Genomic DNA, 60,948 nt, shown 5'->3' with positions numbered 1-60,948 from the left:
ACTTTGGCACTAGGCTGACCTGGGCAGAACACATTGAGAGAGTGGCAGGTAAGTGTAAGAAGGTGCTAAATGTGATGCGCTGTCTGACGGGGAAGGAGTGTGGGGGGGGGGGGGGGACCATGTATGTTGCATCGATCCGATCCGTAATAGACTATGGTAGCATAGAGTATGGTTCGGCAGCCCGAACCTTATTGGAAAGGCTAGATGTCATTCAGGGGCAAGGACTCAGAATATGTAGTGGGGTGTTTCGGACCTCCCCAGTGGCTGCACTACAGGTGGAGATGGGAGATTTGCCATTGCAGATTATGAGACAGCAGCAGCAGCATTCTGCAAAAGGGATTTTACAGGCATGATGGAAAACATGAGCGAGCACAGAACACGAGCTTTGGGTGGGTAATACCCAGGCGAGGGAGGTGGGACTGTATGCAAGAGAGTTTAGTCCAACGGTACCTATTCCTGTAAATCCACCATGGCTACTCCCACCTTCAGTAGTTGATCTAGAAGTGTTGGAGAGACTACGGAAAGATAGGATGGGTGTTGATCCATCTTATTTGTTTAATAGATAGATGCATACTGTGTATCAGGATTTTATGGCCATTTACACAGATCTTTTAAAAGATCCAAGGACAGGACGTACTGGGTCAGCATTTGAAGTGCAGGAATGTGGGGTGACAGTCAGTAAATGTATTTCAGATCATCTGGTTGTATACATGGCAGAGCTGATGGCCATACTGTTGGCCTTGCAATGTGTGGAGTAAGTCAAGCCAGACAGAGTAGTTATTTGCTCTGATTCATGTGCAGTGTTGATGAGTCTGCAGTCCTTTAGCTCACGTAGCAGACAAGACCTGCTTTATGATGTACTACAAACCCATGGCAGGATTAAACAGATGGGTATACAGATAAGATTTACTTGGTTCCCAGTCAGTGGAGGCTGCTGAGGTGAAGACTGCTCATAATAATGGCTGGAACGGAGCAAATGGAGGATTTACCACGAGCCTGTCCTCCTCAATTAAGGTACCACCAACCTCCTGTGGTCCCAGCCCATGTGGGGGTGGAGGGGAACTTGGTAGTTGATGTACCCGCTAAACCAACACTTAGAAGTGGGGATGTTTTAGTTTCAATGAGCAAGGCAGAGGCAAAAGACCGATATGGACAGTGATGGTGCAGAGATGGCAGGAGCAGTGAAGTAGAGATACTAAGGGCAGGCAATTATGTAATATTTTTCTAAGAGCAACGGGGCGGGCAGGTAGGATTTACTTTCTCTTGGTCTCTGGCCCACACTCCAGTACAGTAGGTGGTGGTAAGACACAATAACATTGGATGCCAACCGCTGATAAACCCCACCGAAGAAGATCAGTTTGTCAGAAGTTACAACAACCACAAAGTCGCAATTGGCTATCACAAAACGTGTCTTAATTTAAGGTTAGGCATAATGTTAGCAGGGTGGTTAGGGTTCAAATACGATTTTTTTCAGATACATTTTTTAAATAGGCTGTGGTAACTAGTGAGGACCGAAAGATCGGGAAGAAAAATGGATTTCCGGAGTCTCTCCAACCAATAAGCGCATTCCACATGCGGACACCAAGCGCAGCATTCAGAGCATGCGAAAGGGTAGTGAACAAATGCGATTGGTGCTGATGGGGAAAGCAGTGAATCCGCGGCAGCACACAAGAACAAATAGACTGCGGACATCCACGAAGGCTGTACTTGTCAGACCTACCGCGTAACCACCTGCATTATCCAACTACAGAGACGCATTTTTTAGTTATTGCCCCTTCAAAAAATGAAATAGTTTTGATAGTGGTATGAATTATCCGTATTTCATGGTTGTCTGGAACATTGTAGCCAACCGGCGAATTTGACGGGGGAAGGCATCCGTCTCCTAACAAGTGTGAGGACTAACAGCCACCATTTTCATTGCACGTCAGGTTATTTAGTGTTTGGGAAATCAAATACATTTCAAGATATTCGTATGAGTTTTTGGCAGCGTGAGTTTGGGGAAGACACAAAATAAGTGAGTTATCAGTGGGGTTGTCGAGGTTTCAGCTAACGTTGGCGAGCTAGTGTGTGATCTCGCACAGATACTCACCATGGAGAACGCTCACACAAAGACGGTGGAGGAAGTTTACAGCCATTTCAACGTGAACGAAAGCACAGGTCTAGGTTTAGACCAGGTGAAGAGGCAGCGGGAAAAATGGGGACCTAACGGTGAGTAACATGTTGCTGAAATGTGATATCCCTTCCCTGGCCACACGGTGTACGGCCTGCTAAACTCGCTACGCCGCTGGCATTCTTCAGCAACCGGCTTGTTTGAACGAAATGCTGACGTCACGAACATGTACAGTCTCGTGTGTTGAAACAATTTCAGTGAACGAGCTAAAGCAAAATGCTGTACATTTAAAGTGGTCAGCCTGTTCTAAACGATGTTCAGTATGTCTTATGTTTGTCTTCCAGTCCACGTCAATTTAGATGTATTTTCCCCTTTGAAACTCTTATTCGTAATCGGATAATTTATTTTCGGTTGTAACCTTCCTCTCTCACTGTTGTCCTCTATTTCCGGTGTGGTATCCTTTGGATGAATCGCAGAATTGCCTGCTGAGGAGGGTAAGTAAATCGTTCTATTTTTTTTTGTTAATTTACTTTTTATAGGTATCCAATTATTTGGATGCAATCAAACCCTCTTCTTTTCTTAGGAAAGTCTTTATGGGAACTGGTAGCTGAACAGTTTGGAGATCTACTTGTGAGGATTCTTCTTCTTGCAGCCTGCATATCCTTTGTAAGTATATAATTACTTTATTGAAATGAGGATGATGGTATGCTTCATATGTCCAGAATAAGTGTATGAGCATAATTGTTGGGGAACACACAAATCCCCTCTAGGGCAGATGGCACTGAAGAGTGTTTTCTGTGTCTCCATTAGGCCTTGTACCCACAGCTCCAGCCTCATGTCGGTTTTGTATGGTATCTGACTGTTTATTCCAGTGAAAATGTGATGTTTAAACTGGCATTCGTCCAATAATTTAGGGATAATTGGTTGTTGCACCTACTTGTAATGTCATTACATCCTAGTCTGCTATGTTGAGAACATCATTGATGGAGATTGAGTTTCTAGTTGTTAGTGAGTCACTGGTCGTCAGCCATTTTCTTGCACCTGTTTGGAGCCTCCTTTTCCTGCTGTTGCCCAATTATGCCTAATTTACTCCTTTTAGGCCCCATCATATCCCTTCTATTGAAGTCCTTCAGGGGAAGCAGTTGATCTGGACATAAACAATGTTTGGGTTATGTCACAAGTGGCCTCACTAGTGGTGATCCTGGTGAGTGCCAAGTTCACCTCTCTGTGACCCCATTTCCCTTCCTGTTGGCTCGTATTCAACGCCACATCACTGTAGATATCACCAGCAGCGGGGACAGTCACACACAGTGATGTTCAGGAATCTGGCCTGTAAATCACATCCAGCAGTGGCCGGGTCTCTCTCTCTCTCACACACACACACGAGAGTCCTAAACGTGCTTGAGCTGTCAAGATGTTCACATTTTTCATTGGCATTTGTTGCGATAGGCTGTACCTCTAACTGGGTGAAGAGGAGAATCCTAGTATATGACATTTCTAGTTCTGGCCTAGATTCTGATTGAGGAGACAACTTACTTCTTAACCTGTTGTTCTGAAATAGTCTTTGAGCAACAATAGACTCATTCACTGGATAAGATTTGATGATATGGGACTGATGCTGTCATTACTCTAAACACATTTACCAATACATGGTAGTGAGAGGCTTTCAATCCTCTATTCATTGCGCAAATGAGTCATATTATTGACTGTTATGCCAGAGAGCTTGACAAGGATAATTAGGTGGGCTCTGAGTAGAGGTCGACCGATTATGATTTTTCAACGCTGATACCGATTATTGGAGGACCCAAAAAAAGCGGATACTGATTAATTGGCCTATTTATTTATTTGTAATAATGCCAATTACAGCAATACTGAATGAACACTTATTATAACTTAATACAAATCAATTTAGCCTCAAATAAATAATGAAACGTTCAATTTAGTTTAAATAATGCAGGAACAAAGTGTTGAAGAATGTAAAAGTGCAATATGTGCCATGTAAGAAAGTTTACGTTTAAGTTCCTTGCTCAGAACATGAGAACATATGAAAGCTGGTGGTTCCTTTTAACATGAGACTTCAATATTCCCAGGTAAGAAGTTTTAGGTTGTAGTTATTATAGGACTGTTTCTCGCTATACGATTTTGTAATTCATATACCTTTGACTATTGGATGTTCTTATAGGCACTTTACTATTGCCAGTGTAATAGTATAGCTTCCATCCCTCTCCTCGTCCCTACCTGGGCTCGAACCAGGAACACATCGATAACAGTCATCCTTGAAGCAGCGTTACCCATGCAGAGCAAGGGGAACAACCACTCCAAGCGAGTGAAGTTTGAAACGCCATTAGCGCGCACCCCGCTAACTAACTAGCCATTTCACATCGGTTACACAAGCCTCATCTCGGGAGTTGATAGGCTTGAAGTCATAAACAGCTGCTGGTAAACGCACGAAAGTGCCGTTTGAATGAATGCTTACGAACCTGCTGGTGCCTACCATCGCTCAGTCAGACTGCTCTATCAAATCATAGACTTAATTATAACATAATAACACACAAATACGAACTTTAGGTCATTAATATGGTAGAATCTGGAAACTATCATCTCGAAAACAAGACGTTTATTCTTTCAGTGAAATACGGAACCGTTCTGTATTTTATCTAACTGGTGGCATCCATAAGTTTAAATATTGCTGTTACATTGCACAACCTTCACTGTTATGTCATAATTACGTAAAATTCTGGCAAATTAGGCGGCCCAAACTGTTGCATATACACCGACTCTTCGTGCAATGAACGCAAGAGAAGTGACACAATTTCATCTGCTTAAATTGCCTGCTAACTTGGATTTATTTTTGCTAAATATGCAGTTTTAAAAATATATACTTCAATATATACTTCTGTGTATTGATTTTAAGAAAGGCATTGATGTTCATGGTTAGGTACACATTGGAGCAACGATACGCACCCCATCGATTATATGCAACGCAGGACACACTAGATAAACTAGTAATATCATCAACCATGTGTAGATAACTAGTGATTATGATTGATTGATTGTTTTTTATAAGATAAGTTTAAGGCTAGCTAGCAAATTACCTTGGCTTACTGCATTCGCTTAACAGGCAGGCTCCTCGTGGAGTGCAATGAGGCAGGTGGTTAGAGCGTTGGACTAGTTAACTGTAAGGTTGCAAGATTGAATCCCCCGAGCTGACAAGGTAAAATCTGTCGTTCTGCCCCTGAACAAGGCAGTTAAGTTAACTCACCGTTCCTAGGCCGTCATTGAAAATAAGAATGCGCTCTTAACTGACTTGCTTAGTTAAATAAAGGTGTATTTAAAAAAATAATCTGACAAATCTGTGTCCAAAAATACCCTAATTAATCGGCCATTCTGATTAATCGATCGACCTCTAGCTCTGAGTTAATGATGCTGAGGCCTCTAGTGTACTCTACTGCCAGAGCGCAGTGCCTATCTCCCTGTTCATGATTGACTGTCGGAGACATCAAAATAAAATAAGAGGATGTGTTTTTTTTACTTTTCTCTTCATTCAAAGAAGTGGTCATTCCATAGCATACAAGTTCAAGCTTGGCCTTTATGAGCACTGTTGTGTGGGAAGCTACCGCTCTAGCCCTAGTGTAGCCTAGTTTGAGATTTCTAGGGATTTCTAGAGATTTCTTTTTCTTTCTTTTCAGTAATTTCTACCGTTGTTCCCTCTATCTCCAAGTCATTTCTATGAGGTAAAGAGGTTGGGCCTCAGCAGATGAAATTGCTTATTTTCTGTTATGTAATGTGGTTATTCAAACCACTGGTTTAAACCCATGCATCCTATTTCAGTGGCTGAGAAGGACTTAATGGAAATGAACACCACTTTAAAGAGCAGTCACTCACTGTTGAGAGGACAAAATGCTTTGCTAGAGACTGGATGCCTGAACAGGGTAGAGTTGTGTGGTGCTTTGAAATGGCATGTTCATGATTAGATTTGATTGATGTAGCTGAAAGTCCTGCAGCTGACATAACAATTAGGTGTTTGATGGGCTTGTGCTGACAATCACACTTTCAGCCCTGACGGGCATTGTCACTCTCCAACTGCTACTTTTCACCCAAATTGAATTACTTACTGTTACCAAGTGATTGCAATAGTGCTCCAGGCTCTGTTATCTTGACCCTTGCCTCTGGCTCGCCTCGTCTCCGCCACACCCTAAAGCTGGTATAACTGAGACATTGATATCTGCAACTGCAGGGCATAAAATGAATGTATTTTTTTGTATTGCTGTCTGACTTGTCTGCCTGTTTCAGGTGCTGGCCTGGTTTGAGGAGGGAGAGGAGACCATCACAGCCTTCGTGGAGCCTTTTGTAATTTTGCTGATTCTAATAGCAAATGCCATTGTGGGTGTCTGGCAGGTAAGCAGATCTTTTTTTACAACCCTTTTCTTTTAATATGGTGAACTTGGTTATTTTTTGGTTTGATAGACTGTCCCACCCTAAGAGGAATATAATTAATAGTAGTAGGCCTAGCTTATGATAGGATCAGGCCATATCTACAGATAACCGATTGCCTCACTCACTATAAATTGAGGGAATTGATTGTGTGTATGTGGAAGAAGCTGAAATCTATGTACAAATTGTAGCAAAGCTGTTTTTCCTCTGGCTGGTTTAATGAGTTTCAAGGTCACTCCAGTTAGTAACAACCATTAGTTGCCTGTGATTGGTCACTGAGCTGGTTCCCCTGATGGCAGGGATTGGATCCCAGGAAGAGGGTTTGGAGGGATCCCTGTGGACATCCTCCTGCCAGTTAACCGCCTGCCTGCCCTTAACCAATCCGCCGAACCACAGGGAGAGAAAATGCCATGAATATAAAAACAGTTCAAAATAGAACCAAGCTTAGAGTGGCACCAGAGGCTATTCTTCTCAGTCCTTTATGGCACAGGAGAATGAACATATCCACTGGGTATATATCTAGGCCTACACAGTGCCTTCGGAAAGTATTCAGACCCCTTGACTTTTTCCAAATTTTGTTACATTACAGCCTTATTCAAAAATGTATTACATTTTTTTTTATCATCAATCTACACACTACCCCATAATGACAAGGCAATGTTTAAAAAAATAAATGTACATTTTACATAAGTAATCAGACCCTTTATTCAGTACTTTGTTGAAGCACTGTTGGCAGCGATTACAGCATCGAGTCTTCTTGGGTATGATGCTACAAGCTTGGCACATGTATTTGTGGAGTTTCTCCCCTTCCTCTCTGCAGATCCTCACTAGATCTGTCATGTTGGATGGGTAGAGTTGCTGCACAGCTATTTTCAGGTCTCCAGAGATGTTCGATCAAGTTAAAGTCCGGGCTCTGGCTGGGACACTCTAGGAATATTCAGAGACTTGTCCCGAAGCCACTAATGCGTTATCTTGGCTGTGTGCTTAGGGTTGTTGGAAGCTGAACCTTAACCCCAGTTTGAGGTCCTGAGCGCTCTGGAGCAGGTTTTAATCAATGATCTCTCTACTTTTCGTTCATCTTTCCCTTGATCCTGACTAGTCTCCCAGTCCTGCCAAATAGTTAAACCTGGGTTTCATTGGACCAGAGAATCTTGTTTCTCATGGTTTGAGAGTCCTTTAGGTGCCTTTTGGCAAACTACAAGCGGGCTGTGGTGGCTTCCATCTGGTTACTCTACCATAAAGGCCTGATTGGTGGAGTGCTACAGAGATGGTTGTCCTTCTGGAAGGTTCTCCCATCTCCACAGACAAATTCTGGAACTTTGTCAGAGTGACCATCGGGTTCTTGGTCACCTCCTTGACTAAGGCCCTTCTCCCCCAATTGCTCAGTTTGGCCGGGTGGCTAACTCTAGGAAGAGTCTTGGTTGATCCAAACTTCTTCCATTTAAGAATGATAGAGGCCACTGTGTTCTTGGGGACCTTCAATGCTGCAGACATTTGTTGATACCCTTCCCCAGATCTGTGCCTCGACACAATCCTGTCTCGGCACTCTAAGGACAATTCCTTCGACCTCATGGCATGGTTTTTGCCCTGACGTCAACTGTGTGCCTTTCAAATCATGTCCAATCAATTGAATTTACCACAGGTGGACTCCAATGAAGTTGTAGAAACATCTCAAGGAGGATCAATGGAAACAGGATGCACCTGTGCTCAATTTCTCATAGCGAAGGGTTTGAAAACTGTTTTGACTTTTAATACATTTGCAAAAATTCTAAACTGTTTTTACTCTGTCATAATGGGGTATTTTGTGTAGATTGCTGAGGATTTTTTTTAAGGCTAAGTATCAAAATGTGGGGAAGGGGTCTGAATCATTTCTGAATGCACTGTATGCATCTATCTACACACAATACCCTATGATGACAAAGCGAAAAATAGATTTAGACATTTTAGCAAATGTATTAAAAGAAAGACCCCTTATTTACATATGTATTCAGACCCGTTGTTACTGTATGAGACTAGAAATTGAGCTCAGGTGTATCCTGTTTCCATTGATCATCCTTGAGCTGTTTCTTCAACTTGATTGGAGTCTAATTCCATATTAAAGCCCATGATTTTTGAATGAGACGTTCGACAAGCAGGTGTCCACATACTTTTGGTCATGTAGTGTGTGTGTGTGTGAATACAGCACGTTACTTTGATCTGTGGTAAAAAATAAAAAAAATAAGATTATATATAATCAAACTCAGCAAAAAAAGAAACGTCCTCTCACTATCAACTGCGCTTATTTTCAGCAAACTTAACATGTGTGAATCTTGTTATGTTCATACAAATATTTAACAACTGAGACATAAACTGAACAATTCCACAGACATGTGACTAACAGAAATGGAGTAATGTGTCCCTGAACAAAGGGGGAGTCAAAATCAAAAGTAACAGTTAGTATCTGGTGTGGCCACCAGCTGCATTAAGCACTGCAGTGCATCTGAACTGCACCAGATTTGCCAGTTCCTGCTGTGAGATATTACCCCACTCTTCCATCAAGGCACTTGCAAGTTCAGGCATTTCTGGGGGATTGGCCCTAGCCCTCACCCTCCGATCAAACAGGTGCCAGACGTGCTCAATGGGATTGAGATCCGGGTTCTTCGCTGGCCATGGCAGAACACTGACATTCCTGTCTTGCAGGAAATCATGCACAAAACGACCAGTATGGCTGGTGGCATTGTCATGCTGGAGTGTCATGTCAGGATGAGCCTGCAGGTAGGGTACCACATGAGGGAGGAGGAGGTCTTCCCTGTAACGCACAGCGTTGCGATTGCCTGCAATGACAACAAGCTCAGTCCGATGATGCTGTGACCCAATGCCCCAGACACACCGCCCCTCCACCTCCAAATCGATCCTGCTTCAGAGTACATGCCTCGGTGTAACGCTCATTCCTTCGACGATAAACGCAAAACCCACCATCACCCCTGGTGAGAAAACCGCGACTCGTCAGTGAAGAGCACTTTTAGCCAGTCCTGTGTGGTCCAGCGACGTTGGGTTTGTGCCCATAGGAGATGTTGTTGTCGGTGATGTCTGGTGAGGACCTGCCTTACAACAGGCCTACAAGCCCCCAGTCCAGCCTCTCACAGCCTATTGCGGACAGTCTGAGCACTGATGGAGGGACTGTGCGTTCCTGGTGTAACTTGGGCAGTTGTTGTTGCCATCCTGTACCTATCCTGCAGGTGTGATCTTTGGATGTACCGATCCTGTGCAGGTGTTGATCCACGTTGTCTGCCACTGTGAGGATGATCAGCTGTCCGTCGGGTCTCCCTGTAGCGCCGTCTTAGTCGTCTCACAGTACGGACATTGCAATTTATTGCCCTGGCCATATCTGCAGTTCTCATGCCACCTTGCAGCATGCATAAGGCACGTTCAGGCAGGTGAGCAGGGACCCTGGGCATCTTTATTTTGGTGTTTTTCAGAGTCAGTAGAAAGGACTTTTTAAGTGTCCTAAGTTTTCATAACTTTGACCTTAATTGCCACCGTCTGTAAGCTGTTCGTGTCTTAACGTTCATCCCACAGGTGCATGTTCATAAATTGTTTATGGTTCATTGAACAAGCATGGGAAACAGTGTTTAAACCCTTTACAATGAAGATCTGTGAAGTTATTTGGATTTTTACTTTGAAAGACAGGGTCGTGAAAAAGGGATGTTTCTCTGACTTTGCTGATTAGTATATATTTCCTCAATAAAGAACTTACGACTGATGTGATTGTCCCACCTAGCTAGCTTAAGGTGAATGTTCTAGACCACACAGTTTAACTGAGAGGGACAGAATGTTGGAAAGCATTTCACGAGCCACACACTGTACTGAGCGGCAGAGGTGTGTTCAGTGGCAGTGTGAACTGTGCAGCCGATTGTTCTCAAATGAGAGCCGAGAAGGGGTGTGGGTGAATTACAATGAGTCTTTTTGAAGTGTGGGTAATCTCATTTACATCCTGCACATAAAGAAAAATACTTGGCTCTCAATTAGAGGTTTGTCCAAGCCACAGTATCCAGGGTGTATTCTGAATTCAATGACTCACCACAGGGTTCTATGGCTAGAGACAGATTTCATTCTCTTGGTTGAGGAATATAGTCCACAGTTTGGCAGGATGCAAAAGCCATATGGAAAGAAAAGACTTCTGTACTAAACTCGAGTAGTCAATGACACCACTGACCAAAAATATATAACTAGCTAAACAGACAGACTGTATGGACCTGCTTTAATGGGATTCCTTCCAGCTGTGGGTGGACATTTGCTCAACAGGACACTCTTTCTAGTTGTCTTATCACCTCTAAATCTTGTTGCCATGCGCACGGCGGGTGCTAGGAGTCCCTGTGCCCATCAAGCAGCGATCCGCTCTTGCCTCTGCTCCCACTCGGATTGAAAAAGAAAGCAGAAAGGTAATTAGGTTGTGTGCCTCCAAGCCTGCTCCTGCTTCCAAGGTGCACACAGCCAAATCAATAATCCATCCGGTCCATGACTGGCCACTTGACCGCCTTGGGCTTTGCCAGAAGTCTAGAGGAAACAACAAGCAGAGAGACATACCCGTACAACGATACAGGTAGTGTCAGTGAGACTTTTCTTTTACCCCTAAAAGGACCCAAGACTGAGGAGGGAAAACTTGGCATGTGGGTGGAAAAGGGGGGGCATGGTGTTTCAGGCCAGTCAGGGTAATGAATGGAGACTAAAATAAAACTGAGGAGAAAGTGGGACGAGGGTTTCTGCATTAGTGAGAAACGAAGGCAGGAAGGGAAAATAGGACCTCTTTTCTCTCTGCTCCTGACCTGGGGATTCCAGTGGGATGTTTGCGCTATCTTTAGCCTGAATGGGGAGTTATCTAGTTAGATCTGGCGTTTTACAATGACAACTCAATACAGGCTACTCCTTTCTCATAACCAAAGTTTTACTATCCAACTCCATTCCCCTCGGCATCTAGGGATTTCTTGACACCTGGGAGCTAAAGTAAAACTTCTCTTGCATCTCGACTAGAGTGACTGGAATCACACATCTTCCACAATTCTTGCAGTACCTTAAACATCTGGTTTCCAGTTTTTTTCTGGCTTGGGTTTTAAGTGACACAAGCATGTTTGAACAGCTGGGGCTAAAAAACCTTGGTTTGCGAGTTATAAAGCGTCAAAGCTCATGAGACCTGATACTCCAGCGTTGCACACATTGATGACGAATAGTCCTGCTAGAGTAAAGGAACTCATCTAAATGTCCCGTAGCAAAAAAAGGGATGAAATGACGAGGCTGAATTCATTGGGTTTATGTCTGACCTTTTCATGTGAGGATCCCACTGTACTACTGAGTAGTGTATGGGTTACTCGCCTTACTCTACCATTGTGATAGCCCCATGAGCAGTAGAGAGAATAACTAGAGTGAAGTCTAGCTTTCTTGACTCAATCTAGCAAAACCATGTTCTGTAGAACTGCACACACTGTGCTCCAGGGGAGGACTATGCAGTTAATTACTTTTCCACTTTATGCAGTGAGTAGGCAAGAAGAATGGCTATGTGGATCACTAATCTTTAATTAAGTTGATCAATCAAACTGTATAAGAGATGTATAGGCTAATCACATTGTGTTTTCCCTTGAGCAGTTAATCTACTTGAAAAGTTAATCTACTTTGCTGGCAACACCATTACACAGCCATGATTCAACCGACTGACTAACTTATAAACGTAATGACTAGGGCTTTAAATTAGGATTTGTGCTTTCAGGAAATATTCAGACCCCTTGGCTTTTTCCACATTTTTACATTACATTAAAATGCTGATTTAAAAAATAAATAGTTAAATTTAAATTTTTTAAATTTTTAATCCGATCTACACACAACCCCATAATGACCAAGTGACAACAGGTTTAGATTTTTTTGCACTTTTTTTTTAATAACTTTATTTACATAAGTATTCAGACCTTGTGCTAGGAGACTCAATTGAGTTCAGGTGTATTCTGTTTCCATTGATCATCCTTGATGTATCTAAAATTTGGAGTCCACTTGTGCTAAATTGGATATGATTTGGGAAGGCACATACCTGTCTATATAAGGTCTCACAGTTGACAGTAAATGTCAGAGCAAAGCCAAGCCATGAGGTCAAAGGAATTATCTGTAGTTCCAAGACAGGATTGTGTCGAGTTAGATTTGCAGAAGGCTACGAAAACATTTCTGCAGCACTGAAGGTCCCTAAAAACAGTGGCTTCCATCATTCTTAAATGGAAGAAGTTTGAAACCACCAAGCCAAACTGCGCAATCGGGGGAGAAGGGCCTTGGTCAGGGAGGTGGCCAAGAACCCGATAGTCACTCTGATAGAGCTTTAGAGTTCCTCTATGGAGATGGGAGAACCTTCCAGAAGGACAATCATCTCTGCAGCACTCCATCAATCAGGTCTTTATGGTAGGGCCAGGCGGAAGCCACTCCTCAGTAAAAGGCACTTGACAGCCCGCTTGGAGTTTGCCAAAAGGTATCTACAGGACTCTGACCGTGAGAAATAATATTCTCGTCTAATGAAACAAGACTAAACTCTTTGGCCTGAATCTCAAGTGTCACTTCTGGAGGAAACCTGGCACCATCCCTACGGTGAAGCATGGTGGTGGCAGCATCATACTGTGGAGATGTTTTTCAGAGGCAGGGACTGGGAGACTAGTCAGGGTTGGGGCAAAGATGAACAGAGCTAAGTACAGAGAGATTCTTGATGAAAACCTGCTCAGGACCTCAGACTGAGGGCAAAGGTTCACCTTCCAACAGGACAACAACCCTAAGCACACAGCCAAGAGAATGCAGGAGTGGCTTCGGGACAAGTCTCTGAATATTCCTTGAGTGACCCAGCCAGAGTCCGGACTTTAACTCGATCGAACATCTCTGGAGAGACCTGAAAATAGCTGTGACTTGTGAAAGGCTACCCAAAACGTTTGACCCAAGTTAAACAATTTAAAGGTGCTACCAACTACTAATTGAGTGTATGTAAACTTCTGACCCACTGGGAATGTGATGAAAGAAATAAAAGCTGAAATCATTTTCTCTATTTTTCCTGACATTTCACATTCTTGAAATAAAGTGGTGATCCTAACTGACCTAAAAATTGAATTTTTACTAGGATTTAATATTAGGAGTTGTGAAACTGAGTTTAAATGTATTTGGTTAAGGTGTATGTAAACTTCCGACTTCAACTGTAAATGTGATATATATATATTTTTTTAAATATACGTTTGCAAACATTTCTAAACCGGTTTTTGCTTTGTCATTATGGGGTTTTGTGTGTAGATTGATGGGTGGGGGAGGAAACAATTTAATACATTTTAGAATAAGGCTGTAACGTACCAATGTGAAATCAAGTTGTCTGAATTCTATCCGACTGCACTATACATGTTATATCACTACTGCTGTATCATCAAATTAATTATCTAAGTGAGTCTCCGAAATAAATGTAATGTTATCTGATGTTAACAGTTTATGGATTTCATGAACCTACTTTTATTCTTATGGGATATTTTCAGTACTTTCCTGGGTAACTTATCAGAGAGGGACATAATATTGAAACGAGCAAACAATGCAAGAGGGGAAAAAAATAAACATTCAGCAGTCCCTTAATCAGTTGGTGTGTGTGTTCTCCGATTATGACCAGACCCCCAAAAATTACCAGAACGATGGGTATGTTTATAGCCGCGGATATGCGCCCGTTCTTGGTGGTTGAGAATAGGGTGTTTCGGCACCTCGAAAGTGCCCGAGCAACATTACACGCAACATCACACGTGCCATTTTTAAAAATCTTTGTAAGAAATTGTAGCATAGGCCTATGCAATGTTTACATTGATTTACATTGATTGTTTTTGTGTTGCGTGAATCGTGTTTTAATTTTAGAGAAGACTAAGTGTGGTTCACTGTGGTTTACGTGTGTTTTACCTCTGCGGAATCCCCTGGGGTTGTTGTCTCTGGTCCCTAACTCCTCGATCATCTCTCGGGCCTTCTGCTGCACCTCACTGCTCCCAAAGACTTACACCTCACCTCGTAGTCCCCCTTGTTGATCTACAACACGCACACGGGGAGGTTACCTCTATGGGGGTGGTTTTGATTAGGTGTAGTATTGAAAATGCATAAAAAAATTAAAAATGCTAACATGCTACTGCTGCTACTAAGCAAATGTAATGTCTAACGTTAAGTTCATTTACTCTAGCATGCCATATTCAGTTAAATTAGGCTAGCGATGGCAGTTGTGGAGACCGGCACTTATGGTAGTTGGGACAAAAATGATATGCTCTGTTGAAGTTTGTAAGAGGAGCCGTTATCTGTCAGGTTGTTTGCCATTGTATAAGCAAACAAAGCTTGTCTGGGGACGTTGGAGGATATGGTGACGAACATGTTCAGAATACCTTTTGAATTCTTCTCAGTCTTTGACCAAACTACTTCAATACATGCGCCTTGGACCAATCAATGCCCACCGGTTATCACGGCAACTGTTAACTACCTACAACACTTTCCCTGCAGCCTGTATTTTTAATGGAGATGTTGTCCGTGTTCCCATCCAATGAGGCCAGCGGGTGTGCCCTGTCCAGAGAGCTGCCAGGCTTGCTGCTTGTGACGGTACCTCTGGGATTAATCCCACGGGGAGGGAAATGTCAGCAGATCGCTGGTAGTTGATTGGGGGTTGGCGAGACGGAGGGTTTAATTGTGGTACACTGTGCTCCAGTCCTCAGCTATATCTGATGGCATACTGACTGTGACGTTAAACATACAAGATGTTAAAAATATAAGTCCATTGAATTCCCAGGGTTGACTGAGCCAGGAATGTATTGTGTCCTTAAATCTGAAATTGAGCCCTTTTAAGTGTAATGGCCGTATTTTCATTTGATCCTATTGTTAGTTTTTTCTTTGGCGTGTGATGAGATCAACAGATCAGCGTTGTAAAAACGGTGCTATTTCTGGCTATTACAATGTCCAATGATTTGTTGTTGGATACACTTCTCGTTGGGTTTGCATCCTTTCCCAGCTTAAGGGTCACTGGTCAAGTGATCTTTCTCATTCTTTAACCATCTCTAAATGCTCTTTGTGTGGGATCTGGTTGTCAACCCACATGTGAAGCTTACATTTATCTCTGAAAAATATTGATTTAATCTGATTGCTTTTGTCTTACAGGAGCGAAATGCAGAGAATGCCATTGAAGCGCTCAAAGAGTACGAGCCGGAGATGGGAAAGGTGTACCGGCAGGACAGGAAGAGTGTGCAGAGGATCAAGTCCAAGGACCTTGTACCAGGGGACATCGTGGAGGTGGCCGGTAAGATGCTTAGAGCGTTGGGCCAGTAACTGGAAGGTTGCTGGTTTGAATCCCCGAGCTGACAAGATCAAATTCTGTCTTTCTGCCCCTGAGCAAGGCAGTTAACCCACTGTTCCCCGGGCGCCGAAGACGTGGATGTCGAATTATGGCAGCCTCCCGCACCTCTGATTCAGAGGGTTTGGGTTAAATCGAAGACACATTTCAGTTGAAGGCATTCCATTGTGCAACTGATTAGGTATCTCCCTTTCCAATACACTGAGCATCCGGCCCACCAGCTGATTTTAGGTGGGGTGGTGTTGTAGTATTTTTAGGTTTAAGTAAACACTCCAGGCCAGACTTAAACAACAACTCGAGCCTAAACGTTTGCCCACCCCTGCTCCGTCCCAGTGATGCATGTCTGCTTAGCTTTGATGACCCAGTGTTGTGTGATCACAGAATATTGTTTGAGTGCAGGTGTCAGTTTATTAGGGATGTGTATCTTTCCCTTTAAAGACGATTCAATACGTATTTAGATACAGGGATGATACGTTTTTAGTTTGGTTAGAGTATTAATTGATACGATTTGATGCAGTAACATTTGTTTTATAAACATTCATTTTCCATTCTAAATTCAGATCTACTGCTGTAAGCTCATGAACTGGGTGCCCTCTGAGCTGGGCGATATGGCCAAAATATTATATGGTATTTATAAAAAATAAGAGGGTATTTTTAGTTATTTAATATTTAAAATTCTACATTTGCTTTATGTGTAGTGAGTGATCCAAGGGTGATAACACATATATATACTAAGTGATTTCAATGAGTCTTTCTCCATTCTTGTTGTTTTATGCTGTTCAATTCAACTTCAACCAAAACAAATTTCAGCACTTTTATAATTTCTGCATTTCCTGCACTCAATTGCAGTGGTGGAAAAAGTACCCAACCGTCATACTTGAGTCAAGTAAAGATGACTCAAGTAAAAGTCACCAAGTAAAATACAAATGATGTAAAAGTCTAAAAGTATTTGGTTTTAAATATACTTAACTATCAAAAGTATAAATCATTTAAAATTCCTTTTTTATTAAGGAAAGGAACCAATTGGCACCATTTTATGTATTTTTTTATGTTCATTTACTGATAGCCAGGGGCATCTCCACCACTCAGACATAATTTACAAACAAAGCATTTGTGTTTGAGTCCTCCAGATCAGAGGCAGTAGATGACCAGGGATGTTCTCTTGATAAGTGCATGAATTGGACCATTTTCCTGTCCTGCGAATTAAAATGCCAGGCAGGAGTTATTGTGACAGGGTAGGAACTAAAGTGTTGATACGTGTTTCCTAGGGGACCCTATAAGCTTTGGCTACTTTGCATGTTTTCTCTTAGCTACTTCATGTAGCTAACATATTCTTGCTTTGCATATTCCTCTTTGATTTAGAAGATACTGTTGCACAAACAGGATGCTGATTTTAGGTCCACACCATCAGGCTGTATTAGCTAGCTACTTTTGCTCTTACTCAGTACATTTATTAGCTGGCTAGCTATTAGCATTAGCGGCTAACAATTAGTCTCAAGATTTATAGCAACTTTCTAAGAAAATAAACTAGATGTTTGCTGATGTAAGAAACACAAACTTATAGTGTCATTATAGAACGCTAGTGGATTTATATTAAGATGCAAAGTGAAAACAGCATTGTCATCAACATTGTTGCATGTGCTATATTGACCATGCAGACTGAAGTGTCTGAAGTGAAGTGCCTCCTGGTTGAGGGAACATCAAATGCGCTATTTGAGTGACATGGGGCGTGGCTAGGTCTGTGTGGAAAGTGGCTCGGAGAGAGATGACTCAAAGTAGCAAAGTAAACTATAAAGAATGACATTACACATGGCGTATCACATTTAACAAATCAAACATACAAATACCGGTATAGAAGGTAAAGTAAAAACCCAAACCGGTCCCTGCATCAATACTGGTATATCATAAAATACGGTATACCGCCCAGCCCTACTCTGAGACCTGTGTGTGTAAATTATGTATGTCTATGGTGTATGTACAGTAGTAGCCAAAAGTTTTGAGTCTGCTGCCTCAGTGTCTTCAGATATTTTTGTCAGATGTTACTATGGAATACTGAAGCATTTCATAAGTGTCAGGCTTTTATTTACATGAAGTTGATGCAAAGAGTCAATATTTGCAGTGTTGACCCTTCTTTTTCAAGACTTCTGCAATCTACCCTGGCATGCTGTCAATTAACTTCTGGGCCACTTGTCCCGAAGCCACTCCTGCATTGTCTTGGCCGTGTGCTTAGGGTTGTTGTCCTGTTGGAAGGTGAACCTTCACCCCAGTCTCAGGTCCTGAGCCCTCTGGAGCAGGTTTTCATCATGGATCTCTTTGTACTTTGCTCCGTTCATCTTTGCCTCAATCCTAACTAGTCTCCTAGGCCCTGCCTCTGAAAAACATCCCCACAGCATGATGCTGCGACCACCATGCTTCACCATAGGGATGGTGTCAGGTTTCCTCCAGATGTAACGCTTGGCATTCATGCCAAAGAGTTCATTAGACCAGAGAATCTTGTTTCTCATGGCCTGGGGGTCCTTTAGGTGCCTGTTCATTTTTTACTAATAAAGCCTAATATCACGTAAGCTGTTGTAGAATTGAATGCTGAAGAAGCTGCGCAATTGTGCAAGATCAGGAACGGGCCACCTACCTCGCGTTGGTCAGCGTGCGAAGCTATTGCCTGGGGTTGTTCGGGATACAAAATTGCTTGTAGATCAATGACTGTCAACCCAGTTACATGCAGTTCGACATTGACGGAGAGGACGCATCAGTTACACTAAACACCTCTAATCTTTTGTAACAGTATAACTTTAGACCGTCCCCTCGCCCTTACCCGGGCGCGAACCAGGGACCCTCTGCACACATTAACAACAGTCACCCTCGAAGCATCGTTACCCATCGCTCCACAAAAGCTGCGGCCCTTGCAGAGCAAGGGAAACTACAACTTCAAGGTCTCAGAGCAAGTGACTGCGCCGATTGAAACGCTATTTAGCGCGCACCGCTAACTAAGCTAGCCGTTTCACCACATAAGCAGCAAAAAAATGTGGACCGGTGCATGACCCGCGGAACGATGCACTTGTATCTTAAACATTTGAATCTGGTACCGATGTGTATCAGTGAATCGTTACATCCCTACCGTTTTTATAGGTGTGTTTCATACGCATGTGTTCATTTTTTTTTTTTTGTGCACATCCATGTTCCTTCATGTAAGAAGAGCGATCAAAGCTTTGTTGCTCCTCATCTCTGCTCTCCCCAGTCGTCTCCCTGTCACGCTAAACCAGGAGAGAGAACACCGCCTGACATTTGCTCTGCTAATTGATTTACAGAAACTTTCACTGCCATTGATGCACCCCCACACTATTTGATCTTGGCTGGTGAATGTTGTTTCAAAGTCTGGTTTAGACAACTTAGATGAGCCATACCTTTTATAGAGTTGGACCGTTCATTGGAATTAAGTTGAAATGTCAGTCCTGAGTTGAACCCTTTTTTGTTTGCTTCATCACTGCAATGCTCTACACTTGTCAGACTCTCCCAACAATGAATTCTTTCAATGTAAAACTGGCAACTGTTCAGCCCGCTCTGTCTGCCTCTCTCTCATATGGAATGGCACTGGAGGAGGTTGTTTGAATGTGAACTCCACCCATGCTGTTGTAAAATCTACATGTACAGTCACCTGGCTGCAGTGGGAAAGGTAGGCTCTGCTAAAAGTGCAAGTTATTTTCCATAGCAGGCTCTCATCAACAGTGTTTGAGATGTAGATGAGTCTCTCACCCAACTCATACATCTGTTCTGCTTAACACTGCTCATCTCCCTGACCAATACAATAGTGGCACCAGGTGAGTGGAGTTGCCTGTTACATAAGAGCTTGAGAGCTGTAAACGGATTGAGGGTCATATGAAATTAGTCTCTGTGTGGGTGGGGGGTAATTTCTAGGACATGGGGATTGCATATTGGATTAGAATAGGGTTACAGTGAAACCAGAATACTGTGGCCTCAAACTCCATGTCCCCTCAGGCTCTTGGCATTCACAACTCTTTCCCACGACTTACTTCCTCTTGTCATCCGGACCCAGCCTCCTCAGATTGGCTTTTCTCCTTCAGCTTCAACCAATTCATGGCCTGTCCCCTTTTTACTCTCCTTGTCTTGTTCTCTCTGTCACCCAGCGTCCTAGAAAATTACTTTTCTTTCTCTCTGCTTCAAAGGAAAGGTTGGAGGTGGTTGAGGGGGTTTGCCTATTACTTAAGACGGCTGCCTTTTCCCACTCCTGCCACTGCACTCAGGAAGTCAAATGAAGGGCTTTAGTTAACCCCTCACACTGCAATTCCAGAGTAACTACATACCAGTAAGGCAGAATATGTGGATGTTTGTGCGGTGAATAAGGAAAGGAGTTGATGCATGATATGAATGCTATGCCGCTAAGTAGCATCTGTGTTTTATCCTGGCCCAGAGTCCCTAGAGCTGCCAAATAGGAATCTTAAGTCTTGTCAAGAGTAAGGGTTTAAACAGAGTTCTGAGAGTGTGTGTACATCGGTGACCGTTTGTTATCTCGTGAATATCCCACCTTTTGGCTTTATCTAAGCAGAGCGCACAATGTTCAGTTCTTCCTCCTAACCCCCCCCCCCCCCCCGAAGAGTGAGTCAGAGCTGACAGGCTGGGCTGGAGCTGCTGTCTCCACCTTTCTGGAGCCCAGTGACATTGGAGGTCTACCGGCAAGATGATACCATCTACCTACCTTCCACTTCCTTCCACTTACTGTACATTTTAATTCATTTGTTTACTTGTCAAAGACCACGCACAGTTTTGTTTGCAGTCTACACTGAAATGTTTAGTCAATCTCTTACACACTGATTTGCTGCTCATCTGGAAACAGCCAAGGCAATCGGTGCTGTCATGTCAAATCCCAAACGCTACGCCTTCCTTTAGACTGCATCAATAATCCGGTATCTCCCCACTGTTAAACCATAGTAAACACGTTTTCCATGACTCAGTGGTTTTTATGTAAGTTTCTTAAAATAGTCTGTCCCCAAGTTTTTGTCCCAAAAAGTCTGTCAGCAATGGTATTGGCTGCCTCCAGGTGTCCTTTTGGGGTCATACCAGACTGCAACCACCATGGGGTCAGGGGTCTTTCTCTTCCTCTGAGGTTGTGGAAGGGGGGGGGTTAGGGAGATGGGTTGGCAACAGCTTGCTACCGACCCCTCAGGTACTAAAAACACAGTGATGTTAACGTGGTTGGAGAGAATGACCTGAACATGAGCTGTGGCACGTGCCAGAAACCTTAGTGCCTTCATCACCTCCTCAGCTGTGGCTTTCACTTGAACCGCCTGCCTTCAACCCCCGAGTGGGAGAGTGCAACCATGCATTGACACGGGACAGACGTGAGGAGGAACGAGAGCGGGAGCCTGGGCTAAGCAGCTGTCAAGACTAGGTTTTTAGCTTAGTGTTGCTGCTTACAGTGGCATTCTCAGGCACTCTGCAAAAGGTTGCTTTCTATATATATTCCCTCCTTCTCCTCCCTCGTTTTTCTATTCACCCACAGTTGGCTATGAGTAACAGGGATTCTGTGTTGTAAAACGTTGGAACATCGGCAGTAATTCATCTTTCACCACCTCTCCTCCCAATACATTTTTTTTCTTCCAACTGAGCTGACCACCACCACCTCCCACTTTGCCATGGCAATAACCCTGACCCCTTGGAGCAACAACATCCTGTATATAGGAGTCAAACAAGAATGGCCTTTCTCTTGGTCTCTGTGTGGCTGGCTCACTTTGGTCTGCATGTGTGACCCAGTTTTATGTGTGTGAGTTGGACCACCGCAGGCTCTGGCTTTGTGGTCTTGTTGCCTTCTACAACATACCACCACCATGGCAGTGCTGGCAAGGTGGTCCAAGGGGCATAGACAGCATCTAATGTTTACAAAGGGCACAATTTGATCAGATAAATCATTAGCGAACTTTCCTTGCAATTTCCTTTCATGTGTTTAGGCTTTTGTCCTCAAGCGATCTGTTTAACTCTGCCCTATCCGTCTTTCCCTCTTCTCATTCTCATCTGGCTCTCTTCATCCTCCCTTTTCTGTTTTTCCTTTTTTCTTTCTTCATTACACAACTGACACTAAGGGGCTGTCTGATTTTATTAGGTCATGGATGTAAGTTAACACAGCATGCTGTGTATCTCCAGCTCTTTGTTTTATGTACCTTGGGTTTGATGAGGGCTCTTTTCTCTTTCCATTCATGAGAACACCAGGTGGTTCGCTAGGGACTTTGACTGCTTGAAACGACCTGGAGACTTTGTGCCTACGTGCAACCTCGCCAAAGAGCTGTAGGTGCTAAATCAAACCTCCCTGGCCACTGAGGAGTCATGGGCTTGCGAGGGGTGGTGCCACTACTCTCCTTAAGTAGGCGATAATAGGCTACACGAGGAGTCGGCAACCTGTCTCATGTGAAATGGCTATTTATCTTACCATTTCTACCGATCTGCATGCAAGTTCTGATTTTCATATGCACATTTTCATTAAACGGTTTCATTTAATTTATAATAACGTCTTCATATCTCAATTGTTGTCATGTGGTTAATTACAATTCTATCCAAATCTAAATGAAAATTATACTTTTTAGGTTTGTATCTTTATTGCCAAGTATGTAAAAATGGCCTACATAAAGCCAACAAATAAAAACATTGCAGCCTGCAGGTAGAAAATATCCTATAAATCACATTGGCTACACATGGCCTGTCTGCATCGAACTTGAAACATTGTATCAACTTTTAACTTGGGTCAGGCCTGAAGCTTGCACTAGCGAACTTGCAGCATTGTATAACATATTCTGGGCCTTCACTTTCCCTCGCCATTGAGCTCAGGACAGACACAGCTGTAGGCTATTTGCGCACGGGATAAGAAGCTTGGGCAGAAGCTCACTGGCGCTTATTACCGGCACCTCAAATGTTCTGCTTGAGCGCCTGTTCCTCTTTATAGAATATTCTTTTAAGTATTGTGGAGCTCCTGCACCTAAATACAAACAGTACCAGCACCCAAAATGAGTACTGTTACCTATTTCAGTCCATGTCAAGCACTGATAAGAAGAAATCAGGTAGGCCTATTTTATGATGTTTCCACTGGGCCAGAGCATGACATTTTTCCCTTTCACACTGAGTGGTTATAGAAAAGGGAGAGAGCTGGAAAGATTTTTCAGCTACATTGATGAACTATTGTAATTCTCAATGGATGTAAAAACAGACTGTTTGCTTGCTGTTCGAGGTGAAGAAAAAATTACTTTGAGACGCTCCCCAAATGGGCACATTTATATGCCTACATTTCTGCACAGGCCAGGTAGCCTATAGGCCTACTTCTATGTGTGCGGGTCTTTACTCAGTATTAGCAGGAGCAAAGTAACACGTTGTTAAACTTGGGAGGCGCTTGGTGATGCATAGGTTTGATTTGGACTCTGCATGCCTCTGGAGGCTCCGCAATTGCATCACAACCTCCATATGGCGCCTCCAACCACATTTTCAGATCAAGCATAAATGGGCTTTTAGTCTAGGGTGCCCAATGGATGAGTTCACTGAGGTGTGCATGCATACGGTACCAGTCAAAAGTTTGGACACCTTCTCATTCCAGGGATTGTCTTTATTTTTTACTATTTTCTACATTGTAGAATAATTAGTGAAGGCATCAAAACTATGAAATGACACACATGGAATCATGTAGTAACCAATAAAGTACTAAACTAATCAAAATATTTGATAGATTCTTCAAAGCAGCCACTCTTTGCCTTGATGACAGCTTTGCACACTCTTGGCATTCTCTCAACCAGCTTCATGAGGAATGCTTTTCCAACAGTCTTGAAGGAGTTGCAACATATGTTGAGCACTTGTTGGCTCCTTTTCCTTCACTCTGCGGTCCAACTCATCCCAAACCATCTCAATTGGGTTGAGGTCGGGTGATTTGTGGAGGCCAGGTCATCTGATGCAGCACTCATCACTCTCCTTGGTTAAATAGCCCTCACACAGCCTGGATGTGTGTTTTGGATCATTGTCCTGTTAGAAAAACAAATAACATATCCACTAAGCGCAAACTAGATGGGATGGCGTATCGCTGCAAAATGCTTTGGTAGCCGTGCTGGTTAAGTGTGCCTTGAATTCTAAATAAATCAGTGTCACCAGCAAAGCACCCCCACACTCCTCTGCGTAACAAAGACACAGAGGTTGGAAAAAATCTCAAATTTGGACTCCAGACCAAAGGACAGATTTCCACCGGTCTAGTGTTCATTGCTCGTGTTTCTTGGCCCAAGCAAGTCTCTTATTATTGGTGTCCTTTTAGTAGTGGTGTCTTTGCAGCAAATTGACAATGAAAGCCTGATTTCACGCAGTCTGCTCTGAACAGTTGATGTTGAGGTGTTTGTTACTTGAACTCTGAAGCCTTTTTTTGGCCTGCCATCTCAGGTGCAGTTATCTCAAATTAACTTATCCTCTGCAGAAGAGGTAACTCTGGGTCTTCCTTTCTTGTGGCTGTCCTCATGAGAGCCAAAGCGCTTATAGTTTTTGCGACTGCACTTGAAGAAACGTTCAACGTTCTTAAAAAGTTCCGTATTGACTGACCTTCATGTCTTGAAGTAATAATGGACTGTCGTTTCTCTTATTTGAGCTATTTTTGACATAATATGGACGTGGTCTTTTACCAAATAGGGATATCGTCTGTATCCCACCCGTATCTTTTCACAACAACTAATTGGCTCAAACGCATTAAGATGGAGGAATTCCACAAAATAACTTTTTAACAAAGCACACCTGTTAATTGAAATGCATTCCAGGTGACTACCTCATGAAGCTGGTTGAGAGAATGCCAATAGTGTGCAAAGCTGTCATCAAGACAGTGTGGCTACTTTGAAGAATCTCACATTTTTATTTTAACACTTTTTTTGTTACTTTTTTGGTTACTAGATTCCATATGTGTTTATTTCATAGTTTTGATGTCTTCACTACTCTACAATGTAGAAAATAGTTTAAAAAAAATAAAAACCCTTGAATGAGTTGGTGTCCTGACTTTTGACTGTTCCTGCTCGACTAAAACAGCCTAACAACCAACCAAACAATGACCAGTCGACTAATTGGGGTCAGCCCTAGACTAATAACACAAATAGGGCTGTGTCTTTCCTCAATAACTGTTTATCTATGGAGTTATTCATAAATGCCCTTAATTTCTTTCATTGAGCTTTGGTTTTTGGATTCACCATTGATAGCAACGATCCTGTCAAAGACATGCTGTTAGGCTACTTGATGATCAACTTGTCGAATGAAGACTTATTCTTACAAGTGCTCTGCTCTCATTGTATTCAAAAGTAGGTTACCCTACTCCATGACCCTTTTGTGTATTGGGAACGTTGTTCGCTATTAGCTAGTTTTGTTTAGGGGCACTTTGACTGACTTCATAAATTAGTCCACAGGGGGCTTGGGAAAACTTTTGTCATTGTATTTCTTCTTTTGATCTACCCTCATCTTGCTCCATCCTTTCTCTCCTACCAATTCATCCTTCAATCTCCCATCGATTTTTATCTGCACTGAACAAAAATATAAATGCAACATGTAAAGTGTTTGTTTCCTGAGCTGAAATAAAAGATCCCAGAAATGTTTCCGTATACACAAGTTATTTCTCATTGGTTTACATCCCTGTTAGTGAGCATTTCCCCCATGCCAAGACAATTCATCCACCTGACAGGTGTGGCATATCAAGAAGCTGATTAAATGCATGATCATTACACAGGTGCACTTTGTGCTGGGGACAAAAGGCCACTAAAAATGTGCAGTTGTCACACAACACAATGCCACAGATGTCTCAAGTTGAGCGTGCAATTGACATGCTGACTGCAGGAATGTCCACCAGAGCTGTTGCTAGAGGATTTAATGTTAATTTCTCTACCAATTAGCGACCTCCAATGTTTTAGAGCAGCGTTTCCCAAACTTGCTCCTGGGGACCCCAAGGGTGCACGTTTTGTTTTTTGTGCTAGCACTACACAGCTGTTTCAAATAAGGGTATTCCACAGGCCACAATCAACAGCCTGGTCAACTCCGTGAAGGAGATGTCGCACTGCATGAGGCAAATGGTGGTCACACCAAATACTGACTGGTTGTCTGATCTACACCCCTACCTTCTTTTAAGGGATCTTTGACCAACCGATGCATATGTATTCCCAGACATGTCAAATCTATAGATTGGGACCTAACAACCTTTTCAATTGACTGATTTCCTTATGAACCGTAACGTTGTAAGATCTTTGAAGTTGCTGCATGTTGTGTATTATTTTTGTTCAGTATAGTTTGAAGCCTGGCGGGTGGCAATGAAGTTTTGACAGCCACCTAGGATGAAGATGATAGCGCTCCATTCAAAACTTTACAGCTGAAGTTTGTACATTTTAAGGCTGGGGTTTTATCAGAATGTTTATAGGGATGAAGCTAGAAATAGGTAGCTGCTCTTCAAGTGTTTTATGTACTCCCTAGCCTCTTGTCCCTATGGTGGCGCTATAGTGAGTTTCTTGTGTATAGAGACAGTGCTGGCTAGGTGGCCTCCCCTGTTCCATGAGGGCCATAGCAGAGACTCTTGCCCAGCAGTGTTCACATCTAAACCCCCCACTACTGCACTGTAGAACTGATCAAAATAGTTTTCCCATTTTTGGATATGCCTTTCGCAGGTCTCATGCAATTCGCCTGTCTCTCCCCCCCTCCTCCTAGCACTGAGGATGGCCAAGGGTCTGTTTACATGTCTGTCAGAACTCTGTCCTCTGGAGAAGGAATTTGTCAGGGGCTCTTGTTTGTACAGTAGGCCTTTTTTGTTGTCTGTCTATATAAAGTAGTTTATATTCTGTAAAATTACATCAAAAGAACAAGCCCTTTTTAAATTCTGCTTTCTTAATCAACCTGCCTGAAGCAATTTATCAATATAATTTGGAATTCCTGTGTTCTTTCAGGCCGACAGTAGGATACGCTGATACCCTCTCAGCCATGGCTAATAAATGTGAAGAACCTTTAATGAGCTCTTGTGACTGTCCCATTCAGTGGTGTGAAGAGTATTTTGGAATTTAAGTTTGACTTTTGTTTTACTGGCAATTACCAAAGCCCTGTGAATGGAAAGAATGACCTACCTTTTATTTTTGTCCCGCGCACTAGTTTAATGGAACATTAATATTGTTTTACATATAATTTTCTCTCTGCTGTTATCCAGTTTTATTTTTCACGAGCCTACATTCTGCACATTTGAGTGAGCCAGTGTGTGTGTGTGTCTGGAGAGTTGGACATGCCCTGTGAACAGCATTAGTTTTGACCCTCTTGCTCATGAAGGAACTAATTGAGTTTGATGAAGCTGTTCTGTCTTCAGAGGTTTGGACAGCATATTTCACTAACATTTTGAACATCTCATGACTCAATTATGCCTTCAAAATGCCCCATCCTCATGCACCTTATGCCTAATTTGTTTAGATGTTTTGTGCTTAATCTGTGAACAACAGGTTAGAATGTACCATTTACTGATGTTATCCTCCTTCAGTATAATCCACTCAACTCGGACCTGCTCTAGTTGTACTTAAAGGAAATGTTCACCCATGTTGAATGTGATATTGTTTTTGTGCATCTGTGTGATCTATCGATTCCCTGGGTCATTTCATGGTTTAATGTGTATCTGAGTTATTGGCGTTCAAGCAGGCAGGAAGCCGGTCAGTATGACGTAGCACTGTGATAAAGTCGCTGTCACTACACAAAGTTTAATAGGAATACGACTTTTAGATAGCAAACGTCTGTCATACATCTCAGATTTCAATGCAGGCAGGATGTCATAACTTGGAAGGGTGTCTTCTCTCGAATGAGCCATTCATCATATTTTTGCGATATTCCTAACCTCGTTAAATTAAATAACACATTTCTCAGAGGGTCAAGCACATTTTTCATATTTGTCTGCCTCGTTGGTCCTGGGTGCATTGCAGTTGCCAGAGATATTATAGAAAGGAGATAGGAATCCAATGAATGAAGAAACGTACAACTCCCCACCCAGCAGACTGTCGACCAATCGGGTTCACGTTGTCATTCTGCGTCACGCGGTTGCTAAGCCATCGTCACACAATCCCTTCTCAAAGTCAGTGTAAATGTCGAAACGTGCCTGTTTTTCTAGAAAGTGGGTAATGTCAGGATTCCAAAGCTATACGAAAATCCAGATAGCAAGAACATTTTCTCACACCTTGGAAAAGAGTTGCAATGTTGTACTCCTTGTTGATGCTCAAAATGCACTGTGCGGCCCTTTTTTTGTGTGACTAGCATGGGCAACGTTTCCCATCTCAAGTATATCTGCTGTTGCGAATGTCAGACTCCACTCTTTGAGGCAAATCGATCTGCAGGTTGAACATGGTGAGATTGTAGACTCCTAAATTGATAGTGCAGTTTGTTTTGGTGATTTTTATCTATCTACTTTATATTCTGATATTGCCTTATGTATTATTGTGTGTTGCTTCGTTTGCTTGCTAGCACATAGAGAGCATTGCATTGCTTTTTGTAGTCGCAAGAGATTTATAATGCCAAAATGAAACATTTGTTCACAGAAGTTATCGTTTTCACATAAGTGTTATTTAACAATGTAAATTAAAAGAAATGTGTGTTTTAGGGTGTGTTTTTCCTTTAATGGTCTCCCTCCATTTTGTTTGTTTTTCTCCACAGTTGGCGATAAAGTTCCTGCAGATATTCGACTCACCTCCATCAAATCCACAACCCTGAGGGTGGACCAGTCCATTCTGACAGGTGAGATCTAGGCTTTGGCCTTGTTTCTTATCAGTCCATGTATTTCTCATGTTCTGCATGATACACTACATGACAGTATGTGGACGGACACCTGTGTGTCGAACATCTCATTCGAGAATGATGGAAACTCTACTGGGAATGCATTTCACTAGATGCTGTAACATTGCTGCAGTTACTTGCTTACATTGGCATTCTGAAACCGGAAAGGCCTTCCCCAAACTGTTGTCACAAAGTTGGAAACACAGAATTGTCTAAAATGTCATTGTATGCTGTAGTGCTAAGATATCCCTTCACTGGAACTAAGTAGCCTAGCCAAAAACCATGAAAAACAGCCCCAGACCATTATTCTTCCTCCACCAAACTTTACAGTTGGCACTATGCATGCCACTTCGCGGCTGAGCCGTTGTTGCTCCTAGACGTTTCCACTTCACAATAACAGCACTTTGTTCTGACGGTACCACGTTGAATGTCACAACTCTTCAGTAAGGCCATTCTCCTGACAATGTTTGTCTATGGAGATTGCTCTGTGCTCAGTTTTATACACCTGTCAACAATGGTGTGGCTGAAATACCCGAATCCACTAATTGGAAGGGGTGTCCTCTAGAGGTCGACCGATTAATCAGAATGGCCGATTTAATTAGGGCCGATTTTCAAGTTTTCATAACAATCGGTATGTTTTGACGCCGATTAGGATTTTTAAATATTTTTTTTACAACTTTATTTAACGGGGCAAGTCAGTTAAGAACACAATCTTATTTGTAAAGGGGCTGAATGACAGATTTTTACCTTGTCAGCTCAGGGATTCAATCTTGCAACCTTACGGTTAACTAGTCCAATGCTCTAACCACCTGCCTCACGAGGAGCCTGCCTGTTACCCGAATGCAGTAGAAGCCAAGGTAAGTTGCTAGCTAGCATTAAACGTATCTTATAAAAAAAAATAATGATATTACTAGTTTATCTAGCGTATCCTGCATTGCATATAATCAATGCGGTGCGCATTCGCGAAAAAGGACTGTCGTTGCGCCAACGTGTACCTAACCATAAACATCAATGCCTTTCTTAAAATCAATACACAGAAGTATATATTTTTAAACCTGCATATTTAGCTAAAAGAAATCCAGGTTAGCAGGCAATATTAACCAGGTGAAATTGTCACTTCTCTTGCGTTCATTGCACGCAGAGTCAGGGTGTTTGCAACAGTTTGGGCCGCCTGGCTCATTGCGAACTAATTTGCCAGAATGTTACGTAATTATGACATAACATTGAAGGTTGTGCAATGTAACAGCAATATTTAGACTTAGGGATGCCACCCATTAGATAAAATACGGAACGGTTCCGTATTTCACTGAAAGAATAAATGTTTTGTTTTCGAAATGATTCGACCATATTAATGACCTAAGGCTCGTATTTGTGTGTTATTATGTTATTATTAAGTCTATGATTTGATAGAGCAGTCTGACTGAGCGATGGTAGGTACCAGCAGGCTCGTAAGCATTCATTCAAACGGCACTTTTGTGCGTTTCGCCAGCAGCTCTTCGCAATGCTTCAAGCATTGCGCTGTTTATGACTTCAAGCCTTTCAACTCCCGAGATTAGGCTGGTGTAACCGATGTGAAATGGCTAGCTAGTTAGCGGGGTGAGCGCTAATAGCGTTTCAAACGTCACTCGCTCTGAGACTTTGAGTAGTTGTTCCCCTTGCTCTGCATGGGTAACGCTGCTTCGAGGGTGGCTGTTGTCGATGTGTTCCTGGTTCGAGCCCAGGTAGCGGCGAGGAGAGGGACAGAAGCTATACTGTTACACTGGCAATACTAAAGTGCCTATAAAACATCCAATAGTCAAAGGTATATGAAATGCAAATAGTATAGAGAGAAATAGTCCTATAATTCCTATAATAACTACAACCTAAAACTTCTTACCTGGGAATATTGAAGACTCATGTTAAAAGGAACCACCAGCTTTCATATGTTCTGAGCAAGGAACTTAAACGTAAGCTTTCTTAAATGGCACATATTGCACCAAATTGAACATGTTTCATTATTTATTTGAGGCTAAATTGATTTTATTGATGTATTATATTAAGTAAAAATAATGGTTCATTCAGTATTGTTGTAATTGTTTAATAATAGTAATAAATAAAAATCGGCCGATTTAATCGGTAGCGGCTTTTTTTGGTCGTCCAATAGTCGGTAGCGGCGTTGAAAAATCATAATCGGTCGACCTAGTGTCCACATACTTTTGTATATAAAGTGTAGTTTTAAATGTTACTTGTCATTACTCCTGCATCCATAAAAGCACCGCAAGAACACAATGTTACAGGGATTTACAATTTCAATCTTATTAAGCTTTGCTTTATCTTTGTGTATAACTTGTATGTAGTCGCCAGTGTTTGAGTTGGGTTATATGGGCTGATGAATGGGTTGAGTCACCACTTGAGAATGACCCTGAAACGGTCAGTGTGAGAACAATAATTTCTGAATGACTCTGTGAACCTTTTATTCAAGATGAAGTCAGCGGTTCTTAATCAACACAGTATGGAGAGGGAGAACAACGATAGACTGAAAGAGGGAGGCAAAGACTGACAGGGAGAGATCGATATGGATGAGAGCGAAGAGCGTTTAGAGATGAAGCTAGTCCTGAAACCCCTGTCTTGCTCCACTGCCTTAATTGGTAGAGTTTGGTATTTCAGCTGCTTTTCCCTCCTGCCATTCATGGCTCTAATCTGTCAAAAACAGTCTCTCAGCCTATCAGAACAGTGCAGAGCTTGCTCAGCTGATTACCCACTAGGCCTTGCATCCCCCTGCAGTGTAGACTGATGAGTGTGAAAGTCCCCTTGGATGCCGCATTTTGTAATTGGCAGCCCTGCTCAGTCAGCTGTGAAGTCAATCCACACCCATCTTCCCCAAAATGTCAACCCATCACCACTTTGCTCTGTGTAAGGGCTGCGTTGTTTGATTGTCCTCATTCGTCTCTTTCTCTCCTCCGGCAGGGGAGTCAGTCTCTGTGATCAAGCACACTGACCCGGTGCCTGACCCCCGGGCTGTCAACCAGGACAAGAAGAACATGCTCTTCTGTGTGAGTAACTAGAAAACCATTAAAGACCTCTCTCCCCTTCCCCTTGCATCTTCTATTGTCTCTTCAGTACATGATCCTCTTCCCTGTTTAGCCAACCCAATAATTATAATCTCCTTTTCTCCACTTATCATCTCCGTTACATGTTCCTCTCTGGGATTTTAATGTCAGACCTCTTATCCTTAACCCCTCGTCTTCTTCTCCAATTTTTACTGTTCCTCCCCCACTTGTTCAGTTGCCCAGTGTGTTTCAGGTTTCCCCAGTGTTTCCTCAGCAGTGTATACCTGTTGTCTCACCACCTCTCCTCTCTCCTCCACAGGGCACCAACATAGCAGCGGGTAAGGCAGTGGGTGTTGTGATGGCCACAGGCGTCAACACGGAGATTGGCAAGATTCGTGACGAGATGGCGTCCACGGAGCAGGAGCGTACGCCTCTGCAGCAGAAGCTGGATGAGTTCGGGGAGCAGCTGTCCAAGGTCATCTCCCTGATCTGCATTGCTGTGTGGCTCATCAACATTGGCCACTTCAGTGACCCCGTCCACGGAGGCTCCTGGATCCGTGGCGCTGTGTACTACTTCAAGATTGCTGTGGCCCTGGCCGTGGCCGCCATCCCAGAGGGTGAGTCACTAGGAGAGTGGGAGTGGGGGGAAGCAGTCTATAATATATTGAAAGCAATACATTGGGCTCCAGCATAGTGAGTATGTCTAACCCCCTCTTATCGCCATCTCTTTTTACTAGGTCTGCCCGCTGTCATCACCACCTGTCTGGCTCTAGGAACCCGCCGCATGGCCAAGAAGAACGCCATCGTCCGCAGCCTGCCCTCTGTGGAGACCCTGGGCTGCACCTCCGTCATCTGCTCCGATAAGACCGGCACCCTCACCACCAACCAGATGTCTGTCTGCAGGGTGAGTCCCCGTCCCCAGAGCACCATGGGGATTTAGTAGGAATGGCTGATGTTTAGTATTATGGTTACGTCCAACGCTCAGGGTATTAAAACTAACATGACCTTTGTAGTGAAAAATATTCTTACCTAAATCAATGATTCTAGCTTTGTTTGTGTGCTACTGCTTGGAAACACGTTTACCATGGAAGATCCTGGGAAAGTGTCAAGTCCAGATATGAGACCCAGCCGCGGGGTCCAGCTGAGCCAAACAGAGCCTACATCAGCCTGTTCCACATTTAACATATTTAACCAGGTGGAGTTTTAGGGCTGTCTGAGCTCAACTTTATTAGCCTCTGCTAGTTTATGTAGCCACATACCTGCCTAAGGAGAAGGCTATATTCTTGCCAACCATGAACAATCCATTCCAGTGAGTACTTTGCCACTGATTTGGCAGCAGAACCCACCTGGCAATAAAGCAGTCTTGACAATGTGGATTTATCCACAGGGTATTGTAGAGGTTGATAGGCAAAGCAGTATAATGAATGATTCATTTATTTGCTATCATGGTTTAAATTAGATTGGGAAGTGATGGATATGAAATTGTTGTTCCCATATTTATTGAATTGCATCATATTAGATTGATTATATGCATCCGCCGAACACTTTCTGCCAGGGGTAGGAGATTAGATTCAGCCGCCGGCCGATGTTTGTCAGAGCGGATGGTCGGGAGACAGGAATGTCAATTCTAATTTTTGTGCACTGCAAATTTGAAAATAACAATTTCATACCTTTATTACATTGAGACACGATCACTTCTCTTCTTTTTTCCCCCCCATTGGAACAGACTTCCAAAACTGAACAAATGTTTAGAGGAGTTCCTGGTGATTTTAGTCTCCCCTCCCCCTCTTCACTGCCCTCAGATTGGTGCTGAGTGACACGTGGTCATCCATATTTAAGGGGATGGGCAACAGGTGGTCTGCCTGTTACTGATCCTCTGAATATGGACCATTACCACTCCCAAGTCTTTCCCCCATGTGGTCTCTTCCACTGCATCACTCCTGTATCATTTCTATCTTCCTTTCTTCCTGCCTTCTCCTACTATTCTCACATTTCATTCATTCTCTTCATTCTTCTCCCTCTCATCTCTCTTTCTCTCGTGTTGTTTTTGAGGGCCTCTGCTGAGAGGGTCTCTGCAGGCAAACACAGCACAAGGCACTGCACGCACAACATTACACAATACATCTCCACGCAACACTGCCCAGCATAATCAAAACAGCACAGCATAACATGGCAGCATGGTTCAGTTCTTGCAATAGAGGGGAGAGATTGGAAGCAGCATCGCGTTTAAAGATTTCAAAGAAATTGTTTTCCAATGCAAAACTTGCTGGCATATATATACTTCTGAACTATTCCTGTACCAATACTGCAATATCAGAATCTGAAATTCGGATGCTGTGTAAGAAGTGTAGCTCTAAAAGCGTAGCTCTCTAGCCTGCTTGAGTAGAGGAATGTTTTTCTTAATTCATTGTGTTTTTGGTAAAGCATCCCTGACGTCACAGCTCTTTGAAGTCTGTACTGTGCCGCAGGAGAGGAGAAGGGAAAGACGACACCGGTTCATACTTTCATTTGAATATTTCTCTCCATCTTGCTTTGCTTCTCTGCAGTGCCGGCACCAGGAGATTAGTCTCACTCTGTCTTTGTGTGTCTGTGGAGGCGGCTTGCTTGCCCTCTTATTCACTTTCTCTCACTCACATGCTCCCACTTTTTCTCACGCTCTCCATCTCCCTTTATTTTTTAGTTTTCACGCCTCTAACCCTATCCCTGTCTGCTTCTTCTCTCCGGTCTCCTCTAACCCTATCCCTGTCTGCGTCTTCTCTCCGGTCTCCTCTAACCCTATCCCTGTCTGCTTCTTCTCTCCGGTCTCCTCTAACCCTATCCCTGTCTGCTTCTTCTCTCAGGTCTCCTCTAACCCTATCCCTGTCTGCTTCTTCTCTCCGGTCTCCTCTAACCCTATCCCTGTCTGCTTCTTCTCTCCGGTCTCCTCTAACCCTATCCCTGTCTGCTTCTTCTCTCCGGTCTCCTCTAACCCTATCCCTGTCTGCTTCTTCTCTCCGGTCTCCTCTAACCCTATCCCTGTCTGCTTCTTCTCTCCGGTCTCCTCTAACCCTATCCCTGTCTGCTTCTTCTCTCCGGTCTCCTCTAACCCTATCCCTGTCTGCTTCTTCTATCCGGTCTCCTCTAACCCTATCCCTGTCTGCTTCTTCTCTCAGGTCTCCTCTAACCCTATCCCTGTCTGCTTCTTCTCTCCGGTCTCCTCTAACCCTATCCCTGTCTGCTTCTTCTCTCCGGTCTCCTCTAACCCTATCCCTGTCTGCTTCTTCTCTCGGTCTCCTCTAACCCTATCCCTGTCTGCTTCTTCTCTCCGGTCTCCTCTAACCCTATCCCTGTCTGCTTCTTCTCTCTCGGTCTCCTCTAACCCTATCCCTGTCTGCTTCTTCTCTCGGTCTCCTCTAACCCTATCCCTGTCTGCTTCTTCTCTCCGGTCTCCTCTAACCCTATCCCTGTCTGCTTCTTCTCTCCGGTCTCCTCTAACCCTATCCCTGTCTGCTTCTTCTCTCCGGTCTCCTCTAACCCTATCCCTGTCTGCTTCTTCTCTCAGGTCTCCTCTAACCCTATCCCTGTCTGCTTCTTCTCTCCGGTCTCCTCTAACCCTATCCCTGTCTGCTTCTTCTCTCCGGTCTCCTCTAACCCTATCCCTGTCTGCTTCTTCTCTCCGGTCTCCTCTAACCCTATCCCTGTCTGCTTCTTCTCTCCGGTCTCCTCTAACCCTATCCCTGTCTGCTTCTTCTCTCCGGTCTCCTCTAACCCTATCCCTGTCTGCTTCTTCTCTCCGGTCTCCTCTAACCCTATCCCTGTCTGCTTCTTCTCTCCGGTCTCCTCTAACCCTATCCCTGTCTGCTTCTTCTCTCCGGTCTCCTCTAACCCTATCCCTGTCTGCTTCTTCTCTCCGGTCTCCTCTAACCCTATCCCTGTCTGCTTCTTCTCTCTCTCCTCTAACCCTATCCCTGTCTGCTTCTTCTCTCCGGTCTCCTCTAACCCTATCCCTGTCTGCTTCTTCTCTCCGGTCTCCTCTAACCCTATCCCTGTCTGCTTCTTCTCTCCGGTCTCCTCTAACCCTATCCCTGTCTGCTTCTTCTCTCCGGTCTCCTCTAACCCTATCCCTGTCTGCTTCTTCTCTCGGGTCTCCTCCAACCCTACCCCTGTCTGCTTCTTCTCTCCGGTCTCCTCTAACCCTATCCCTGTCTGCTTCTTCTCTCCGGTCTCCTCTAACCCTATCCCTGTCTGCTTCTTCTCTCCGGTCTCCTCTAACCCTATCCCTGTCTGCTTCTTCTCTCGGGTCTCCTCCAACCCTACCCCTGTCTGCTTCTTCTCTCCGGTCTCCTCTAACCCTGTCCCTGTCTGCTTCTTCTCTCTGGTCTCCTCTAACCCTGTCCCTGTCTGCTTCTTCTCTCCGGTCTCCTCTAACCCTATCCCTGTTCGTTATGGAGAAATAATATTCTCCCGCTCTTCCGTCACATCCACACATTCATCCCAGCATGGATATGCATTAGTACCTTTGTCTAGAATACATCTCCAGGAGATCCACAGCCACCAGTTGTAAAGTGTGCTTACTCCTTAGTGTTTTTGTTCCCAGGTACAGTAGCAATTATTTCATTAATTTGCCTAAGTAAAGCTGGTATGGTTTATCAGTGCTCTATTGGTATTGTACTTGTCTGATGTGCTGCACCCTACTTGGTAGGCTGTGCTTCTACTGCATGTAGATCAGTGGGCTCCAATCAAATGTTTTTTATTGGTTACATGTGACAAATACAACCAGTATAGACTTTACAGTGAAATGCTTGCTTATGAGCCCGTTCAAAATGCAGATAATAACTAAGAAATATTTGCTAAATAGAAAAGGAGATAACACAATAAAAAACATATATATTTTGCGTGGCAGGTAGCCTAGTAGTTAAGAGTTTTGGGCCAGTAACCGAAAGGTTGCTAGATCGAATCCTCGAGCTGACAAGTTTCAGGGGCAAAATGTCAGATTTTTACAAGGTAGTTAACCCACTGTTCCTAGGCTGTCATTGTAAATAAGAATTTGTTCTTAACTGACTTGCCTTGTTAAGGCAAGGGTTACCAGTACTGAGTCGATGTGCAGGAGTACACGGTAGTGGTAATTGAGGTTATACAGTACCAGTCAAAAGGGTTTTTCTTTATATTTACTATTTTCTACATCGTAGAATAATCGTGAAGACATCAACTATGAAATAACACAAGGAATCATGTAGTAACCAAAAAAGTGTTAAACAAATCAAAATATATTAGGCTGGGTTTCTGTGTAGCACTTTGACATTGGCTTATGTAAAACGGGCTTTATAAATACATATGATTTTGTTTCACTTTTTTGGTTACTAATTGATTCAATGTGTTAATTCATAGTTTTGATGTCTTCACTATTCTACAATGTAGAAAATAGTACAAATATTGAAAAACCTTGAAGGTGTAAATGTAAATTTTTGACTGGTACTGTACATGTAGTTAGCGGTAAAAGTAACTAGTAAATCAGGATGTATAATACCCTGCTGCTACTCTGGTTATGTGAAGTGTCAGTGTATTTTGTGAGTGTGTGGTTAGTCAAGTGAGTGTGCATAGAGCCAGTGCATTAGGATAAATAAATGATAAAGGAGGTCAGTGTAAATAGTCAGGGTAGCTATTTTACTAACTGTTCAGCAGCCTTATGGCATGGGGGTAGAAGTTGTTCAGGTGCCTTTTGGCATGGGGGTAGAAGTTGTTCAGGTGCCTTTTGGCATGGGGGTAGAAGTTGTTCAGGAGCCATTTGGTCCCAGACTTGGTGCTCCAGTACCACTTGAGTTTCCATACCAAGCTGTCATGCAACCAGTCAAAATGCTCTCAATGGTGCAGGTGTAGAACTTTTTGAGGATCTGAGGGCCCGTGCCAAATATTTTCAGCCTCCTGAGGGAGAAGAGGCGTTGTCCTACCCTCTTCAATACTGTGATGTGTTTGGACCATGATAGGTCCTTAGTGACGTGGATACCGAGGAGCTTGAAGCTCTCACTCCACTACAGCTTTGTCGATGTGAATGGGGGGTGTGTTTGGCCCTCCGTTTCATTCCTACGATAAGTTCCTTTGTCTTGCCCACGTTGAGGGAGTGGTTGTCCTGGCATCACACTGCCAGGTCTCTGACCTCTTCCCTATAGGCTGTCTCATTGTCGACGGTGATCAGAGCTACCACCTTTGTCATCGGCAAATTTCATGATCGTGTTGGATATGTGCGCGGCCACACAGTCATGGGTGAATTGGAGGGGACTGAGCACGCACCCCTAAGGGGCCCCTGTGTTGAGGGTCAGCATAGCGGATGTGTTGATATGCCTACTCTTACCACCTGGGAGGGGGGGAGGGGGGGGGGGTGGTCGTCGTCGTCTGTCAGGAAGTCCAGGATCCAGCTGCAGAGGAAGGTGTAGAGGGCAATAGAGATTGCGTCGTCTGTCGATCTGTTGGGGCGGTATGTGAGTTGGAGTTGGTCCAGGGTTTCTGGGATGATGGTGTTTGAGCCATGAGCAGCCTTTCAAGGCATTTCATGGCTACAGATGTGACTGCTGTGCTGCGGTAGTCATTTATACAGGTTAACTTGGTATTCTTGGGTACAGGTACAATTGTGGTTTGCTTGAAACTTGTAGGTATTACAGACTGGGTCAGGAAGAGGTTGAAAAATGTGGGGGGAAAAAGTGAAGATACTTGTCAGCTGATCAGCACATGCTCTGAGTACCTGTCCTGGTAATCCGTCTGGCCCTGTGGCCTCGTGAATGTTAGCCTGTTTAAAGGTCATACTCACGTCGGCCACAGAGAGCGTGATCATACAGTCGTCCGGAACAGCTGTTGCACTCACGCATGGTTCAATGTTGCTTGCCTCAAAGCGAGCATAAAGGCATTCAAATTGTTTGCTAGGCTCTCGTCACTGGGCAGCTCATGGCCGGGTTTCCCCTTTTTTTTTTGTCTGTGATAGTTTGCAAGCCTTGCCACATCCGATGAGCGTCAGAGCCGGTGTAGTAGGATTCGGTTTTAGTCATGTGTTGACACTTTGCCTGTTTGACGGTTTCTTATATGCGTCCGGATTAGTGTCCCTCTTGCCCACTTTGAGGGAGAAGTTGTCCTGGCATCACATGGCCAGGTCTCAGACCTCCCTATAGGCTGTCTCGAGCGGCAGCTCTAGCTTTTAGTACAATGTGGATGCTGCCTGTAATCCATGGCTTCTATTTGTGATATGTACGTACGATTACTGTAGGACGATGTCGTCAATGCACCTATTAATTAATTTTATTGTAAGCAGGAATCGGAAGGCTAGAGTTATGGTCAAATTTGCCAAATGGGGGGTGAGCCTTGTATACGTCTCTAGGTGACATGCTGGTAGAAATTAGGTGAAACAGATTTCAGTTTTCTTACATTAAAATCAGCAGCCACTAGGAGCGCAGCCACTGGATAAGCATTTTCTTATTTGCTTATGACTCCTATACAGCTCGTTGAGTGCGGTCTTGGTGCCAGCATCAGTTTTCAGTTTGTGGTAGTAAATGGATACCTGTGAAAAATACCAAAAAAATGTTGTATGGTTTGTTTTACAGCTTATCATGAGCTATTCTAACTAAAGCGAGCAGGACCTTGAGACTTCCTTAATATTAGAGATTGTTCACCAGCTGTTGACAGTCTCACCCAGTTCTGAATGTCCCGTTGATAGGATAGTTTATTCTCCAGCGACTGTTTATTCGCCAATAGAAGGGTAGAGACTATTTTATTCTCAACGCCATAGTCTAATCAAGGTGCCTCTATATCTTTGCCTTCTATGAGTGTCGGGAATTTGGGTCAGGTACAGATTTTTTTTTTTTTTTTTTACCTTTATTTTACTAGGCAAGTCAGTTAAGAACAAATTCTTATTTTCAATGACGGCCTAGGAACAGTGGGTTAACTGCCTGTTCAGGGGCAGAACGACAGATTTGTACCTTGTCAGCTCGGGGATTCGAACTTGCAACCTTTCGGTTACTAGACCAACACTCTAACCACTAGGCTACCCTGCCGCCCCAATAATCAATGTCTTTTGCCTCCGACTCATTGAAGTAAAGTCCTCATCCAAATCAAGGTTAGTGATCGCTGTTCTGATGTCGATCATAGGAAATGATGGCGGAAATATTATTTACAAAAAAAGTTACGATTGGCTTCCAAAAATACAATTGGTTTGGAGCCCGTAAAATGGCCGGTTTCCCGAATCATCGGCATACAGTGTTAGGGAGATTTAGGGGATCTAGAGAACTGGCGGTTGTGTAAAGCCTGTCGCATGCTTCCCAGTCGAAACAATTTGTGCAAATTGTGACGTTTTTGTCCATTTTGGTGTTCGGCAGGTTTTTTTGGGGGCTGTGGGTTGGTCAACTCCTGATAGCAGTATGTCGTGGAAATTCTGCACTGAGAGAGACTTTGTCATTTCTTCAAACAATCATCTTTATTTAATATCGATTCATTAATGTAATAATGAAACCGTCAGCCCAACAGCCTTGACTGTTAGGCTGATAGCCTCCCAAACAACGAGAAACACATCTAATATAGGACACTAAGAATGCTTAGTTCCACCCCTCTCAGGCAGATCAATAAGCCACTTTGGATTAATCTTGTCGTTAACAACACATGGTGTTATAACCCCCAACCCTGGCTTAATTTCCCTGATACCAGGATGTCTAGGAACCCTTTGTCCAGTCCATCTCTTTCCCAGTTACAACCACCCCACATCCTGTCCATGGAATACTTCTTCCTCAGTGCACCACTGATCATAGAATGGTATGTGGCTGTAAAGTTATCACCCTCTAGTAAAACCCATTTCCTTGACGCCCAGACTAGCTGCAGGAAGCTAGACTGGACACCATTAAAAACCCAGCCTTAGCAGACCAGTCTTACTTTAGTTAAATATATAATCGTTCACTATTAATATAAAATAAATCAGGTCAGTATGTCATTTTTCTATCACAAGTTGCTACTGGACAGGATTCTTTAATGAAAGACATTTTAGGGAAGTATGTAAGGCACAGACGACTGAACGAGCCTAGTGTGCGAGGCACAGGCGACTGAACGAGCCTAGTGTGCGAGGCACAGGCGACTGAACGAGCCTAGTGTGCGAGGCACAGGCGACTGAACGAGCCTAGTGTGCGAGGCACAGGCGACTGAACGAGCCTAGTGTGCGAGGCACAGGCGACTGAACGAGCCTAGTGTGCGAGGCACAGGCGACTGAACGTGCCTAGTGTGCGAGGCACAGGCGACTGAACGTGCCTAGTGTGCGAGGCACAGGCGACTGAACGAGCCTAGTGTGCGAGCGCCTTGCATCCATAAGGAAACAGATTTGTGTGTGTGACCTGACACGTTTTCTACCCGTTTGTGTTCTAGATGTTCGTTATTGACCAGGCGGCAGGCGATAGCTGCTCCCTGAAGGAGTTCACAATCACTGGCTCCACATACGCCCCTGAGGGACAAGTGTGAGTAGAGACCACATACATAACGAACACACACGCGTGCACACACAATGAAACACACACGTGTAGTCATTATCAATACACCACAACATACCTGAGCTCACTGTTCCCCCTTTTTCATGGCTGTTGTCTTTTATTCCAGGTACCATGATGGTAAACCGGTCAAGTCCTCTCAGTATGATGGCTTAGTTGAGATGGCCTCCATCTGTGCCTTATGTAACGACTCCTCCCTGGATTACAATGAGGTTTATGTCCTTTATAACCTTCACTGTTATGTTCCTGCTGGTCGAAAAGGCCTGTCACATAAGCCTTTATCAGTAGTTCATTTATTATTTTGAATATCAGTAGTCTTCTCCATTATATTGTGGATATGCAAGTTAACCTGTTTTTTTTTAGTCGTTTATTGCTACTATCTGTGTGTGTGCGCGCGTTTTCTCCACAGATAAAAGGTGTGTATGAGAAGGTTGGCGAGGCTACAGAGACTGCCCTCACCTGCCTGGTGGAGAAGATGAACGTGTTTGACACCGACGTCAAGGGCCTGTCCAAGATCGAGAGAGCCAATGCCTGCAACTCTGTAAGCCACCGTCAGCTACTCTCTTAACCCCAACATGATTCTCCTGTGAAACTATTATAAAACTGTGTGTTGGTCCCAAATGTCAACCTATTACCTTTTATAATGCACTAAGTTTGACCTGGGCCCTATGGGCCCTGATGGTCAAAAGTAGTGCACTATAAAGGGAATAGGGTGCCATTTAGAACTTATGCCTGAGTGTGGTCCAATTCCATAAGACATCCACAGGTTATTGTTCCACTCCTTGTTAAGGATGTGTTGGTGTGTGTTTCTTCACTGTGTGGTACAGGTGATCAAGCAGCTGATGAAGAAGGAGTTCACCCTGGAGTTCTCCAGAGACAGGAAGTCAATGTCTGTGTACTGCACACCCAACAAGGCCCACTCCTCCATTGGCAAGATGTTTGTTAAGGTAATTATTAGCATCCATCTACAGTATTTCTCGGCTTGTAGACCATATGGACACCGGAGAAATGCCTTATATAGTGCACTACTTTTGACCAGGGCCCAGTAGGTCACTATATAGGGAATAGGGTGTCATTTTGGACACGGTTCTAGATGTCGCTTCATAATAACTATGATAAATTATAGGATTTTGATACATGTGTTTGTGTACTTTAAGAACCGGTGTCATTTTGTAGTTGTAATGTACAGTATGTAGGAAATGAGCAGAGGATAATGTTTTATTTCCTCTGGTTTGGGTTCCTGTCTCTGTCCCTCACTCTCCAGGGAGCCCCAGAAGGAGTGCTTGACAGGTGCACTCACATCCGTGTGGGCGGGAACAAGGTGCCCCTGACCCCGGGCATCAAGGACAAGGTATTGTCAGTGATCAGGGAGTACGGGACTGGGCGGGACACACTGCGCTGCCTGGCCCTGGCCACAAAGGACAACCCTATTGCCAAAGAGGACATGGTGTTGGAAGACTCAAACCGCTTCATTGAATACGAGGTGAGGGAGTGGGGGCCATAATGCAGTAAGAGTGACAGAAATAGCAGAGCATTTATTCAGAGAACTTATGTATTTTCAGACACCTTAAATACTTGGGCTTTTACTGTATAGAAGTAACATGATGAGGCTGCAAAAATAAGTGTATATTGCAAAAACAAAATATTTCGATCATACGGATGAGTTAGCCAAATCCAGGACTCTGGTCTGACTGTCTCTCTCCCCAGATGGACCTGACGTTCGTGGGTTGCGTGGGCATGCTGGACCCTCCCAGGGTGGAGGTTGCCGCCTCCATCAAGCTGTGCCGCCTGGCCGGCATCCGCGTCATCATGATCACCGGCGACAACAAAGGCACAGCCATTGCCATCTGCCGCCGCATCGGTATCTTCAGTGACAAAGACGATGTCTCCTCCATGGCCTTCACCGGCCGCGAGTTTGACGACTTGTCGCCGGCTGCCCAGAGAGACGCGGTGGTCAATGCACGCTGCTTTGCCCGTGTGGAGCCGTCCCACAAGTCCAAGATTGTGGAGTTCCTACAGTCCATGGACGAGATCACGGCCATGGTGAGTGAGACGAGGTCCTCCTGAGACCTGCCTCATCAGTTTCTGTGCAGCGTCGAGCTGAAACTACACTTTGTGGTTCGGCTTTCATGATGAGCCCTCAGCATGTCTTGTAACTTCTAACCCATATGTGATTAGTCTAAAAGCTTTAAAGCGATCCTGTAGAAAAGTAGATGGCTAACCACGCCCTGTCCTTTCCCCATGACCAGACTGGTGATGGTGTGAATGACGCCCCTGCTTTGAAGAAGGCAGAGATTGGCATCGCCATGGGTTCAGGCACGGCTGTAGCTAAGTCAGCCTCTGAGATGGTCCTGGCTGATGACAACTTCTCTACCATCGTGGCGGCTGTGGAGGAGGGCAGGGCCATCTACAACAACATGAAGCAGTTCATCCGTTATCTCATCTCCTCCAACGTGGGAGAGGTCGTCTGGTAAGGATCACGGCTTTGTCCCAAATGGCTCCCTATTTCCAGTTAAAGCTCACTACTTTTGACCCGATAGGGTCTGAGGTCAATAGTTGTGCACTATATAGGGACTGATTGTCATTTATCACAACCCCACATCCCTCAGTAAGAAAATCAACAAATAGATGTCAGTTCCAGGGTTAACAAGCCTTCATCCTCATGTAAATGTTATTCTACCATTCCTACAGCATCTTCCTGACGGCTGCTCTAGGCTTCCCCGAGGCTCTGATCCCTGTCCAGCTGCTGTGGGTTAACCTGGTGACGGACGGCCTCCCGGCCACTGCCCTGGGCTTCAACCCCCCTGACCTGGACATCATGAACAAGGTCCCCCGCAACGCCCGCGAGCCCCTCATCTCTGGATGGCTCTTTTTCAGATACCTCGCCATCGGATGTGAGTTCACTTTCCCTCTGTGGAGAAAAAACCTTCACAAAATTGAAATATGGCTTAAAACTATGGCTTAGTTGAACAAGTGTTTAGGCTGTTGTGTGTATCCAGATAGCCATGTGTGACTCCTGTGCTCTGCCTCTTCAGGCTATGTGGGTGTGGCTACAGTCGGTGCTGCTACCTGGTGGTTCGTCGCTGCTGAGGACGGACCCAGGATCACCTTTTACCAACTGGTAGGAGAACAATACCAATACAACGCGCACACACACACACTCAAACGCATAGACTTACTGAGCTGGTTTTTCTCCTCTGCCCACAGAGCCACTTCCTGCAGTGTGGTCCTGACAACCCAGAGTTTGATGGTTTGAAGTGTGAGCTGTTTGAGTCCCCCTACCCCATGACCATGGCCCTGTCTGTGCTTGTCACCATCGAGATGTGCAACGCCCTCAACAGGTCAGACTATGCCGCTACATCTTTCGCGTTACCTCTCTCTTTTTGAAGTTCCTCCACTGTTGCTTTAGGCTTGACACTAGTAGCATAATGTTGTGAGATTAATCTGGTACACATGGTCAAATGATGGACAAATGGCTCCCAAATGGGTTTTCAATCAGTGACTTAACCCAGTTGTTCTCTCTGTTTCCCTCAGTGTGTCAGAGAACCAGTCTCTGCTGCGTATGCCCCCCTGGGAGAACGTGTGGCTGCTGGGAGCCATCTGCCTCTCCATGTCCCTGCATTTCCTTATCCTCTACGTGGAGCCCCTGCCGGTGAGACTACCTGCAATAATAATAAACCTGAGGCTACCAGAAATGATTTCTAGAACAATTAAATGCTAGTGTAACGGGTGGGATTGGTGGAGAAACTGAAAAAGCAGGAGAGGTTGTCCTCCTCACCCATGTTGCTACCTTCTCCTCTACAGATCATCTTCCAGATCACCCCTCTGAACCTGACCCAGTGGCTGATGGTGCTGAAGCTCTCCCTGCCCGTCCTCCTGCTGGACGAGGTCCTAAAGTTAGCAGCCAGGAACTACATGGAGAACTACCCTGGTAAAGAGCTGGAGAAGCCCAGCAGCAAAGGTTGCTCTCTGTCTGCATGTATGGAGGGCATCTCCTGGCCCTTTGTGGCCCTCACCCTCCCCCTGGTGCTGTGGATTTACAGCACCGACACTAACATGGCAGACATGTTCTGGTCCTGACTGACTTGAGCACAACCCCCCTCTCTCCTCCTGTGTGTGCATAGTTAGTGTATGTGTTTGTGTAGACTTGGAGTGTGCCTGCCGAGTGTGCATGAGAAGGACCTAGTTAAACACAAACTTAAAAAATAATATTCAAAAATCTTTTTAAATTTTGAGTGGGTGAGGCTTTAGTGTGAGTGTCAGTTTGACAGTCACTCCTGTAGCTGTGGACTTTTTGCTGGTTCAAACAGAAAATAATGTTGTCCGTTTTTGTTGTCTATTTCCTTTTTAAATTAGATTTTTTTTAATGATTTGGGATTATCACTTTCTCTTTCACTGCAGTACAAATAATATTTTTGCGCTGCCCTTTTCATATTAGTAAACAAATGAGATATTTAAAAGCAGTCCATTGACCTGTACAGAGATTAACACTATTTTATGCAACTTGTTTTTGTTCATCATTTTGTAAATTGTTGGAACGGATTGCAGGAAGAGTGGCTAAGAGAACGGGTAGGGTCACCTTTTAATGTCTTCAGTATAAACTTAGAACTCTTTCAGAGCCAATGGACAAGCACTAGATAGCAGGAGGTGGGTAAGATAAGTGATTGTGTATGCATAGCTGAAAATGGAAGCTACATGTTCTTTAACCTAGCATGAACTGTACTGGGGTTTTCATTTATGATTTAGTCGTCTCCCCCACATCAATGTAAAAATTACCTTTTTGGATTTAAAAAAAAACCTTTTTGATTTGAAAAGCCAGTTTTTCTGCTGTAGGCAGAGCACAGCTACCTCAATGCAATCCATTTAGCTCATTTCTAGATGATTTCCCCTACATGGCTTTAGTCTTTATTCAACATTTAGTCCATATAGTTGACACTTGATGTGTGCCCCTATTTCCTTGTGCAGAAAACAAAAATCTAATTGGCCTTCCCTCAGTGATTTATTTTTAAGGGTATTTTGTCTTTGTATTTTTTTTATTTTACTTGACTTTTATTACATTTATTGTTGTTTTGTTGGCAGGATTGGGTTTAGGATGTAAATGTTGCTGTCTTTGTGGGTCATAATTTTGATTCAAAGGAGAGAAAAGGCTACATAATTTTTTACTTTAAAAATACAGGTTTTCCAATTGACTACTCCAACCATGAACTTGCGACACAAAAATCCCCCAAAGTTTTGTTTTTTTATATTTCAAGAAAAATACACTCATGAACCCTTTGAATCAAAGTGTTTTTGTCTTTCTTTACCTGGACTGAGTGAACGTGGTGTCCAGATCATTTCTATACAGTGTGGTTTTTGTATGGGCACATACTTGAATATAAATAATGTACAGTGTCTTTGAATGCTTCATCCTTATTGGGCGCAATTTAGCTGGCAGGGTGTGTTTATACAGAACTCTGATCTAGAGTATTTGTTTTCCCTCCGGAGGGCTTACAAGTCTGAAAGGTACCATATACCTTTAGAATAGTAGTCCCAAGGAGTCCATACCATCACACTAGTATTATTGTCTACTAAATAGGTCTGCTTTTCAGCAATCCAACATGGAAACATACCCCTGTGAAGCATGTCTTTTGGTAGATGCCTTGGTTTGATTTCACTGTGTCTGTGTTCTTTAACAACGGTGTGCTTTCTCCTTCAATGCCTTCCACTGGCTTCCCTTTTCACTAGTGAGTATTCCCTTCCACCACCACACTCCTTAACACACCAATCACTTCACATCAAAAATGTACAATGGAGAGATGACCCCCTAGCTATAACATTTTGATCAACTACAGACATCAGCATATATTTTTGCGTTACATGATTGCCTTTGACCAGCTGAGACCATTAGATCAATACATTTCTGCTGTTCTTGTCCATCTGGTGCTCAGGCAGCTTTCTGCTGTTGCTGCAATTTGATGACGGCCAGGGCTGCTGCTCATCAGATTTAATTAACTTGTCTCTGACAGGCTATATCGATTCAGGATGGGCTTTTGACTGATGAGAGGCTTTAAAAAAAATGTATTCAGTGCAGACTAAAACCAGGACTCTGTCAAATGTTTTGACAGGCAGCCAATTCTGATCTATTTTCCACTTATTGGTCTTTTGACCTATCAGATCTTTTTCAGAGCGAAAAAATATCAATGGGGCTGCCTGTCTGAACGCAGCCATAGAAGTCCAAGTTAGTTGGTTATGTTGTGGTTGATATTGGAATGAGGATATTTCAAGCCATGTCTACGTCATATTCCTGTTTTTCTTTGTCACCATTCTTCTAATGGACTTTATATGAGAGTGTCTATTTTCCCTCACACCTACACTTGCAGCTTAAGCTCCCACACAATCGCAGATATCAGTGTGGGTGTCAAATCTAGTGTTTTGTTGCATGGGAATATACTGGATCTAGTCTTTTGGCAATGCAGTAAAAATATATATTTTAGACATGTTTTTCTGTTCTGATATTTTGTACTCATCATATTTTCCCTTTCTCTACAGGTGATGACTAAAACCTGCCATTCCATCTAGTCTGATATGATAGCTGTAGAGACTAACTGTCCTGTTCAGCATGTGTGTTCTGGGTAGCAACACCTCGGATATCTTGACCCGCACTGTATATCAGTGGAGGCTATAGGAGGATGGGTCCATTTGTAATGGCTGAAATGGAATGGTACCAAACATGGAAACTACGTTTGACTCCGTTCCATGAATTCCATTCCAGCCATTACAATGGGCCCGTCCTATAGCTCTTCCCACCAGCCTCCTCTGTATATGTGACCTTTCCAGACATGGGTACAATGCATTTATAGTATTTTCAAATGTTATGGGGAAAAATGACCAAATAGTAAGTGGAATGATATGGTGTGGGATTGGTGGGTGGGGGTTTAAATTACTTCTTATATTGTGGTTAGACTTGGGGGAAATGGTGCCGTTTTGGATTCTTATATGCAGGGGAAGCCTTCCATGTCCCTGACATTCCTCCCTGCATCTTCCTACCTTCAGTATTTCATACCAGGTTGACTAGTTTTATATCCATGTACAATACACAGTAGTGCATGCCCTCCAGCTGTGAGTAGCCATGCAATTTATCTAGATTTCTATAGTAAAATATTGTACAGAACTGCTTGACACGATAATAGATTTTACAGATAAATACTACAGTATCACTAATACTAAGTGTTTAAGTGTTTATCACTGATCCTAAACATTTCCTATTGTTTGGGAATTTGCACAGTACTGGGCCTGAAGACACTGATTGATGTCTGTGGAGTCTGAACTTTAACAATATTACCACTCAACTACTAATAGTTGTGAGAAACCAGGACAGAAGACTGGCTTTGATTTATTAGTGACTTGCAATATAGCTGTGTTCTATACCTGTTGAATAAAATGTTCCCTTTTTGTCTTATCATGCAATATCATGAAGCAGCAGTTAAACCGATGTGTTAACATAGTGGGGAGTTAACAGGAACATCTGTACATTTGATTGATCATTACCTGATTGTAACACGCATCACTGAGATTGTGATTTCAGTTTAATAAACTATTGAAACTTTATTTGGGTCTATCATTGTGTCTTGTAGTCTGAGAGTGCCAGTCTTTGTGTTGTCATACCAACTCATTGTTTGCCATACGTGTTTGACTTGGCAATGGAGTTGGCAAGTGTGCAAATACACTAAACAAAAATATAACTGCAACAATTTCAAAGATGTTTTCTGATTTACAGTTCATATAAGGAAATCAGTCAATTGAAAAAAATCCATTAGGCCCTAATCTATGGATTTCACATGACTGGAAACAGATATGCATCTGTGGTCACCAGATACCTTAAGAAAATAATAATAAGGGTGTGGATCAGAAAACCAGTCATTAGTGGGTGTGACCATTTGCCTCATGCAGCACATCTTTGCATAGAGTTGATTGTGGCCTATGGAATGTTGTCCCACTCCTCTTCTATGACTGTGAAGTTGCTGGATATTGGCGGGAACTGGAACACGCTGATGATCCAGAGGATCACGAAAGTGCTCAATGGGTGACATGTCTGGTGAGTATGCAGTCCATGGAAGAACTGGGACATTATCAGCTTCCAGTAATTGTGTACAGATCCTTGCGACTTGGGGCAGTGTATTATCATGCTGAAACATAAGGGGATGGCGCCAGATGAATGGCACGACAATGGGCCTCAGGATCTCATCACGGTATCTCTGCATTCAAATTGGCATCGGTAAAATGCAATTGTGTTGTCCGTAGCTTATGCCTGCCCATACCATAAACCAACTGCCACCATGTGGCACTGTTCACAACGTTAACAGCAAAATCACCAACACAACGCCATACACATTGTCTATCTGACCGGTACAGTTGAAACCGGGATTAATCGGTGAAGATTACACTTCTCCAGCGTGCCAGTGGCCATCGAAGGTGAGCATTTTCCCACTGAAGTCTGTTACGATGCCTAACTACAGTCAGGTCAAGACCATGGTGAGGATGACAAGCATGCATATCAATCAAATCAAATGTTTTTATGAAGCCCTTTTTACATCAGCAGCCTAAAACCACAAACATTAAGAAACGCAGATGTATAAGCACAGTGGCTAGGAAAAACTCCCTAGAAAGGCAGGAACCTAAGAAGACACCTAGAGAGGAACCAGGCTCTGAGTGATGGCCAGTCCTCTTCTGGTTGTGCCGGGTGGAGATTCTAAGAGTACATGGCCATTAAGGCCACATTGTTCTTCAAGATGTTCAAGCGTTCATAGATGACCAGCAGGGTCAAATAATAATCACAGTGCTTGTAGAGCGTGCAACAGGTCAGCACCTCAGGAGTAAATGTCAGTTGGCTTTCAGAGGTCGAGATAGCAGGTGTGGTAGAGAGTGAGAGAGAGAGGATTGAAAACAAGAGGTCCGGGACAAGGTACAATAGCACGTCCGGTAATCAGGTCAGGGTTCAATAGCCACAGGCAAAACAGCAGAAACTGGATCAGCAGCACAATCAGGTGGACTGGGGACAGCCAGGAGTTTTCAGGCCAGGTAGTCCTGAGGCATGATCCTCGGGCTCATGTCCTCAGAGAGAGCGAGAGAGATGGAGAATTAGAGGGAGCATACTTAAATTCACACAGGACACAAGATAAGACAGGAGAATTTCACCAGATAGGACAGACTGACCATAGCCCCCCGGCACAGTCTATTGCAGGATCTTTCATTTCAGCTCATGACACTTTGGACCAACACTTTTTACATGTTGCGTTTATATTTTTGTTCAGTATAGCTAACCCAAGATAGTTAATCTGTGTCGTTTACAGTGGGAGAAAATGAAGCATAGTGTGCAGAACAAGCAAGGTAGGCAGGTTGTAACATATTTCCGTTAGGGAATGCCTCCTCTGTGAAGTAAGCTTGTGCACAAACTCAAATCGACCTTGCATTCCTAAACAACACGATTTTTTTTACAATTTAGTGCACTGTGTTCATAACATATTCTAATTTTGGGAACAGGTATTTTTGGGGAATTGGTCATTTGACCAATCAGACCAGTTCTGAACAAATATATATGTTGTGATTGGTCAAAAGACCAATTAGGTTGGAACACACTGGGGTATGTTACGTTTAATACTGGATCTCCGAGGCATGCGTCGAAATCGCGAAGCAGTGTGCCGATACGTGCCTGGTTCACAGTGGTGGAAAAAGTGCCCAACTGTCATACATGAAAATGACTCAAGTAAAAGTAAAAGTCACCCAGTAAAAGTCTACTTGAGTAAAAGTCTAAAAGTATTTGGTTTAAAATATACTTTTAAGTATCAAAAGTAAAAGTATAAATCATTTCAAATTCCTTATATTATGCAAACCAGATGGCACCATTTTTATTTATTTATGGAAAGCCACGGGCACACTCCAACATTTAGACATAATTTACAAAGGAAATATGTGTGTTTAGTAATCCGCCACAACAGAGGCAATACAGATGACCAGGGATGTTCTGTTGATAAATGGGTGAATGTAACTAATATCAGCAAAAAAAGAAACGTCCCTTTCTCAGGACCATGTCTTTCAAAGGTAATTCGTAAAAATCCAAATAACTTCACAGATCTTCATTGTAAAAATGTTAAACACTGTTTCCCATGCTTGTTCAATGAACCATAAACAATTAATGAACATGCACCTGTGGAACAGTCGTTAAGACACTAACAGTTTACAGACGGTAGGCAATTAAGGTCACAGTTATGAAAACTTAGGACACTAATGAGGCCTTTCTACTGACTATGAAAATCAACAAAAGAAAGATGCCCAGGGTCCCTGCTCATCTGTGTGAACGTGCCTTAGGCATGCTGCAAGGAGGCATGAGGACTACAAATGTGGCCAGGGCAATAAATTGCAATGTCCGTACTGTGAGATGCCTAAGATGGCGCTACAGGGAGACAGGATGGACACCTGATCTTCCTCGCAGTGGCAGACCACGTGTAACAACACCTGCACAGGATCGGTACATCCAAACATCACACCTGCAGGACAGGTAGGACAGACATCACCGGCAACAACGTCTCCTATGGGCACAAACCCACCGTCGCTGGACTTAATGCAGCTGGTGGCCACACCAGATACTGACTATTACTTATTTTGACTCCCCCCCCTTTGTTCAGGAACACATTATTCAATTTCTGTTAGTCACATGTCTGTGGAACTTGTTCAATTTATGTCTCAGTTGTTGAATCTTGTTATGTTCATATAAATATTTACACATGTTAAGTTTGTTGAAAATAAACGCAGTTGACAGTGAGAGGACGTTTCTTATTTTGCTGAGTTTATTTTCCTGTCCTGCTCAGCATTCAAAATGTACTTTTGGATGTCATGGAAAATGTATGGAGTAAAAAGTACAATATTTTCTTAAGGAATGTAGTGAAGTAAAAGTAGTTAAATATACATAATAAAGTACAGATACCCCCAAAACTACTTAAGTAGTGCTTTGAAGTATTTTTACTTAAGTACTTTACACCACTGCACTTTCAGAACAACGTTCAAAACAACAGGAGACTCGGAAATCTCTGACTTCCGGCTTCAGTGCGTTCAGGACAACTGGGAAGTCGGGAAAAAAACGATCCTCGACTGGGAAAAATCGTTTTGAACGGTCATCCAACTCGGAATTTCAACTCGCGAACTCGGGCCTCTTTGTAAAACTCCTATTGTCTGATCTGAATATCACTGACGTCATGATTTGACCTTGTAAATCATCAACGATGTCCGAAGCTTCGTTTGATCATGCTTTTTAAAACCATGTGTTGAAAAATGCGAGATCCCACTGATTTCGCCTTGTTTTCGGTGCTTTATTCAATTTAACTGCTTTCAAACACCCACCTGTACAGGAAATCGTACTTCTCAATATATTTAGGAATTTGTGCAAGGACTTTCACCTGACTGGTAGTTCACAATGGGAACTATGGAACATTCAGGGACGTGAGGGTATGACGTCGAATTCTGCTTTAGGAACACTATTTTGAAAAAAGCTTTTGTCTGAAGCATCCTAAATAATGTCATAGATTCCATTTTGGAAAAATAGTACGTTTGAAGGCAAAAAACGGAAGTATGATGTGAATTTAGAAATCCAACTGAGTGTAGGCTATTAAAACCAAATATTTACCGCTGCACCACGGATTAGTGGAGAAAAACTCTTAATAATCACACATTGCTATTTATTGCTGTCCAGCAGATGTCACTAATATGCATTGTGAACAGATAATGAATCACCTAGTAAATAACCTATTTTTGACACAACTGGCTGGGAAGCCTCAATGCTTCAGGAAGCTTCGTTTCCTCATCTCTCTCAATTCAATTTAAGGGCTTTATTGGCATGGGAAACATATGTTAACGTTGCCATAGCATGTTAACTAGATAATAAACAGAAGTGAAGTAAACAATAAAAATGAACAGTAAACATTAACAAAAGTTCCAAAAGAACAATGACATTACAAATGTAATTTTATGTGCAAATAGTTAAAGTAGAAAAGGGAAAATAAATAAACATGGGTTGTATTTACAATGGTGTTTGTTCTTCACTGGTTGCCCTTTTCTTGTGCCAACAGGTCACACACCTTGCTGCTGTGATGGCACACTGTGGTATTTCTCCCAATAGGTATGGGACTTTATCAAAATTGGGTTTGTTTTTTCAAATTCTTTGTGGATCTGTGTAATCTCAGGGAAATATGGGTTCTCTCCCTCCCTCTTTCAAAGTCACTAAGATCTCTTCTAGCCATGCTAGCCAAAATAATGGGCAACTGATCCTAAGCATTATGGGATGCTAATACACCTGTGTGGAAGCACCTGCTTTCAATATACTTTGCATCCCTTATTTACTCAAACGTTTGCTTTATTTTGGCAGTTACCTCTATGTATGTAATATTGTTAGCATGTCAGCTAATTAGATTGGACATAGAAAGCAGTTATCTAAAGTACTTAAGTAAAAAATACTTGAAAGTACTACTTCCGTCATTTTTTGGGGTATCTGTACTTTTGATAACTTTTACTTCACTAAATTCCCAAAGAAAATAATATACTTTTTACTCCATACATTTTTGCTAAAACCCCAAAGTACTTGTTACATTTTGAATGCATATCAAGAGAACATTCCTGGTCATCCCTACTGCCTCTGATCTGGTGGACTCACTAAACACATTCTTCATTTGTCAATTCTGTCTGTGTTGAAGTGTGCCCCTGGATATCTGTAAAAAAAAAAGGTTCCATCTGGTTTGCTTAATATAAGGAATTTTTAACTATTCATACCATACTAAAGTATATTTTTTAGAAATTACATTTACATTTGATACTTAAGTATATTTAAAATCAAATACTTTTACTCAAGTAGTATTTTACTGGGTGACTTTAATTTTCTATTAAGGTATCTTTACTTTTACTCAAGTATGACAATTGGGTACTTTTTCCACAATAGAAAGTTACCATTGTACTACAACTACTGTACTCCTATATTGTGGACTTGTCGATTTGAATGGAGTTTATTTAAGCAATATGGCCAAGGGGGTGTGGTATATGCCCAATATACCATGGCTAAGGGCTGTTCTTACACATGATACAACACGGAGTGTCTGGACACAACCCTTTGCCGTGGTATATTGGCTATATATCACAAACAACTGTTTACCAACGTAATTAGAGCAGTAAAAATAACTGTTTTGTCATACCTGTGATATACCACGGCTGTCAGTCAATTAGCATTCAGGGATCGAACCACCCAGTTTAAAATAATCATTAGCCTACTGTATCCACTTTACGTGAACAGCCCACAAGGTGGCATTATGGTGTCATATTAGGCATTCCGGAAGTGCCATTCGCCCAGAAGTATCACACCTGCACCGCGGGTTGATTTCAATTACTGTAGCATATAATTCGCATTTTCTCAGTCCATACGAAGAGAATAATGCAACAATAGATTGTTAACTCTCCATTCTATCATCTTAGCTGCAATGCTCAAATAAAGACAGATATAAATGGAATATAGGCTACATCCAAGTTTCGCTTAGATGATTATGCTTATAGGATTTACTGAAATATCAATAAATTATCTACTGCCTGATCATTGTTATGTGGAATACAGATGAATACATGTATACCTTGTCTCTTTAATTGAACGGAAACCGAGCGCAACCACTGTCAATCATATTCCGTCTGGCCCCTCCCTTTCCTGCAGCCCTCTGTCTCCAGTACGAGACTGGAACACGCAACCACAGGGGTCCATAGGCGATGAACGGTGAAGATCTGGATAAACTGTACACTAACAATGAACCGCGAAAACATGAGATAACAAGGCAAAACAAATGATAATTTATCCTCGATTCGGGATAGGAACAAGATAAAAATGAATTTGTTGTGGGGAAACCATCATTCTTTCTTTTCTCTCATTTTATGCCATTCTCCTTGGACGCTGAGCTGGTATAAAGATCTAGGAACAGCTGGAGCCGGTGATCATGGAACAGGGATGTTGTCATCTGAGTAAACGAAGTTAATCGATTATGGAATATATGGAAAAATCTTGACTTGAATAAGACAATGGAAAGTAAGTAGTTGGAGAGCCGTTATCACTTTCTCATCACACGGGAGTTCTATATCCAGAAGATCATCCGCTCAGGAGATGTCAGATTTTTTTCTGGAATAATGCAGAAGAGGCGAGACCATCATCAAATATGATTCGTGTCTGACACATTCGCAGGTTTGAGTGATAAGCCTATTGCTATTGTTGACGATTAAATATATTGTCACTGCGAATCGGTAAAGAGGTGATAACACTTAAATTGTCCGTTTTTGAACTGGTTTAACATACCATTAATATAAATGGTATTTTTCTATAGTAGTTTCTCTAGGTACATTCAGATTTTTTCCCTATCAGATACTGTATGATAGACGAGAAATAACGAGCCCCGTAGACTACTGGTGACATCACCCCAGTCAGATCTACTGCTGTAGAGTAAATATCAACAATGGTAGAGCCTGTGGGATTTATTGAAGCATGGAAAGCGCAGTTCCCTGAGTCGGACCCCCCAAAGATGGAGCTCAGGTCAGTGGGGTGCATCGAACAGGAGCTTGAGAAGTGCAAAGCCTCCATCCGGCGGCTAGAGCTGGAGGTGAATAAGGAGCGCTTCCGTATGATCTACCTGCAGACGCTGCTGGCCAAGGAGAGGAAGAGTTATGACCGCCAGCGCTGGGGTTTCAGGAAGGCCCAGGTGAACGAGGTAGGGGACCAGGCAGGGCTGGGCGCTGAGTCTCAGCAGCCACATGTGCAGGAACAGGGGGAGCGGAGCCGGTTCCAACCGGTGGGGGAGGCTAGGTCCAAACCTAGACCCCCTCCAGCCCGGAAGTCAGCCTCCCACGGAGACGGGCTGGAGCTCCAGTCTGCCTTCGAGGTACCCCAGCAGGTAGAGCCCTGTGAGACAGACGGCCTCTCGCCCTCCAAACAGAAAGGAGGTATATCCCCTCGCCGCCAAAACCCACCCCCAAACAAGGACCTACTGTCTGACCCCAATGACAAGCTTGGCATGGGACTGGGGGTGGCAGCGCTGAGGTCTAACTTTGAGAGGATCAAGCGGGCAAACTCTCACTCTGCCGGGGATGGAGGGAAGAGCCAGGAGAAGCAGCAGCCCTTCTACACCAACATGGACTTCCACCATGACAGGGGCCTGGTCAGGGTCAATGACCGAGACGTCTCTGACAAGATCAGCACCCTGGGCAGTCAGGCCATGCAGATGGAGCGCAAGAGATCTCTGCACTCCCTGCCAGGCAACTTGGCCACTGTGGCAGGTGAGCTCCGCACTCGGCCTGTCTACAGGGGGCGCTCTACAGAGAGCACCTGTGGGTACGATGCTGAATACGAGGATGGGGACCCCAACCCACGCCACCCCAAGGCCAACGGGGGCAAACAGCCCCCTCCACCCCCATGGCAACCCTCTGACTTCCAGCCTTACACCAGCGTCTACGTGGGCGGGGTGATGATGGGCGAGGGTGGGGGGGATGGAAGAGGGGGCGTCATCATGAGGGACCACATCGCAGAAGAGCACCACCTGACCTGGCCCCGGCGCTCCTACTCTCCCGGGAGCTTTGAGGACGTGGGGGGCGGAGGCGGCGGCTACACACCAGACTGTAGTTCCAATGAGAACCTAACATCCAGTGAGGAGGACTTCTCGTCTGGCCAGTCCAGCCACGTGTCACCCAGTCCCACCACTGCCTATCGCCGGCCCTTCAGGGAGAAGAGCCGCTCACCCTCGCAGAACTCCCAGAACTCCCAGCATTCGTTTGACAGCAGCAGTCCCCCCACGCCACAGTCCCAGAAGCGCCAACACCAGCAGGGCCACGTGGTCATGTCCGAAGCTACCATTGTGAGCGTCCGCAAGACTGGCCAGATCTGGCCCCCACTCGATCCGAACTCCACACCGGCCAGCAGAGCCTCCCATGACAACAGTTTCCATGGAGACCTGGGTGAGTGGCGGCTGCCCTCTAATCTTAGCTCTAGTCGCTGCTCCGTTCATGTCTGGAGATTTATGAGTCTGTTGCACGCTGACCACTGCCTGGCAGGGTTGACTGACTGCCATGTATGGAGGAAGGGGGATGTGTTCATAGTCTCATCATACACACCGGTAGGATTTAGACTAGAGCATATATACTAGTCAAATCTAATGGTTTCAATTGCAATCTCACAACAGCTGGTCCTGGAATTGGTGCACTTGATTATTGTGTGTAGTTTCTAGTACTTTACATGTTCCTTGGCTGAAATGTCAGGTTTGACCTCCGGACTGAGACAAACCATAGAAACCTGCCTACTCGGTGATCTCTTCACTGTCTGTTCATTACACGGTCATAGTTCCACTAAACCTTGTGAGACATGGGGCTCCTCCTAAAAATCGCAGAACAATGAATTGTGAGCATTGTTTTCTTTTGTCTGGGTAAGCAGCTTTCCCCTCCTCATTCACTCTTCTCTCAGTGCATTTTGACGCTGTTGTCTTCTCCACCTTGTCTCTGAGCAGGTACGCTCTTTGTGAAGAGGATAGAGGGATACATGAGCCTCAAAGTGTGTGTGTCACTCAGTGCCTGTGTGTGTTTGTGTTTATACCTGACTGTGTCTTCTGAGTGGCCTTGTGTAGGAGAGTTACCTCTACCTTCCTGGAATGTGAGTTCAGTTGAGTGAATAACAAATGCAGTCAGTCCGAGTTGAGACAGGGAGGTCTTCCTCAGACAGACGCTTGGCTCCCAGGGTTCCGTGCGTGGAATTCCAACCACAGGTGTCTGTGAGCCTCAGCCAGCCAACCATGGGAGACAGAGGATGTGTCCCAAATGCATGCAATGTCCCCTATGTAGTGCACTACAAAAGCAGTGTACTATATATGTGGGAAAGAATGCCATTTGGGACGCCGGCTGAGAGAGGCTTTTGACTTAGTCTACGACTATTTCTGAAACCCAACCAGCTTTTTTCTAAAAAGCTTTTACTGTAGTCCTGGACAAAAGAAAGCTATCTCTTCCCCTCTCTCTCTCCCCAAACAATCATCTTCAGTAATATCTTTAACCTGTTCGTCGCCTCCAGGCCCAATTATGGCTGGAGCTAACAGAGTGGTTAGCTCGGAGCTAGAGGCTTGGGCGGTTGGGTTCAAATGCGCTAGCTGCAGTGGTGTCATGTGACGTGGCTCCTTCTGACCTGGTTTCCCTGGGCTTTCTGCTGACAAGGTGAGTGGCGTTTTAGAGCCCGCCCTCCCGCAGCAGCCCTGGCACCCTATTAGAGCAGACCGAGCTGTGGGTCGTTGATCAAGCTGTGGGTCGTTGGCAGCAGGCACCTGTTCCTGTGCCAGGATGAGCCCTGTGTGTGTGCAGAGAGGCAGATAAGACTGTCTGCTCTGCTCTGGTGGTGGTGGTGGGGCAGCAGCTGCACACTAACCCCTGTACTGAGGGTGTGACAGGAAACAGACTCTCTCTCGCTCCAGCACTGGTGATGTTCTCTTTGATTGGGAATGATCTGTTTTCTGCGAGTCAAAAATATCTCCTTGTATTCTTAATCATTTCAGAGTCTTCATTACTGTTGACCCATTTTCATCTATAGGGACATCATTCATGACTGTTGAATTCAGGCCTGTAGGGTATACCTGCTTTGCTTCCAGTGACATGCGCTCACACTTGTAAAGATTGAAAGTGATGAATAGCACATAGCCACCCTCTTATTGAAAATCCCTCCACAAACAGTGTCCATCTCTCATTTCTCTGGCCTTGCTCTATGCTAGGCTGGCTGGCTGGCTGGCTGGCTTGCTGGGGCTGCAGGCAGGCTGCACAGTAAGAGGCCTAGCATGTGGCTAACGCTCTTACTCCTTCCCAGCTGTGATCTGTGGGATTATCTCACTCTTGTCTGGTCTCTTTGTTTTAGTACATTTCACACAACAATAGGCAGAGTGGGGTCAGTTACAATGCCACAGACGATGTGGGAGATTTTGCACTCATGTATTTGGGGGATAATCTGGATTTTGAAATGTATGGAATCTGTTAGATGACGCTCCTGGGACGGAGAATAGGATATGTTTCCTGATAGTGGTTGGCTGAGTGAGGATGATGGTGAGGAGGAAGAGGATAAAGCTGAGGCAGAGTGCAAGGCTGATATATGGTTTCTTGCTTCACTAGTCAGGGATGCGGGGGCTGTAGAGGCACAGATGGGAAGAGCTCTCCCGTTGCGTAACAGAATACACACACACAAACAAACTCACACACATCTTGGGGCTGTAAGCAGTGGGTTTGTGTGTGCGTGCGAGTGTGTGTTTGCGTGAGTGTGTGTGTGCCCAAGCGTACATGTGAGTGTATGCATGTGTCATGACCAGGTGCTGGAGGCTGTTTGTTCGTTCTATAGCTAGCTGGGCTGTTGGATTCCTCCTCCCTATGCTGGAGTGAGTGTTCACAGTGAAATGGTCCTCTAGCAGAAGGCTTTTCTCTTAATGGCTGCCCTGACTCTGGAGAGAGCGAGAATACTCTCTGTGGACGATTCAGGCCATCTGCTAGCTAGGGCTTCTCTCCTCGTCCTCTCTACTCACTCTCTTCTTCCTCTTCTCCACTCCATGGTCTATCTCTCTCCCCGTGGTAGATGGCCTTGGTGTAAACACCAAACTAATTGTTCCATCATGTCCCTTTGGCCTGTTGAAGTGGGTGTTTTTCAGGATGAACTGTATTCATGGTGGTCAATCTAAAATGGCTCATCTTTAGATTGAGAGAGAGAGAGAAGGAGCGTGAAAGATGGAATTAGAGTGAGTGAGGGAAGACAACTTCTCCTTCTCTCACATACAAGCGTCATTCAACGGAGAAGAAACCAGGAGAAGCTTGGGCTTCAAAATGTTCCAAAAATGTGTAGGATTCTAAACACAGGTACAGACAGCTAGCTTTCTCAATGTAGCGTCAGGGAAGCAGTACAACTGACCAGATGATTTCATCATTTACGTTCAGTCAGCTTTCTGACAGATCCTCTTCCTCATGCATAGCCTGAAATAGACCTTCATCTCACCAGCAGCAAAATGGAAGGAGATTTTCTTACACAGCTAATTGTAGCGATTCACATTCCAAGGAAAGACTTAAATTGATGAAATACAGAACATGGAAATTGGGACACACTCACTTAAACACTATCAAAAGAGAGGGGACAGAAATAGTCACATGGAAATGTAAGACTGAGGGAAGAAGTTCAAACTGAAAGTGGATGAAAGAGTTCAGGTGAGATAGAGAAGCTCATAATCTTGGCTATAAGTAGGTGGATTTTAAAGGGAGTGAAAGAGGGCTCCTCAAATGTAGGGATTATTGTTGGGTTTGTCCAATTCAATTTATCCTCTTTGGTTTACCGATGGCCTCATAAGCTTCATATCATTATCTCTATGACCTATTTCACATGGGTAGGGGGTAAACTGGTTAAACCTACAGATTGGGTGGAATTAGACACACATCTAGGGTAAGTGTACTTATTAAGCCCACATACCCGTTAAACTCACTTCCATCTTTGGATTCAAATAATGAAGTTTTTTTTTTAAATGTTTTAATTTCTGCTGTTTAGTGTTTGTTTCAACTAAATAAACAGTTCCCACTAGTGGCCATTTTCAAATACTTTATGTAATATTAAGAGATTGTTGTACTGATGTATGCACATGATAGCATATTTCATGGGCAGTAATGACTATTTCTTGCCAATTGAATATATGGGTTTTTCATGCCTGCATGTCAGTCACACAAAAGCAA

The 60,948-nt window shown here is 43.7% G+C and overlaps 2 protein-coding genes across 5 annotated transcripts in view; both read left to right on the top strand.

Moving 5' to 3' along the window:
- Window positions 1-1,362: 1,362 nt before the first annotated feature.
- On the top strand, window positions 1,363-48,771 carry LOC115121873 (sarcoplasmic/endoplasmic reticulum calcium ATPase 2-like). 4 transcript variants are annotated; one of them, XM_029651017.2, is made up of 22 exons: window positions 1,363-2,208; window positions 2,587-2,604; window positions 2,694-2,776; window positions 6,404-6,508; window positions 15,695-15,833; window positions 28,551-28,631; window positions 31,617-31,702; window positions 32,019-32,316; window positions 32,437-32,603; window positions 41,066-41,154; window positions 41,294-41,396; window positions 41,594-41,725; window positions 42,012-42,131; window positions 42,449-42,667; window positions 42,892-43,227; window positions 43,434-43,654; window positions 43,876-44,078; window positions 44,220-44,305; window positions 44,392-44,525; window positions 44,719-44,836; window positions 44,989-45,115; window positions 47,713-48,771. In XM_029651017.2, the coding sequence occupies exons 1-22, from the start codon at window positions 2,091-2,093 to the stop codon at window positions 47,721-47,723; spliced, it is 2,994 nt and encodes a 997-aa protein (XP_029506877.1). In that variant the 5' UTR covers window positions 1,363-2,090; the 3' UTR covers window positions 47,724-48,771. The 4 variants fall into 4 exon arrangements, 3 of the variants coding, with proteins under 3 accessions (XP_029506877.1, XP_029506869.1, XP_064873516.1); XR_010463761.1 differs by having other exon boundaries at window positions 1,364-2,208; window positions 44,989-46,907; XM_029651009.2 differs by having other exon boundaries at window positions 1,364-2,208; window positions 44,989-48,771.
- Window positions 48,772-54,931: 6,160 nt separating this feature from the next.
- Window positions 54,932-60,948, top strand: part of bcr (BCR activator of RhoGEF and GTPase) — a 197,454-nt gene continuing 191,437 nt past the window's right edge. The window contains exon 1 of the mRNA XM_065017443.1: window positions 54,932-57,180. Within this exon, the coding sequence (XP_064873515.1) occupies window positions 55,689-57,180 (1,492 nt within the window). The 5' untranslated portion in view covers window positions 54,932-55,688. The remainder of the gene's footprint in view (window positions 57,181-60,948) is intronic.

This window comes from Oncorhynchus nerka, linkage group LG4, assembly GCF_034236695.1.
Source record: "Oncorhynchus nerka isolate Pitt River linkage group LG4, Oner_Uvic_2.0, whole genome shotgun sequence".
Lineage (NCBI taxonomy): Eukaryota > Metazoa > Chordata > Actinopteri > Salmoniformes > Salmonidae > Oncorhynchus > Oncorhynchus nerka.
This window is presented reverse-complemented; position numbering and strand designations above follow the sequence as displayed.

Excerpts from the sequence above, each read along its gene's own strand:
- LOC115121873 (XM_029651009.2), top strand. The coding sequence starts at position 2,091 with ATGGAGAACGCTCACACAAAGACGGTGGAGGAAGTTTACAGCCATTTC. Across the intron at positions 41,397-41,593 it reads CCTCCCTGGATTACAATGAG|ATAAAAGGTGTGTATGAGAA; the intron begins GTTTATGTCCTT and ends TTTTCTCCACAG. Across the intron at positions 42,132-42,448 it reads TTGGCAAGATGTTTGTTAAG|GGAGCCCCAGAAGGAGTGCT; the intron begins GTAATTATTAGC and ends CTCACTCTCCAG.